Source organism: Scyliorhinus torazame, chromosome 5, assembly GCF_047496885.1.
Source record: "Scyliorhinus torazame isolate Kashiwa2021f chromosome 5, sScyTor2.1, whole genome shotgun sequence".
Lineage (NCBI taxonomy): Eukaryota > Metazoa > Chordata > Chondrichthyes > Carcharhiniformes > Scyliorhinidae > Scyliorhinus > Scyliorhinus torazame.
Genome location: NC_092711.1, coordinates 107,799,681 through 107,871,769, shown reverse-complemented (window position 1 = coordinate 107,871,769; position 72,089 = coordinate 107,799,681). Strand labels below are relative to the sequence as shown.

Genomic DNA, 72,089 nt, shown 5'->3' with positions numbered 1-72,089 from the left:
GAACACCATAACCCTTAATCCCTCTATTCTTCAAAATAGAATGCTGTCACCTATCAAATCCGCCCCCTCTTCCTATTGGTCCGGAGCCTCCATCAATCACTCCCCGGTCATTGTGATCCGAAGCATGCGCAGTGTGGCTCCGGGACATGGATTTCAGGGCTCGTTTGTCTCGGAGAAGCGGAGTCAGCGTCAGGCGGGAGGATTTGGAAACACTTTGTGGATCCGCGAACCCATCAAAATCATTGTCAGCTCCCTGGTTTGCAGCTGCGGGGCTTCTCCCTCCCTCCGGGAACAGGCCCAGGTTAACGGGCACCATCCTGCTTCAGACACTGGAGGATGGTTCACATCAGAGGATGGGGGAGGGGGGATAATAAATAAGAGCTTACACTTTGCACTCAAATCAATGAGGACTCTGATCTGTGGCAAGGAAGGAAACCATGGCAGGTGGGCGGGGAGGATTCACAAACACCCGCTGGAGGTCCCAAATCCCCAATAAGACCCATTGATTTTATTGTCAGTCTGCAGACAGGAGCTGGAGAGCTGAACCCAGGCAGAGGAGAGGGAGGGAGAAAACTGGGAGTGGAGGAAAGAAATGGTGCAGATGGTGAGATGGGTTTGGATTTCAGCCCAGGGAGGAGGGAGAGTGTGTGGAACGGGGATTTACAGCTTTGGGGGAATGGAGAGGAAAAATGGTACAATTAAACTAGAATTGTCTATTCTAAATTTTTATCCTCCACTGACTGTGATGGTTTTTGTAAATTCCTTTTACAGGATATTAGAAAGGAGGATTTACAGATGTGAGACTGAAACCAAACATCATCTGACAGTCACTCAATTCATCAGGACCTGAAAATCCTCAGACTTTGAATGTTGAAGGAGAAATGTTTGTCTCTTCTGTCTGTGAGAAACAATTTTAAACATCAGTGTGACTGGAAAGATATCGAGACAAACACACCCGAGCGAAAGTGTTCCAGTGAATTGACTGAGGAAAGCTCTAACCAGTTACACAGCCTGAAGAAACATCACAACCATTCACAGCGAGGAGAAACTGTACACGTGTCCTGTATGTGGAGAAGACTTCAACCGATCATCCAACTTGGAGAGACACAAGGACACTGGCACCATGGCGAAACCATGCAAATGTGAGGACTGTGGGAAGGGATTCAGTTATCCTTCCCTGCCGGAAAACCATCGGCGCAGTAGAACATAGACCATAGAACATTACAGCGCAGTACAGGCCCTTGGGCCCTCGATGTTGCGCTGACCTGTGAAACCACTCTAAAGCCCATCTACACTATTCCCTTATCGCCCATATGTCTATCCAATGACCATTTGAATGCCCTTGATGTTGGCAAGTCCACTACTGTTTCAGGCAGGGCACTCCACGCCCTTACTACTCTCTGAGTAAAGAACCTACCTCTGACATCTGTCTTATATCTATCACCCCTCAATTTAAAGGTATGCCCCCTCGTGCTAGACATCACCATCTGAGGAAAAAGGCTCTCACTGTCCACCCTATCCAATCCTCTGATCATCTTTTATGCCTCAATTAAGTCACCTCTTAACCTCTTTAATGAAAACAGCCTCAAGTCCATCAACCTTTCCTCATGAGATCTTCCCACCATACCAGGCAACACCCTGGTAAATCTCCTTTAAGGGCAGCACGGTAGCATTGTGGATAGCACAATTGCTTCACAGCTCCAGGGTCCCAGGTTCGATTCCTGTTTGGGTCACTGTCTGTGCGGAGTCTGCACATCCTCCCCGTGTGTGCGTGGGTTTCCTCCGGGTGCTCCGGTTTCCTCCCACAGTCCAAAGATGTGCAGGTTAGGTGGATTGGCCATGATAAATTGCCCTTAGTGTTAGGTGGGGTTACTGGGTTATGGGGATAGGGTGGAGGTGTTGACCTTGGGTAGGGTGCTCTTTCCAAGAGCCGGTGCAGACTTGATGGGCCGAATGGCCTCCTTCTGCACTGTAAATTCTATAATAAATTCTATGATAATCCTCTGCACCCTTTCCAATGCTTCCACATCCTTCCTATAATGCGGCGCCCAGAATTGCACGCAATACTCCAAAATGCGGCTGCACCAGAGTTTTGTGCAGCTGCAACATGACCTCATGGCTCCGAAACTCAATCCCTCTACCAATAAAAGCTAACACACCGTACGCCTTCTTTTTTTTTAAATTTTAAAAATTACTTTAATCAGACAGCACTTTACATGCATCACTGCAAAATATCTCAAATTGGTGAGATTCACAGATATCTGGTAGTCAGAGCTATACGAGAGTTTCAGAAACAGGTCAACAGCCTGGGAGGGGGACACCTACAATTTACACAAGGCTTAGCTTGAACCAGGTCAATTTTAAAGTGACAGGAATCACCGCTGTCCAATTCATGGAGCTCACCTCTGTTGGACAGGACTAAGCAGTCTTTGGATTGTGGGGACAAAACCCACGCAGACACAGGGAGAATGTGCAAACTCCACATGGACAGTGACCCAGAGCTGGGATGGAACCCGGGACCTCAGTGCCGTGAGGCAGCAGTGTTAACCATTGCGCCACCGTGCTGCCCTGGGCAACTCTTATTACCCCTCACCGTACTGAAGTGATGTCACGGGGGGGGGGGGGGGGGGGGGCGGGGGGGGGGGGGGGAGCTGAGCTCACTTCTGTTTTTGAAGTTTCAGTTTGAAAAAGAGCTTGAGTGTGTGTCTGTGTTTTTCAGTGAGCTGGATCTGCTGTGATCTCTGCCATGAAAGGATCATCTCTGGATCATTTGGGTGATTTAAACTCCTAATAGTAAAGCCTTTAACCTGATGTGTTTCTGTTTAAAGGTGTTGAGTCTCATGGATGTTGAAAGGGATAACTGAAGGATTATTTAATGTTGGAATATTTTCAGGGTTATCCTTGAAGTAAGGGGTGTTAAGAGATCCAATGTTTATTTAAGAGGTTAAGTTGAGTTCATGGAATAAACATTGTTTTGTGTTTAAAAACCCACGTGTCCATAATTGTGATATCACACCTGGAGAACAGGCCGCGTGCTTCAAAAGCAATAATCCATTAAAGGGAGAGGTTGGTTGAACTCCATGATACATTTTGGGGTTTTGAAAACGCTTTGCGTTGGTGGTAGGTAGGTAGCCTGGAATCTTCCACTCCACATGCCATTACAATACATGCAGCACGTGTCAGTGTAGAGGCCTCAAAGAAAACTTGAATTTAAGACATTATGCAACTTTCATCCCCCCCCCCCCCCCGCCCCCCCACCCCCACACTGCCCAAGAAGCGCACATCCAGTATAGGTAGCATTGATCCGCTTCCATCTGGGAGAACAGGCTCTGCTCAGGTATTCAGGGTTGAAGTCACACAGTTAGTGATTTCCACAGACCCAATATGTGTTTTTCCAACCCCGACGGATAAAGCTGATGTTCCAGAAGATTCAAACACTTTGTGGCCAACTTCCCCTCCCAAACTAAAAGGTGTTTAGGACCCACCCATCCCTAAAAAGGAGAACCCTCACAATGTGGTCCCTTGCTCCCGACCACGTTTCACTCGCTCTAAACAGAGGGGAGCACCTCATGGTTCTCAGTCATCCTCAGCTCTCCCCCCCCTCCCCCTTTATTAGAGGGGGCGACCAATTCACTTCAATTTTAAGTTACCATCCCGGAGCGAGCGGTGCCTTTAAGAGGCCACATTCTAAAATGGAACGTTGCGACACCACCGCCCCATTGTTGCACTTTCAGCCGCCGTGTGTATGGAGCGGCTTCCCCCGGGGAGGGGATTCCTAATCCCCAGACCTCGCTGCAGCCTCCGGACTCCCCCTATTCCCCTCCCCCTATTCCCCTCCCTCTATTACCCACACCTCCATCCTCACCACCTCCCAGGCCGCCAAGAGCACCGTACGCCTTCTGAACAACCCTCTCAAACTGGGTGGCAACTTTCAGGGATCTATGTACATGGACACCAAGATCTCTCTGCTCATCCACACTGCCAAGAATCTTACCATTCGCCCAGTACTCTGTCTTCCTGTTATTCCTTCCAAAAGGAATCACCTCGCACATTTTTGCATTAAACTCCATTTGCCACCTCTCAGCCCAGCTCTGCAGCTTATCTATATCCCTCTGTAACTTGTAACATCCTTCTGCACTGTCCACAACTCCACCGACTTTAGTGTCATCTGCAAATTTACTCACCCATCCATCTACGCACTCCTCCAGGTCATTTATAAAAATGACAAACAGCAGTGGCCCCAAAACAGATCCTTGTGGTACACCACTAGTAACTGGACTCCAGTCTGAACATTTCTCATCAACCACCACCCTTTGTCTTCTTCCAGCTAGCCAATTTCTGATCCAAACTGCTAAATGACCCTGAATCCAATGCCTCCATGTAGCAGTACCCTACCGTGGGGAACCTTATCAAATGCTTTACTGAAATCCATATACACCACATCAACTGCTTTACCCTCATCCACCTGTTTGGTCACCTTCTCAAAGAACTCAATAAGGTTTGTGAGGCATGACCTTCCCTTCACAAAACCGTGTTGACTATTTCTAATCAAATATTCCTTTCCAGATGATTATACATCCTATCTCTTATAAACCTTTCCAAGATTTTGCCCACAACAGAAGTAAGGCTCACTGGTCTGTAGTTACCGGGGTTGTCTCTACTCCCCTTCTTGAACAAGGGGACAACATTTGCTATCCTCCAGTCTTTTGGTACTACTCCTGTAGACAAAGATGACTTAAAGATCAAAGCCAAAGGCTCAGCAATTTCCCTAGGATAAATCCCATCCAGCCCAGGGGACTTATCTATTTTCACACTTTCCAGAATTGCTAACACCTCCTCCTTATGAACCTCAAGCCCTTCTAGTCTGGTAGCCTGAATCTCCGTATTCTCCTCGACAACATTATCCTTTTCCTGTGTGAAAACTGACAAAAAATATTCATTTAGCACCTCTCCTATCTCCTCGGACTCCAAGCACAACTTCCCGCTACTGTCCTTGACTGGCCCTACTCTTACCCTCGTCATTCGTTTATTCCTGACATATCTATAAAAAGTTTTAGGGTTATCCTTGATCCTACCTGCCAAAGACTTCTCATGTCCCCTTCTGGCTCTTCTTAGCTCTCTCTTTAGGTCCTTCCTAGCTAACTTGTAACTCTCGAGCGCCCTAACTGAACCATCATGTCTCATCTTTACATAAGCCTCCTTCTTCCTCTTGACAAGTGTTTTGACTGCTTTATTAAACCACGGTTCCCTTGCTCGACCACTTCCTCCCTGCCTGACAGGTACATACTTATCAAGGACACACAGTCGCTGTTCCTTCAACAAGCTCCACATTTCCATTGTGCCCATTCCCTGCAGTTTTCCTCTCCATCCGATGCCTCATCGCATCATAATTGCCTTTTCCCCAGATATAACTCTTGCCCTGCGGTATATACCTATCCCTTTCCATCACTAAAGTAAACACAATGGAATTGTGGTCACTATCACCAAAGTGCTCACCTACCTCCAAATCTAACACCTGTCCTGGTTCATTTCCCAGTACCAAATCCAATATGGCCGCGCCTCTCGTTGGCCTATCTACAAACTGTGTCAGGAAACCCTCCTCCACACATTGGACAAAAACAGACCCATCTAACGTACTCAATCTATAGCGTTTCCAGTCAATATTTGGAAAGTTAAAGTCCCCCATAACAACTACCTTGTTGCTTTCGCTCCTATCCAGAATCATCTTTGCAATCCTTTCCTCTACATCTCTGGAACTTTTCGGAGGCCCATTGAAAACCCTGAACAGGGTGACCTCTCCTTTCCTGTTTCTAACCTCAGCCCATACTACCTCAGTAGACGAGTTCTCATCAAACGTCCTTTCTGTCACCGTAATACTGTCCTTGACTAACAATGCCACCCCTCCCCCTCTTTTACCACCTTCCCTGAGCTTACTGAAATATCGAAACCACGGCACCTGCAACAACTATTCCTGTCCCTGCTCTATCCATGTCTCCAGAATGGCCACAACATCGAAGTCCCAGGTACCAACCCATGCCGCAAGTTCACCCACCTTATTGCAGATGCTCCTGGCATTGAAGAAGACACACTTTAAACCACCTACAAGCCTGCCAGTGCACTCCAGCAACTTTGAAACCTTACTCATGACCTCACTACTCTCAACCTCCTGTATACTGGAGCTACAATTCCGTTCACACTGGGGAGAGGCCATTCACGTGCTCTGTGTGTGGGGAGGGATTCATTCAGTCATCTGGCATTTGGTCTCACCAGCAGTTTTCACAGCTATTCATCTGCACCTCCTGTGGAAAGAGGTTCAGGCATTCTTCAGCACTCACTGTACATCAACGCACTCACACTGGGGAGAGGCCGTTCGCCTGCTCCGACTGTGGGAAGGGATTCACTCAGTCATTCCACCTGCTGTCACACCAGCGTGTTCATGGAGGTGAGCGGCCGTTCACCTGCTCTGTGTGTGGGAAGGGATTCACCGGATCATCCCACTTGCTGTCACACCAGCGAGTTCACATTAAGGAGAAACCATTCAGCTGCACTTCCTGTGGAAAGAGTTTCAGACAGGCATCCTCCCTCATTGTACACCAGCGGCTCCATACTGGGGAAAGACCGTTTACTTGCTTTGTGTGTGGGAAGGGATTCACAGTTTTACCCACCCTTCTGAGACACCAGCGAATTCACACTGAAGAGAAACCATTCGGCTGCACCTCCTGTGGAAAGAGTTTCAGGCAGTCATCCAACCTCACTGCTCACCAACACACTCACACTGGGGAGAGACCATTCACATGCTCTGTGTGTGGGAAGGGATTCAATCGGTCGTCCAACCTCACTGCTCAGCAACACACTCACACTGCGGAGAGACCATTCACATGCTCCGTGTGTGGGAAGGGATTCAATCCGTCGTCCAACCTCACTGCTCAGCAACACACTCACACTGCGGAGAGACCATTCACATGCTCCGTGTGTGGGAAGGGATTCAATCCGTCGTCCAACCTCACTGCTCACCAGCGCACTCACACTGGGGAGAAACCGTTTACCTGCTCAGTGTGTGCGAAGGGATTCGCAAAGTCTTTCAACTTGCTGACACGCCAACGCACTCACACTAAGAAACCATTCAACTGCTGTGTGTGTGGGAAGGGATTCACTCAGTCACGATGCCTCCAGAGACATCAGCAAGTTCATAAATGACTGCAGGGGTTGGATTCTGCTGTTGTTGCTGTTGTTTAGTATTGACAGTCTGACAATATTTGGTTCCTGCTGATGTTAATCCCTATAACTGCTGGAACTCAATATGCTGAAAATGGCATTTATTGTGGGGGCCACAGTGTCTATTTTTAAAAGCACCATCTGTGATCTTTCCCCTTAATCCAGGAACTCTCAGCAGAAACCTGTTTAGAATAAATTTCTGAACTTTTGCTTCAATTCTAAATCAATCTTTGGTGCATAATCAACAATTGAGTGTCTGAAAGATCCAACTGCAGGGCTTAATATATATGTTTTTCAATGGGTCTTCTTGAGATTTTCTCGAGAGATGCTCTTTGATTTTCAGGAGTTAATTTTTGGTTTCCAGGGTCTCCTTTTCCACTCTCACTAACTCCTTTATTAAGTGATGTAGTCACATAATCACATCATCGTCAGTATTTGTGTTGAGTATTTTTTTAGTTTACTTCTTTTCGTAGAGAAGATAGCACAAATACCAAAGACTGCGTACATATTACATGTTTTAAATTGAAATCAATAAATAAGATGTTTTGGTTAATTTATTTAAAAAGATCCTTACTCCATTTCCAAAATGAGAATTCAAACTATCTGACGCAAGGTAACTGAATAGGTGCCGAGTGTTTATTGGATCAGACGGTGAAGCAGGAAAAAACTCACCCAATTCTGATCTTTATTGTGTGGATTTACATTCAAAACCCATCGATAACCTCACTGCACCCACTGAGATCAGCTCAGACCGGGGGTTTTGTATGTTGTCTGTGAGCGTTCTATTGCAAATAACAGCAGTGAAGAATGAAACCTGGATCTCAACTCCTAATTTGACAGATGTGATTAGTGAGTAAGTTCACAGTGGAGATTACTCCAATTCCTGAGCTGTGCACCCCACCTCCTGGGATGTATAAAAATAATGAAATATTGCTCAGCAGAAGGGAAAGCTCTACGTGTCTGCGTCTCCTTCCAAAGCTCACACTGCTGTGAAACCCTCTAGTTGTGTCCCAGGGAGACACGGTTCCTCCACACAGCACTGACTCAGGCAGTACGTCAGCCAGCTTCTTTCCTCAAAATGGACGACAAAGCTGTTCCTCCAATCACAGATTCTGTCTCTGCAGAAGCAACAACATTGGGAGAGACAGAATCTGTGATTGGAGGAGCTGTTCCTCACAGATTCTATTGCTCCCATATACAGGGGCAGCTATTCTTCCAGTGGATTCTCCCGTGATAGAACTTTTGTGGTCCTTTTGAGGATGAATTCATGCTTCACAACTGGTTCTGAAATACTGTCACTCTGGGTGTAAGGCATCGAGGGATAAAACATGGATCTACATCTTGTCACCTAACACAAATTCATATCGTCACCTGAGCCCCAGATTTAAATGTGATTGTCCAATACAGAAAATATATATAAATTCACCCCGTTAAATCTGATTCACAAGGTACAGGAGATTGGATTGGATTTGTTTATTATCACGTGTACCGAGGTACAGTGAAAAGTATTTTTCTGCGAGCAGCTCAACAGATCATTAAGTACATGAGAAGAAAAGGGAATAAAAGAAAATACATAATAGGACAACACAACATATACAATGTAACTACATAAGCACTGGCATCGGATGAAGCATACAGGGTGTAGTGTTAATGAAGTCAGTCCATAAGAGGGTCATTTAGGAGCCTGGTAACAGTGGGGAAGAAGCTGTTTTTGAGTCTGTTCGTGCATGGTTGTCAGACTTCTGTATCTCCTTCCCGATGGAAGAAGTTGGAAGAGTGAGTAAGCCGGGTGGGAGGGATCTTTGATTATACTGCCCACTTTCCCCAGGCAGCGGGAGGTGTAGATGGAGTCAATGGATGGGAGGCAGGTTCGTGTGATGGACTGAAATGAAATGAAATGAAAATCGCTTATTGTCACAAGTAGGCTTCAATGAAGTTACTGTGAAAAGCCCCTAGTCGCCACATTCCGGTGCCTGTTCGGGGAGGCTGTTATGGGAAGGCTGTTGTGGGGAGACTGGGCGGTGTTCACGACTCTCTGAAGCTTCTTGCGGTCCTCGGCTGAGCAGTTGCCATACCAGGCTGTGATGCAGCCTGATAGGATGCTTTCTATGGTGCATCTGTAAAAGTTAGTAAGAGTCAATGTGGACATACCGAATTTCCTTAGTTTCCTGAGGAAGTATAGGCGCTGTTGTGCTTTCTTGGTGGTAGCGTCGACGTGGGTGGACCAGGACAGATTTTTGGAGATGTGCACCCCTAGGAATTTGAAACTGCTAACCATCTCCACCTCGGCCCCGTTGATGCTGACAGGGGTGTGTACAGTACTTTGCTTCCTGAAGTCAATTACCAGCTCTTTAGTTTTGCTGGCATTGAAGGAGAGATTGTTGTCGCTACACCACTCCACTAGGTTCTCTATCCTTTGTGTTATTTACAATATATAACACAATACTTTGTGTTGTTCACAATGATGGCAGTATCAACCTTCTCCCTAACCTGGCCTAACACTTCTGCTGACCAGGAAGACTCCTTATTCTAATGGGGACATTTCCCGTCTGCTCAGTTATTCCTTTAGCCCTTGAATTGTTTTAAAAATATATATATATATTTTATTAAAGTTTTTCGATCAAACAAAAACAAAAATTTCCCATTTTACAACTTTGTAATAATATATACATTGATCGTTTTTTAAATAAATAATATGCTAACTAACGGCAAATGCCAACAACAAAATAAGAAACAACAGAAATAGTAACTAAAACAGTAACTTAGTAAAATCTAATATAAATAACTAATATATAAACACACACATAAAACCCCTGAGGACCCAAATGAGTCCCCCCCCCCCGCCCCCCCGCCCTCCCCCCTGGGTTGCTGCTGCTACCTTTCCTATTTTCCCTTATCGCTCTGCGAGATAGTCGAGGAACGATTGCCACCGCCTGGTGAACCCTTGAGCCAAACCTCTCAGTGCGTACTTTATACGCTCCAATTTTATGAACTCTGCCATGTCGTTTATCCAGGCCTCCACACCCGGGGGTTTAGCTTCTTTCCACATAAGTAGAATCCTTCGCCGGGCTACTAGGGATGCAAAGGCCAAAACATCGGCCTCTCTCGCCTCCTGCACTTCCGGCTCATCTGCAACCCCAAATATAGCCAACCCCCAGCCTGGTTCAACCCGGACCCCCACCACCTTTGAATTCACTTTTGCCACACCCACCCAGAACCCATGCAATACCTGACATGACCAGAACATGTGGGTGTGGTTCGCCGGGCTTCCCGCGCATCTCACGCACCTATCCTCCACCCCAAAAAATCTACTCAGCCTTGCTCCAGTCATATGCGCCCTGTGTAGAACCTTGAATTGTATCAGGCTGAGCCTGGCACACGAGGACGAAGAGTTTACCCTACTTAGGGCATCTGCCCACAGCCCCTCCTCTATCTCTTCCCCCAGCTCCTCCTCCCATTTTCCCTTCAGCTCCTCCACCATCGTCTCCCCTTCGTCTCTCATTTCCCTATATATATCTGACACCCTGCCATCAGCCACCCATGCCCCCGAAATCACTCTGTCCTGGATCTCTTGCGCCGGGAGCTGTGGAAATTCCCTCACCTGTTGCCTCACAAATGTCCTCACTTGCATAAAGCGAAATGCATTCCCAGGTGGCAGCCCATATTTTTCTGTCAGTGCTCCCAGACTCGCGAACGTCCCGTCTAAGAACAAGTCCTTCAATTTCGCAATTCCTGCTCGCTGCCAAGATTTAAATCCCCCATCTATCCTTCCCGGGACAAACCTATGATTGTTCCTTATCGGGGACCACACTGAGGCACCCGTTACTCCCTTATGTCATCTCCACTGCCCCCAAAATTTCAGAGTTGCCACCACCACTGGGTTTGTGGTGTATTTTTTCGGGCAGAACGGCAACGGCGCCGTCGCCAGTGCTTTTAGGCTAGTTCCCCTACAGGATGCCATCTCCAGTCTTTTCCACGCCACTCCTTCCCCTTCCCTCATCCACTTACATATCATTGACACGTTGGCGGCCCAATAATAATCACTTAGACTTGGCAGTGCCAGTCCCCCTCTGTCCCTACTGCGCTGCAGGAACCCCCTCTTTACTCTTGGGGTCTTTCCAGCCCACACAAAGCTCATAATACTCTTGTCCACCTTTTTAAAAAAGGCCTTTGTAATCAGTACAGGGAGGCACTGGAACACAAAAAGAAACCTTGGAAGAACCACCATTTTAACCGCCTGCACCCTGCCCGCCAATGACAGGGGCACCATGTCCCACCTCCTAAAGTCCTCTTCCATCTGCTCTACCAGTCGTGCCAAGTTAAGCTTATGCAAGGTTCCCCAGTTCCTGGCCACCTGGATCCCCAAATACCGGAAATCCGTTGTTACCCTCCTCAACGGTAAATCGTCTATTCCCCTGCCCTGTTCCCGGGGTGCATCACAAGCAGTTCACTCTTCCCCATATTCAATTTATATCCTGAAAATTCTCCAAACTCCCTGAGTGTCTGCATTATCTCAGGCATCCCCTCCACTGGGTCCGCGACATACAACAACAAATCATCCGCGTATAATGACACCCGATGCTCTTCTCCTCCTCTAAGTACCCCCCTCCACTTCCTGGAGCCCCTCAGCGCTATGGCCAGTGGCTCAATTGCCAATGCAAACAGTAATGGGGACAGGGGACATCCCTGTCTTGTACCCCTATATAGTCGGAAGTGGTCAGATCGTTGCCTATTTGTAATCACACTTGCCACCGGGGCCCTGTACAGGAGCTGAACCCATCTAATGAACCCCTCTCCAAATCCAAATCTCCTCAGTACTTCCCACAGGTAGTCCCACTCCACTCTATCAAATGCTTTCTCTGCATCCATCGCCACCACTATCTCCGCCTCCCCCTCCGGTGGGGGCATCATCATCACCCCCAGCAGCCTCCGTATATTAGCATTCAATTGCCTCCCTTTAACAAACCCCGTTTGATCATCATGCACCACCCTAGGGACACAGTCCTCTATCCTCGTCGCCATCACCTTGGCCAAAAGCTTGGCATCTACGTTCAAGAGGGAAATAGGCCAGTATGACCAGCACTGCAGCGGGTCTTTGTCTCTTTTCAGGATCAGCGATATCGTCGCCTCCGACATCGTCGGGGGTAGTGTCCCCCTTTCCCTAGCCTCATTAAAGGTTCTCGTCAGAAGTGGGGCCAGCAGGTCCACGTATTTCCTATAGAGCTCCACCGGGAACCCATCCGGTCCCGGGGCCTTCCCTGCCTGGATGTTCCCAATTCCTTTTACCACCTCCTCCACCTCAATCTGCGCTCCCAGTCCTGTCATCTCCTGTTCCTCAACCTTCGGGAACTCCAGCTGGTCTAGGAAACGCATCATTCCCTCTTTCCCTTCCGGGGGTTGAGCCTTATATAGCCTCTCGTAAAATACCTTAAACACCCCGTTCACCCTCTCCGCTCCCCGTTCCATCTTTCCCTCCTCGTCTCTAACCCCTCCGATCTCTCTCGCCGCCCCCCTCTTCCTAAGTTGTTGGGCCAGCAGCCGGCTCGCCTTCTCTCCATATTCATACTGCACTCCCTGTGCCTTCCTCCATTGTGACTCCGCCTTACCCGTGGTCAACAAGTCAAAGTCCGTGTGCAATCTCCGTCTTTCCCTGTATAGCCCTTCATCTGGAGCCTCCGCATATTGCCTATCCACCCTCAAAATCTCCCTCAACAATCTCTCCCTTTCTTTACCCTCTTGTTTCCCCTTATGGGCCCTTATGGAGGTCAGCTCCCCTCTAACCACCGCCTTCAGCACCTCCCAGACCACTCCCACCTGGACCTCTCCGTCATCATTAATCTCTAGGTACCTTTCAATACATCCCCTCACCCTTACACATACCCCCTCGTCCGCCAACAGTCCCATATCTAATCTCCAGAGTGGGCGCTGTTCCTTTTCCTCTCCTACTTTCAGATCTACCCAATGTGGGGCATGATCTGAAATGGCTATAGCCGAATACTCCGTTCCTGCCACCTTCGGGATCAGCAACCTTCCCAGGACAAAGAAGTCTCTCCGGGAGTACACTTTGTGGACATGGGAGAAGAAGGAAAACTCTTTACTCCTAGGCCTAGTAAATCTCCAGGGATCCACTCCTCCCATCTGCTCCATACAGCCCTTAAGCACCTAGATCTGGACCGGTCCAGCCCTGGGTCCAGCACCATGTTGAAGTCCCCCCCCCCATTACCAACTTTCCCATCTCCAGGTCCGGGATGCGCCCCAACATACGCTTCATAAAGTTTGCGTCATCCCAGTTCGGGGCATATACATTCACCAGCACCACTGCCTCACCTTGCAGTCTGCCACTCACCATCATGTATCTACCCCCACTGTCCGCCACTATGGTCTTCGCCTCAAACAATACCCGTTTCCCCACCAGTATTGCCACCCCTCTATTTTTCGCATCCAAGCCCGAGTGGAATACCTGTCCCACCCATCCTTTCCTTAATCTGACCTGATACGCCAGTTTCAGGTGCGTCTCCTGAAGCATGACCACGTCTGCCTTTAGCTTCTTTAGGTGCGCAAGTACCCTTGCCCTCTTAATCAGCCCGTTCAACCCTCTCACGTTACACGTGATCAACGGGGTTGGGGGGCTCTTTACCCCCCCCCCCTCGTCGACTAGCCATCCCCTTTTTTAGACCAGCTCCTCACCCGGTTCCCACACACCCGCTTTTCCCCCCGACGGCGCCCTCCCATCCCGACCATCCCATCCCGTAACAGCTCCCCCTTCCCCTTAGCAGCAGCAACCCAGTTAACCACCCCCTCCCCCCGCTAGATCCCTCTCTAGCTTAGTTGCTCCCCCCATATTGCTTCCGGATGTCAGCAAACTCTGGCTGACCTCGCCTTCCCCCGTTTATCCTTAGCCTCCCATCATGTGAGGCCCCCTCCTTCCTGCGCCCCCTTTTCCCGCCACAATTTCCATAGCGCAGGGACAAAGCCCGCGCTTCCCTCTCGGCCCCGCCCCTGATGGAGCAGCTCCCTCTCTCCTTCCCCACCGGCGCCCACATTTCTTCGTGCCGCCCCCCCCCTTCGAGGGGAAAGAATTTTTTTTTCCCCCTTCTTCTCCCCCCCCCCCATCTGATTCACAGTTCCTTGCCACCACCTCACTACTTCATTTCAAACACTCTTTCTCCAATCTAGTCCAACTTCTCCTCTTCGATAAATGTCCACACCTCTTCTGCCGTCTCGAAGTAGTGGTGTTTACCCTGGTGTGTAACCCACAGTCTTGCCGGCTGCAACATTCCGAACTTCACTTTCCTCTTGTGGACCACCGCCTTGGCCCGATTGAAACTCGCCCTCCTTCTCGCCACCTCCGCACTCCAATCCTGATACACGCGGATCACCGCGTTCTCCCACCTGCTGCTCCGTGTCTTTTTCGCCCATCTTAGGACCATCTCCCTGTCCTTGTAGTGGTGGAACCTCACCACTATTGCTCGAGGTATTTCTCCTGCCTTTGGTCTTCTCACGAGGACTCGATATGCTCCCTCCACTTCCAGGGGGCCCGTCGGGGCCTCAGCTCCCATTAAGGTATGGAGCATCGTGCTCACATACGCCCCAACGTCCACTCCCTCTGCCCCTTCGGGAAGACCCAAGATTCTTAAGTTCTTCCTCCTCGAGCTATTTTCCAAGGCTTCCAGTCTCTCCATACACCTCTTATGCAGTGCCTCGTGCGTCTCCGTCTTCACCACCAAGCCCTGTATCTCGTCCTCATTTTCGGCAGCCTTTGCCTTCACTCCACGGAGCTCCATCTCTTGGGTCTTCTGTACCTCCTTTAACCCCTCAATCGCCTGCAGCATCGGCGCCAGCACCTCCTTCTTGAGCTCCTCCACACATCGCCGGAGGAACTCCTGCTGTTCCAGGCCCCATACCAACTGGCCTCCCTCCGCCGCTATCTTGCTTCTCACTTCCCTTCTTTGCCGCTGCTCCAGAGGATCCTCCGTAATCTGGCCACTATTATCTCTTCTGTCCATTCACATCCGGGGGGACTCCCTTCTATTTCATAGAATTTACAGTGCAGAAGGAGCACCCTACCCAAGGTCAACACCTCCACCCTATCCCCATAACCCAGTAACCCCACCCAACACTAAGGGCAATTTTGGACACTAAGGGCAATTTAGTATGGCCAATCCACCTAACCTGCACATCTTTGGACTGTGGGAGGAAACCGGAGCACCCGGAGGAAACCCACGCACACACGGGGAGGATGTGCAGACTCCGCACAGACAGTGACCCAAGCCGGAATCGAACCTGGGACCCTGGAGCTGTGAAGCAATTGTGCTATCCACAAGGCTACCGTGCTGCCCTAAATGTCGCCTCACAGTGGGTTTAGCCTTCGAAAATTGCCGTTGGGGCTCCCGATAAGAGCCCAAAAGTCCGTTAAAACGGGAGGTGCCGAAACGTGCGACTTAGCTGGTCATCGCCGCACCCGGAAGTCCCGCCCTTGAATTGTTTGTGAATCGTGTCACATGTAGACCTGATTGGGTAAGGATGGCTGATTTCCTTCCCAAAAGGGCATTAAGAGAACCAGATGAGTTTTTATGACAATTGATCCATGCTCACAATATTTTTATTGAATTCAAATTCAGCCGTGGTAGGATTTAAACTCAGGTACCATTATAATAAAAACAGCTGATTTGTGGCATTAACTCAGCGGGTCTGGCAGTATCTGTGGAGAGAGAAAAATAATGAACATTTTGAGTCTCCTTCGGTAATTTCTGATTTTATTAGATTTCCAGCATCTGCAGTATCTTGCTTTTATTATCACAAAATCATTACCCTGGCTGTCTGGATTGCTTGTCCATTGCCTCCCTGGGAAGTCTGCTCCTTAAGAGTCTGCTGCCCTTGTCCTTCCAGGCGAGGGTGACCAGGGTTTGGAAGCTCCTATCTGGTGAGTTCCCACATTTCAGTAACAAATGTTGAAATGTTTGCTCCACACCTACAGGGTTTCATCTGTTTAAAGCCACAAACAGAAAGGTCCAGTTTTCTCCTGGAGTTTGAGACAAATCAGCTTCCAAAATGATGCAGAGTATCAGCCAATGAGGAAGATCCGGGCTCAGCCCCGCCCCTCGTTCACTTTGATTGGTTGCAGGAGCAGTCGCTCCCGCTCGGACCTCCACCCCGCCCCTCTTCCTATTGGTCGAGAGGTGCCGTCAATCACTCCCCGGTCATTGTGAGCTGGTACGAAGTCTTACAACACCAGGTTAAAGTCCAACAGGTTTATTTCGATGTCACTAGCTTTCGGAGCGCTGCTCCTTCCTCAGGTGAAATGGTCTGGCGCATGGGCGATGCAGTTGCTGGATTTTGGTGCACAGGTGCAGTTTGGAGCAAGGGTGACCTCGGCCCTTGTTTGTCCCGGGAAAGCGGAGTCAGCGTCAGGCGGTGGGTGGGATGATTTGTAAACACTTTGTGGATTGACGGCAGCTGCGGACCAATAAGAGTAGAGGCTGGTCTGGAGGACCGATCGAGAGCGGCTGATCCTCCAACCAATCGGAGTGAATGAGGGGCGGGATCGGGCTGTGATTGAAGCATGTGCAGTGTGGGTAATGGCGATGGATTGCGGCTCTGTTCAGATCTGAAATCGGTAAGAGGCGATTGACGGTGCGGAGGGAGCAAAGAAGCACGTGGTGGGCGGAAACGCTCCGTAAACATGTTGTGTGAGTCGCAAATCTGGGAAAAGAGCTTACCGGACCTAATTTGTACTGAGCGGGGCTGCAGCTCCTCATGTTCGGCCCGGGTGAACGGCCGCCATCTTTACTGGGGTCGCGCACCAGGGCACATGCGGAGTCGCCATCTTTGTCGGGGGCAATGATTTTTAAAAATCTTTCTTGTCACAAGTAAGTTTACATTAACCCTGCAATGAAGCATTGTGAAAATCCCCTTGGCGCCACACTCCGGCGCCTGTTTGGGTACAACAGAGGGAGAATTCAGAATGTCCAATTCACCTAACAAGCACATCTTTTGGGATGTTTTGAAGGGGGAGAATTTTTTGGGAGGAACCAAAAAGAAAATGCTGGAAAATCTCAGCAGGTCTGGCACCATCTGTCGGGAGAGAAAAGAGCTAACGTTTCGAGTGGTCATCTGGACTCAAAACGTTAGCTATTTTGTCTCCCTACAGATGCTGCCAGGCCTGAGATTTACCTGCATTTTCTTTTTGGTTTGAGATTCCAGCATTCACAGTAATTTGCTTTTATTCAATGTTTTGGGAGGAGTTTGTTACCCATTGTTCAGAATGAAGACAACCATCAAACTACATTAGCCTTTGAGTCCCAATGTCTTATTGTTGAGGCAGAGAAGAAAAGGAAGAGAAAGACATTCTGCTTTTTAGTTCTCACTACCTCTTGGAACATCCTCTTCCATGTGTCTAAAGATCTACGACTGTGTCCAGTCATATCAAGAACCATGTCAGAAACTCACAACCTTGAGTAAAGGTCATCCTGAAATTGAGCAATGGCTGATGACGAGGGTAAAGTGTAGCAGGGAGTATGAGCTGTCATCCTGGTCCAGGGAGCAGGAGGGAAGAATGTAGTAAATTTCTATCCTGGGCTGACAGAAATGAATTGTGGAAACTCCTTTTACAGGGCGTTAGAAAGGGAGGATTTACACAAAGTAAACTCAAACCAAGAATAGGTTTATTTTTTTCCTGTATTTTGATTTTGGACTGACAAAGATGGCTTTTGTTACTTTCATTTTCAGGGTATTAGAAAAGGAATTGCAGGCAGGAAACATAAACAAAACCTGACATCAAACTCTGACAGCATCACTCGATTCATCAGTACGGTAGCATTGTGGATAGCACAATTGCTTCACAGCTCCAGGGTCCCAGGTTCAATTCCGGCTTGGGTCACTGTCTGTGCGGAGTTTGCACGTCCTCCCCGTGTCTGCGTGGGTTTCCTCCGGGTGCTCCCCTTTCCTCCCACAGTCCAAAGATGTGCAGGTTAGATGGATTGGCCATGATAAATTGCCTTTAGTGTCCAAAATTGCCCTTAGTGTTGAGTGGGGTTGCTGGGTTATGGGGATAGGGTGGAGGTGTTGACCTTGGATGGGGTGCTCTTTCCAAGAGCCGGTGCAGACTTGATGGGCCGAATGGTCTCCTTCTGCACTGTAAATTCTATGACATCAGGACCTGGATATTATCGCACTTTCAGCGTAAGCATTGAGTTCCAAGTCATTACCACTCACTGTAAAATTTCTTCCTCATTTTGCCCTGTAGTTCTTAGTCCAAATCTTAAATCTGTGTCCTGAAATCCTTTTACAATCAGCTGGTAGGAGCAACGTTTCTTTAGCTACTTTACTGAGACCAATCAGAAACTTGAACACCTATGAATCTCCTTTGCTCCAAGGAGAACAACCGCAGTTTCTCCAACCTAACATTGCAACTAAAATCCCTCATTCCTGGAACTATTCTGGTAAGTCTCCTCTACTCTCTCAAGGACCATCACATCTTCCATAATGTGTGGTGATCACTGGTTCGCACAGATCCAGATGTTCAGTCTTCCTGTCTGTGATGTCATCACGCACCTCCAATTGCGTGGTGACATCATCCCCGTTCTCCTCAACTGGGGGATTTTCCTCCGACTCCAGAGCTTCTGATATCTTTCCAGCTGCAGGCTACAGTGGGAGATGTTAACATGAAAAACTGTGAAACTGCTTCACAGCTAAGTATGTCTGAGCATTTATCAACACCTTTGAGCTTTTAGTGCTCTGCTCTCTTACCTGTGAGGGATTCCATGTCTCTGGGGCTGGTGTGACCCTTGGAAAACAATGCAAAACGTCCGTGGGGAGAGGGACAACCGCCTGTCAACATATAAAATCCCTTCTCTCGCTTTCTCCCCCTCCCCCACCTCCCTCTGGAATACTAAGATTCACGTTAAAATCTGGCAGTCACTCAGTTCATCAGGACCTGAATGTAAGTATTTGTGTTTGATCTGTGGTTCAAGAATTAAACATCTGTGTAGCTGGAAATAGCAAAGAGCAAGATTTGCAAACAAGGGTGTGAATGTTCCATTGAGATGTTGTTTAGCCGAGTCCCAATGTAGGTCAGTGAGCACAGGGGTGATAAGTGAGTGAGTGGGACTCCAGTTTGGCAGCTTCCCTTCCCTGAAGGACATCAGTGAATCAGTTGGGTTTTTACAACAATCCAGCAGTTTTCATGGTGACTTTTTCCCAGTGCCGGCCCCACAAATGACAAGATTCATTCAGCTCAATTTCACAACCTGCCTTTGTGTTTTTGTGGTTCTCTCTCACTCCCTATTTTCTGTTTTCAATCAATTTCACAGGAGATTCAAAGGATTTGCATATGGGAAACACAAACCAACTTCACATCAAGATCACACGAGCCTCCCAATTTACCATCGTCCGTATATGATCGGAACATCAACAAAGTTTAAAAATGAAAGGAAAAAATATTGTTCACAGTGGGGGAAAACCGTACATGTGTTCTGTATGTGGACGAGGATTCAGCCGATCATCTGACCTGTCAGAACACAAGTGTAGTCAGACTGGGGAGAAACCGTGGAAATGTGGGGACTGTGGGAAGGGATTCAGTTACCCATCTCGCCTGAAACTTCATCGGCGCCATCATACAGGAGAGGCCATTCACCTTCACTGTGTACACAAAGGGATTTGCTGATTCATCCAACTGACGGCAACACAAGCGGGTTCACAATGGGGAGAGACCGTTCACCTGCTCCAAGTGTGGGAAGGAAGTCACACAGTCATCCACCCTGCAGACTCACCAGTGAGTTCACACTGGGGAGATACCATTCACCTGCTCTGTGTGTGGGAGTGGATTTACTAATTCATCAAACCTACAACAACACCAGTGAGTTCACACTGGGGAGAGACCATTCACCTGATCTGTGTGTCGGAGTGGATTTACTAATTCATCAAACCTACAGCAACACCAGCGGGTTCACACTGGGGAGAGACCATTCACCTGCTCGGTGCGTGGGAATGGATTTACTAATTCATCAAACCTACAGCAACACCAGCGGGTTCGAGACCATTCACCTGCACTGTGTGCAAAAAGGGATTTACTAATTCATCAAACCTACACCAGCGAGTTCACACTGGGGCGAGACCATTCACCTGCTCTCAGTGTGGGAAGGGATTCACTCAATCATGCACCCTGCTGACACACCAGCGAGTTCACACTGGGGAGAAGCCGTTCACCTGCTCTCAGTGTGGGAAGGGATTCACTCAATCATGCACCCTGCTGACACACCAGCGAGTTCACACTGGGGAGAGACCATTCACCTGCACTGTGTGTAAAAAGGGATTTGCGAATTCATCAAACCTACAGAAACACCAGCGAATTCACACTGGGAAGAAACCGTTCACCTGCACGGTGAGTAAAAAGGGATTTGCTGATCCATCCACCTTGCGGAGACACCAGCGGGTTCACAGGGGGAAGAGACCGTTCACCTGCACTGGGTCTAAATAGGGATTTGCTGATTCATTCACACTCCGGAAACAACAGCGGAGTCACACCAGGGCGTCACCGTTTACCTGCTCCAAGTGTGGGAAGGGATTCACTCAGTCATTAAACCTACAGAAACACCAGCAGGTTCACACTGAGAAGAGACCGTTCACCTGCTCTGTGTGTAAAATGGGATTTGCCAATTCATAAACTCCGGAAACACCGGCGTGTTCACACAGGGAAAAAAACGTTTAAATGTCGGGACTGTGGGCAAGGATTCGGTTGACCAACCGAGTTGGAAATTCATCAGCGCATTCAAACAGGGGGAGGCCATTTTTATGTTCTGTGTGTGGGAAGGGATTCCCTAGTTATCCACTCTGCTGACAGACTGGCGAGTTCACTCTTGGGAGAGCCCATTTACCTGCTCCGAATGTGGCCAGGGATTCACTCAATAATCAAACTTGCGGAAACACCAGCGAGTTCACATATAACAATGATTGGTTATGTTAGGAATGACATTCATGTCTAAATCATGTTCATTGGAGTGTGTTTCCGCTGATGTTAATAAAGTTATATATTCTGGATAAAAATCAAACATCTGTTTTTGTGTTAAATGCAGTCTGTTGAGTGTTTTTTTATATCTTTGACACGTAAGTTTCTTTGAAGGCCTCCCTCAAGCTCCCTGCAGTCTCCACTTCTCAGCACTGATTAAAGATACTTGTTTAAATCTCCCTCTCCAATCAAGGTTTGTCCATTTACCCTAATATCAGCCGATGTGACTCAATGTCATATTCTTCTTTCTGAAACACCTTGGGATGTTTTATTACATTAACACCATAAGATACAGGAGCAGAATTAGGCCATTCAGCCCATCGAGTCTGCTCTGCCATTTAGTCATCCCCATTCTCCTGCCTTCTCCCCATAACCCCTGATCCCCTTATTAATCAGGAACCTATCCATATCTGTCTTAAACACACTCAGTAACTTGACCTCCACAGCCTTCTGTGGCAATGCGTCCCACGATTCACCACCCTCTGGCTGAAGAGATTCCTCCTCATCTCTGTTTTAAAGGATCGTCCCTTCAGTTTGAAGCTTTGCCATCGGGTTCTATTTTCTCCTAGTCGTGGAAACATCTTCTCCACGTCCACTCTTTCTAGGCCGCACGGTATTATGTAAGACTCAGGAGATCCGTCCTCATCCTTCTAAACTCCATCGAGTACAGACCCAGAATCCTCAACTACTCCTCATATGAGAAGCTCTTCATTCCAGGGATCATTCTTGTGAACCTCCTCTGGATCCTTTCCAAAGCTAGCACATCCTTCCTTAGACACGGGGACCAGAACTGCTCACAATACTTCAAATGGGGTCTGACCAGAGACTTACACAGCCTCAGAAGTACATTCCTGCTCTTGTATTTGAGCCCTCTCGACATGAATGGTAACATTGCATTTGCCTTCGCAACTGCCAACTGAACCTGCATGTTAACCTAGAGAATCGTGAACAAAGACTCCTAAGTCCCTTTGTGCTTCTGATTTTGAAGCCTTTTCCCATGTAGAAAATAGTCTCTGCCTCTATTCTTCCTTCCAAAGTGCAGAACCTCTCACTTTTCCATATTGTATTCCATCTGCCACTTACTTGCCCACTCTCCTAGCCTGTCCAAGTTCTTCTGCAGCATCCCTCCTTCCTCAGCACTACCTACCCCTCTCCATGGGTTATGGGGAGAAGACAGGAGAATGGGGATGAGAAACATATCAGACATGATTCAATGGCTGGGTAGACTTGATGGGCCAAATGGGCTAATTCTGCTCCTATATCATATGGTCTTACGATGATCTGGATGGTTTATCTCCCCCAATGTTAGCTTCAGAAACTGCATCTTTGCTTATTTTCAGCTTCTGGATCCAGACTCCTCAACCTGCCTGTACTGCACCACTGAATCCATCATCTGCTACTGAGCTCTGAGGGTTCTCTTTGTCCTTTGATACGATTCTACTCAATTTCGGTCTTAGATTTTTTGACAGCTGAGAGTCAGTTTCCTTTCTCAGTTTCCCTTTTCAATGAGCATCTGTCCCTAAAAATACAAGCTTGAACCACAGATTCCATAAGACACCTCTTGGCTTGAACCATCACATCAACACTTGGACTAAATGACTGGGCCATGACCAGTCTTGGATAAAAACACAAGGACCACTTGTCATCACGGAATCCTAAAAGTTTCCAGCACAGAGGAGGCCATTCAACCCACCATGTTTCTACTGGCTGAGACTGAGCTAGTCCCTATTCTCTGTAATGTGATGACCAGAACTGTACTTAGTACTCTAGCTGTGATCTAACTGGTGTTTTTTAGTTCCAGAATAACCACTCTCCCACCTCTCACTGACTTCAATGTGATGGAATTCGACAGTTGGAACCTGCCAACATTTGACAGTTATTTACAAATGATTTGCGGGTTCTTACAATCGGGATTTTTCTCTGTTCAATTCCCTCAAATGTGTTGGATAACAGACTGACTTTCTCCTGTGAATATCCAGCTGGAGAATTGGGCCCTGATGAACACATCCTTGTTCATCTTGTTGACTCTAAATATTGAACCCTGTGGTTTCAGACACCAGATAATATAGAGCTTGGGGCTAAAGGGATCAAAGGATATGAGGGAAAAGCAGAAATAGGTTACTGACTTGGGAGATCAGCCATGATCATGATGAATGGGGCAACAGGCTCGAAGGGCCAAATGGCCACTCCTTCAATTTTCTACATTTCTATAATCAAGCGCCCAACAACAGACTGTCTTTTACTGACTTCATTAACAGCTCTGCAATAATCAGACAGAGTACAGTGATCCCATCCGGAGAACAGGGATAATGTTGAGGTCAACTCCACATTGTTCAAGTATGTCCAAGCTGTCATTAATTACATTGTTTTCTGTGGGTCCTCTCGTGACTGAGGGTCTGATGTGGGATCGACATGGACGTCCACAGAACTGGCAGTTTATGTTGCTGTTGGTGCTTAGGGGGAACCTCTGTAGCTGCTTCATCTCTGGTCTTTCTCTGGGAATGTCGGGTGTTATGAGCTTGCGGTTGATGGTCCTTGAAACAAACTGAACCAATTTCAGTCTTGCTTCCACATGGACCGGTCGATTGCAGTCTTTTCCCAGAGAGGTGGTCTGCAGTGCAGAGGTTTGTGAGGATCCTATTTTGGATGTCCTTGTATCATTTGTACTGACCACCTTGATGTTGTTTGCCCTGAGACAATCCCCATTGAAGGTCTGCTTGTGGATTGTATAGTCATCCATGTGAGAGATATGGCCTGGCCGCTCAGTTGAATGTTCTGGAGGATGGTCTCCATGCTGTTGAGCCCAGCACGATGGGGAACCAGGTTGTTTTGAGATTTTTGTCCTGCTATTGAATTTTCATGATGGTCCTCAGGAGTCTTTGCCGGAAGAGTTCCAGAGCTTTGATGTCGCTCCTACAGCATCCCCAGGATTCTGCTCCACACAGCAGGGTGGGAAGGACAATAGCCTGGGAGATTTTGATTTTAGTCCTCAGTTTAACGTCATGCTGCTTCCCGACACAAACAGAAATAACACAGTGGATTCAGAGCTCGATTACATAGGATATACAGCACAGCAACAGACCATTCAGCCCAACCAGTCCCTGCTGGGGTTTCTGCTCCACTCAAGCTCCTCCCATCTTTCCACATCTAAATCTCTCATTGTAATCCTCTATTCCCATCTCCCTCTTGTGTTTGTCTAGTTTCCCCTTCAACACATCTGTACTCTTCACTTCACCCACTCCCTGTGGTAGTGAGCTGATTCTCACCATTAGTAGAATTAATCCTGAGAGATAGGATTAACTGTCACATAGAAAGGCATCGACTAGTCTGGGATCGACAGCATGCATTTGTTAAAGGAAGTTCTTGCATCACAAATTCGATCAAATTATTTGAGGAAGTGACAAGAAGTGTTGAAAAAGGTAGTGCAGTAGATGTTGTGCACATAGATTTTAGCAAGGCGTTTGACAAATTCCCACGTGGCAAAAAGTGAAAGCCCATGGAATACAGGGTAATGTGGCAAACTGGATAAAACATTGGCTCAGTAATAGGGTCATTGGCTGCCCTTGCAATTGGAAAAGTTGTTTCAAGTGGTGTTCGGAACTATGTGGGCTATATAGTAACAATTTGGACGTGAACATAGGGAGCATGATTAGGAAATTTGCAGACGACACAAAGATTGGCCGAATTCTGGACATTGTAGCGGATAGCTATCATCTCCAAAACAATAGAGATGGATTGGTGGAGTGGGCAATACAGGGGCAATAGGGAATTTAACACAGAGAAGTGTGAGGTCATGCATTTGGGGAGATCAACCAGTTCTGGGAGTGCACAAAAAAATTGGACAGATCTAGATCAAAACTGGGCATCCATGAGGTGCTGTGAGCCACCAGCAGCACAATACTTAAACACAATCTGTAAGCTCATAGGCCAGCATATCCCTCACTCTACCATTACCATCAAGCCAAGGGACCAATCCGGATTCAACATGGAGTGGAGGGAACATGTCAGGAGCAGCACCAGGTATCCCTAAAACAGATTCCAATCTGGTGACCCTATAACAGGAGACTATAAACGTGTTAAACAGCGGAAGCAGCATGCTCGAGGCAGGGCTAAGCGATCTCACTAATAGTAGTTCAGATCAAAGCTGCAGTCCTGCAACATCGACATGGTGGTGAACAATTAAACAAATCACAGGAGGAGGAGGCTCCAGAAACATCTCCATCCTCGGTGATTGGGGAGACAAGCACATCAGTACAAACTGAAACAAACTGAACCAATTTCAGTGCTGCCTCCACACAGCTGGTCGACTGCAGTATTTTCCCAGAGATATGATATGATTCTAGGTGGTCCACAGTGCAGAAGTTTGTAAGGATCCTTTTTTCGGATGTCCTTGTAACATTTGTACTGACCACCTTCATGTTACTCATCCCAGTGTGAGTGCGTTCATGTTCAATGAGATTCTGTGATCGTTTAAACAGCTTCCCACAGTGAGAACAACTGAACTGTCTCTCAGTGCGAACAACCTGGTGCTTGACCAGATCCACAGTACAAATCATTGGGTTTTGTTTAGTGATCCTGGGTTTGTTACCAATACCTCCCCTAGATGCCAAAGCTAAGACAGGCACACTGGAAGTGATGTGGAGCTGGGACATGGTTGTGAGAGTAACTGAAGGTGTGAGAACTGAAATAATCTCGAGTTAGAAAGGAGGAAAGGTCACAAAAATGCAGCAGTGAGTAACAGGACATCAATTAATCTCCTCTTATCCTGGAGAAATGAAGGTCTCGATTGTGTCTGAAACAATATTAGTTCACTTGACATATATTCAGAGGATTAAACTCCAGCCCAGTTATAGGGATTACTAACATCAGCAAAAACAAACTCCAACAGTCAGAATGAACATGGTTCAGTGCTGGATGTGATTAACAGCAGCAATAACAGCAGAATCCAAACCCTGCAGACATTTATCAACCTGTTGCTGTGTCAGATGAGCTGTCCGAGTAAATCCCTTCTCATACTCAGAGAAGGTGAATGGTCTCTCCCCGGTGTGCGTGTGCTGATGTGTCAGCAGGTGGGATGAGCGGGTGAATCCCTTCCCACAGTCAGAGCAGGTGAACGGCCTCTCCCCAGTGTGAACTCGCTGATGTCTCAGCAGAACACTTGTGGTTTTAAAACTCTTCTCACATTCAGAACATTTGAAAGGTTTCTTATCTGAGTGAACAAGTTGGTGTGATCGGAGGCTGGTTAAATAAATGAATCCCTTTCCACATAAGGAGCAGGTGAATGACCTCTCCCCAGTGTGAACTCGCTGGTGTTTCTGGAGGCCAGATAACTGAGTAAATCCCTTCCCACACACTGTACATCTGAACGGCCTCTCCTCGTTGTGAACCCGCTGGTGTATCAGCAGATCACTTGTGGTTTTATAACTCTTCTCGCATTCAGTACATTTGAAAGGTCTGGTATCACTGTGAACCAGTCTGTGAGTAGTGAGGTGGGATGATCGTGTGAATCCTTTCCCACACACAGAGCAGGTGAATGGTCTCTCCCCAGTGTGAGTGCGTTCGTGTTCAATGAGATTCTGTGATCGTTTGAATAGCTTCCCACAATGAGAGCAGCTGAACTGTCTCTCAGTGTGAACAACCTGGTGCTTGACCAGGTCCTCGGAGCTTTTAGAGTTATCACAGTCTGACTGGTTAAACAGCCTCTCATCAATGTGAACTTGCTGATGTGTCAGCAGGTGGGATGACTGAATGAATCCCTTACCACACACAGAGCAGGTGAACGGCCTCTCTCCAGTGTGACTGCGTCGATGTATTTCCAGCAGGGATGGGTAATTGAATCCCTTCCCACAGTCCCCACATTTCCATGGTTTCTCCATTGTGTCCGAGTCCTTGTGTCACTCCAGATTGGATGATCAATGGAAGCCTCGTCCACACACAGAACACGTGTACAGTTTCTCCCCGTTATGAATGATGTGCTTTTTTTTCCAGGCTGTGTAACTGGTTAAAGTCTGTCCACAGTCGGTACACTGGAACATTCTCATTCAGGTGTGTGTTGTGTGGGTCTCGGTGCTTTTCCAGTCACACTGATGTTTGAAATTTGTTCCCACTGACAGAACCAACAAATGTTTCTCCTTCCACATTCAAAGACCGATGATATTCAGGTCCTGATGAATTGAGTGACACGGTCAGATCTTGATGTGATGTTTGGTCTGAGTTTCCCATCTGCAAATCAACGTCCTCTTGTACCTTGTAAAATACATTGACAGTGTCAGTGTTACCATTAGTACAGGATAGAAATTCAGAACAGACAATTCCAGTTTCTATGGATTTTTTCTCTTGTTTACCCAAACTTGTGGTCCAATCAAACCTCCTTCTCAACTACACCAGAATGTTGTTTCCAGTGTCTATGGGACATTCTGCACCCTGAGGTGGCCACCAGTGTGGAAGGTCTCAAGTGTTCCGCTAGACACCGCACCCTCCCTCTCCAGGACAACCCGGGGATTGACAAGACCAGAGAACAGGGGCCGACAGCCGGAGTTACCCCCTGCCGCTCTACAGGCTGCTGCTTTAACCAGGCCCAGGAGCAGATCCTCTGACTTACCCAGCCCCCTCCACACTGGGCAGTGATTAGCAGCGTGGGGTTAAAGTGCAAACCAAATGGCGAAGCAGTTCCTTCAGGTAACGAGACGGAGACTGCGACCTCTCACTGAATATAAATATATGGCCCAAAGACTCCTCTGGGCGGCGAGTAACAGGCGCAGCCCGAGAGCGGGGCATGGATTTTAAAACGTGTTGTCCCGGTCTGGGGGAAACAAAGACCCGGAGCTGGAATCGCGGGACTTGCAGAGTCTGATTCTGGATTTGCGGCCCTCACCAGGTGTTTAGAAACCCTCCCTCTCCAGATCCGGCTCCATCGTTCCGTCAGAGTTTCCGCATCCTTCCCGCTGCAGAGACGACAAATGAGCGACTCTCCTCGTCGCCATTACTCACACTGCGTATGCTCCCATATTGGACACTACTGCGCCTGCGCAGCATATTCCTCTGATGTGAATGGGGGACACTCACTACCGCGGGAATGCTGGGTAAATACAACCCCATCGAAAATCCTAATTAGTGACTCGTGATCTTTTTTGCTCTGATGTGGATATTGGGGGGGAATGTGCACAGACCCTTCATTATCCATCAGAAAGATGGAGTAGGAATTGGTGGAGAATTTCAAATGCCCTAAAGTTTTCCAACACGACAGCAGAATCCAATAGCTCCAGTCAAATGTAAACTCAAAATGTGGGGTACTTCGGTGGAACAGCACCAGAGGCTCAAGTTGTTTACACTTTCTCCCCATGTCTGTGTGCGTTTCCTCTATGTGCTCTGGTTTGCTCCCACAATCCAAAGATGTGCAGGTTAAGTGGATCGGCTATACTAAATTGCCACTTAAGTGTCCACAGATGTGGGGTGGCACAGTGGGCTAGAGACACGAGGTCAACTCCACCTTATCATCATATCATAGAAGTTACAGTGCAGGAGGCCATTCGGCCCATTGAGTCTGCACCGGCCCTTGGAAAGAACACCCTACTTCAGCTCATGCCTCCACCCTATTCCTGTAACCCCACCGAACTGTTTTTGATTCTGCAGTTATTGCTGCTGTTAATCACATCCATGCCGGATCCATGTTTATTCCAATATTTATTTCTGATGTAAATCAGCCCTAGTTGGATGCAGCTTGTGCCCTATAGCATCTCATTTATGTATGAATAGACCATCATGTCTCAAAAGCTTGTTTTAAATTTAAATCACTCCTAAACTGTATTAACTGAAGATGAGCAATAAACAAATCACAGTCCAATCCTGCAGCTCTATATTGACAGGAGAAAGTCTGTTCTGTAACTCGAGGATGAGGCTGCATCCAGGATTTTGACCCAGCGACAGTGAAGGAACATTAATATATTTCCAAGTCAGGAGTAACTTGGAGGGGAACCTCCAGGTGGTGGTGTGTCGATGTATCTGCTGCTCTTGTCCTTCTGGATGGTAGAGGTTATGAGTTTGGAAGGTGCTGCCTAAATGAACCTGGGTGAGTTATTGTGCATCTTGTAGCTGGTACACACTGCTGCTACTGTTCGCCGGTGTAGTGAGATTGAATGTTTGTGGATGGGGTGCCAATCAAATGGGCTTGTTTTTTCTGGATGTTGTCAAGCTTCTTGAATGTTGTTGGAGCTGCACTCATACAGGCAACTGGGGAATATTCCATCATGCTCCTGACCTGTGCCTTGCAAATGGTGGACTGGCTTTGGTGAGTTACGTGCCACAGGATTCCTGGCCTCCGACCTGCTCTGGTAGCCACAATATTTATATGGCTAGTCCAGTTCATTTTCTGGTCAGCGCTAACCCCCAGGATGTTGATTGTGGGAGGTTCAGCGATGGTAATGCCATTGAATGTTAAGGGTCAATCATTAGATCCTCTCTCGTTAGAGACGGTCATTACCTGGCACTTGTGTGGCGTGAAGGTAACTTGCCACGTTCAGCTCAAGCCTGGATATTGCCCAGGTCTTGCTGCATTTGGACATGGATTGTGTTATAACCCCAATGGAGGTCCCGGGACAGGACCATACAATTTCCCATGACCTCCCCAGAATAGGAACTGCCCCTTTAAGGGAGCGGGGCTTCCCCTTAATAGGGAGAGCCCCATCTCACATAAAATCCTCGTCTGGGGACAATCAAGGAAGGAGATTCTTTGGGGAGTGAAGGAGTTTGGATTTGTATCGTAATAAACCTTATTCATTACTTTCTACCTAACATCTCTGTGTCCTGCTGTCTGAAATTCGACAGATTGCGTCAGTGTCTGAGGAGCAGTGAATGGTGCTGAACATTATTTAGTCACATGCAAACATCCCCAATTCTTAAAAAAATTTTTTTTAGAGTACCCAATTAATTTTTTCCAATTAATGGTCCATTTTGTGTGGCCAATCCACCTAGCCTGCACATCTTTTGGGTTGTGGGGGCGAAACCCACGGAAAATTTGGGGAGAATGTGCAAATTCCACACGAACAGTGACCCAGGGCCAGGATCGACCCTGGGACCTTGGCACCGTGAGAAGCAGTGTTAACATCCCCAATTCTGAAGTTATGAGGGAAGGCAGGTCATTGATAAAGATTTTGGGCCGAGGACTCTGCCATGAGAAACTCCTGCAGTGATGTCCTGGAACTGAGATAATTGACATTCAACAAACACAACCATCTTCCTTTGTGCAAGTTATGACCAGCGGAGTTTCCCCCGATTCCCATTGACACCAGTTTTGCTCGGATTCCCTGATGCAATACTTGGTTAAATGCTGGCTTGGTTTAAATAACAGTCACTCTCAGATTACCTTTGGAGTTCAGCTCTTTTAACCATGTTTGAACCAAGGCTGTGATGAGATCAGGAGCTAAGTGACCCTGCCGGAACCCAAACTGGCATCAATGATAATAATCTAATAATAATCTTTATTAGTGTCACAATTAGGCTTACAGTAACACTGCAGTGAAGTTATTTTGAAAAGCCCCTAGTCTCCACACTCCGGCGCCTGTTCGGGTACACTGCGGGAGAATTCAGAATGTCCAATTCACCTACCAAGCACGTCTTTCGGGACGTCTGGGAGGAAACCGGAGACTCAATGTGCAGACTCCGCACAGACATGACCCAAGAGCAGGTTATTGCTGAGCAAGTGCCACTTGATAGCACTGTTGATGGCCCCTCCATCACCTTACTGATGATTGAGAGAAGACTGATGAGGCAGTATTGGGCTGGGTTTGATTTGTCCTGCTCTTTGTGTACAGGACATACCTGGGTAATTTTCCACACTGCTGGGTAATCAGTAATTTACAAAGATTCCCGATAGCTTCCTTGCATTTGCACTCCATGTCTACATTAATAAACTGAGGACCCCATTAGCTTTTTTTTTAAACAACTTGATCAACAGTTTAATCACCCAATTGTTGACATTTACCACCCTTCACCCCCACCACCGCTGGGATATTTGATTCTACACGGTTTAAAATTGCACCGTTGACGGAGAGGTTTAGAGAGGGAATTTCACAGTTTCCGGCCTTGGCCCTACACTGATGGTGGAATAATTAAAATGGGGAATGCTAAATAGGCCAGAGTGAGCAGAGTGCAGATATCTCAGAGGGTTGTAAAACTGGAGATTACAGAGATAGGGAGGGATGAGGCCATGAAGGGATTTGCAAACAAGGTAGAGGATGTGAATTTTAAAATCAAGGCTGTCCTACATAAGGAGCCAGTGTAGGTCAGTGAGCACAGGGGTGATGGGTGAACAGGACTACTTGGTGTGAGAAAGCCCACAGTCAGCAGAGTTTGGGATGATCTCACATTTCCGTGGGGGTGAATGTGAGAGGCTGGTCAGTACTGTATTGGAATCATCAAGTCTAAAGGTAACAGGGGCATGGATGAGGGTTTCAGCATCAGATGAGCTGGGGTGGGGATGGACACAGGTGACATTATGGAGATTGAAATATCTGGTATTAGTGATGGTGTGGAGATGGGGTCAGAAACTCATCTTGGGGTCAAATCTGACACAGAGATTGTGCAGAGTGTGGTTCAGCCTCAGACAGTTCCCAGGGAGAGGGATGGACTCGGGAGTTAGGGAATGGAATTTCTAATGGTGACTGAAGACAATGGCTTTGATATTCCCAAATTTTTAATTGGAGGAAATTTCTGCCCATCCAGCACTGGATGTGGGATAAGCAGTTTGATAATTTAGTAACAGTGGAGGAATGGAGAGGGATGGTGGTGAGGTAGAGCTGGGTGATGTCAGTGTACATGTGAAATCTAACATGGTGCTTTGGGATGATGTCACCGAGTGGCAGCGTGTAGATGAGAAATAGGAGGGGCTGAGGATAGATCCTTGGGGGACACCGAGTACAGGGACTTGGAGAGAAAAGGGAGAATGGAGATGGAACGGTAGGTTGCCAGGATGATGGGGTCAAAGGTTTTTTTCCCCGGTTGAATGAGAGTGAATTTAATGGTGGGAGGGACAGAACCAGAAGGGACAGAACCATTAACAATATCAGATAATGTGGGGAGTTGAGTGATCAGTAATTTAGTGGGAAAATGGTAAAGGGAGAATCCGGAAGGTCTCATGGACAGGATGATCAATGAGAAGGTTTGACAGGAGAGAAACTGGAGAAAGATGTGAGTTCAGATCATGGACAAGGGGGACTTTAGAGACAGTTTGGTCCAGTGGGCTAGTGGGAGGGAGGGAAGCAGCAGATTGGATTGTCTCAATCTTAATGACAAATAAGCTCCATGAGTTCCTCACTTGTTGTCGGAGGTGAAAATGGAGACGACAGGGGAGGGGAGAACCCTTCAAAAGGAGAACCCTTCAGATATTAAAAATACACGATACAGCATGTTTAACACAAAGATGGCATATTTGATTTTTGTCCAGGATATTTGTCTCTATGACTGGTCTGAAATGTATTAACATCAGCAGAAACAGATTACAATGAAAGGGCTCAGTTCTCAATGTAACAACAAAATCCAATCACTGTAGTTACCAGTGAACTCGCTGTCTCAGCAGGGCGGATGACGAGAAAATCACTTCCAACACGAGGAACAGGTAAACTGTCTCTCCCCGGTGTGAACTTGTTGGTGTGTCAGCAGGTTGGATGACTGAATGAATCTCTTCCCACAATCAGAGCAGATGGACAGCTTCTCCCCAGTGTGAACTCGCTGGTGTCTTAGCAGAGCGGATGACTGAGTGAATCTCTTTCCACACTTGTAGCAGATGAATGGCCTCTCCCCAGTGTGAGTGCGCTGGTGGACAGTGAGATGAGACGATCGTCTGAACCCAGTCCCGCAGTGAGAGCACCTGAACGGTTTCTCATCAGTGTGAACCTGTTGATGGGAGACCAGTTCCTGCGAGGTTTTAAAACATTTCCCGCAGTCCAGACATTTAAAAGGTCTCTCGTCAGTATGAACTCTTTGGTGTACCATCAGGTGTGATGAATTAATGAATCCCTTCCCACACTCGAAGCAGATGAACGGTCTCTGTCTAGTGTGAACCTGCTGGTGTGTCAGCAGGGTGGATTGGTGAGAGAATCTCTTCCCACACTCAGAGCAGGTAAATGGCTTCTCCCTGGTGTGTATTCGCTGGTGTGTCAGCAGGGTGGATGACTGAGTGAATCCCATCCCACACACAGAACAGGTGAATGGTTTCTCCCCAGTGTGTATTCGCTGATGTTTCTGCAGGGTGGATGACTGAGTGAATCTCTTCCCACAGTCAGAGCAGGTGAATGGCTTCTCCCCACTGTGTGTGCGCTGGTGTGTCAGCAGGATGGATGACTTAGTAAATCCCCTCCCACAGTCCGAGCAGGTGAATGGCCTCTCCCCGGTGTGACCACGCTGATGAATTTCCAGCTCTGATGGGTAATTGAATCCTTTCCCACAGTCCTCACATTTCCACAGCTTCTCCCCATCATGCCTACATTTATGTTTTGAAAGGCCAGATGATCGATTGAACCCTCGTCCACACACAGAACACATGTACGGTTTCTCCTCACTGTGAATGGTGCTTTTTTCTTCCATCTTCAAAATCCGATGATATTCAGGTTGCAATAGATTGGGCGCGTCCATGAGATCCTGATATGATCTTTAGTTTCAGTTTCCTGACTGCAAATCCTCCCCTTTCTAATATCCTGTGATACAGATTTCAAAAAGAAAAAAGGAAGTGAGAGCGAGCCCACAGAAACACAAAGGTAAGTTGTAAAATTCTGCTGAATGAATCTGGTAATTTGTGAGGTCGGCACGAGGAAAGTGACTGTGAAAATTGCTGGATTGTCATAAAAATCAGGCTGGTTTACTAATGTTGTTCACGGAATGGATCCCACCACTCAATCTGGGATTACACATAATCTAGCATCGACAGAAGGGGGTGAGAGGAAGAGACAGGGAGTGAGAGGGGTGCAAGAAACAGAGGGTGAAAGAGAGGGATTTTCTACATCTACAGCTTCACCGAAACTCTGACAGAATCTTCTAATCCATCAACCTCCACTGCCTGGATGCACCCGGGTAGGAGGTGCAAGTGAAGATCATCACCTCCTAGTTCATCTCCAACTCACACACACTGTGCTGGCTTGTCTGACATCAAGTGCTGCAGGAGCAGAAATTTCCAGCCTTTAAACATTGGAAAAGCTGAAGCCATTCTCTCCAGTCACCATCACAAATTTCCCTCTCTAACCACTAACTCCATCCCTCTACTTGTTAACCGTCTGAGGCTGAAGGACATATTTTGACCACATATCCACATCATCACCAAGACCACCTATTTCCACCTCAGTTACATTGCCCGGCTCCACTTTAGTGTCAGTTTATCTGCTGGAGAAACCATCATTTTTTCCTTTTGGTTTTATAGACAGATTTATTTTGTTAAAGACACAGTATGAATACAAATGATTGTCATTGACTGATATCATTGTTCGGCGTTATCGATAACAAATTGGAGGCGAAAAAGTGAAGCAGTTTAATGAACAATTTGTTCACGCTCTGTTACTGGGTAAATTTGAAAAATATTGCCCCTAACAAAGATGGCGGGTGCGCTTGCGCCCTCGCTGTCAGTATCTTCAATAAAGATGGGGATCGCGCCGCCCTGCTACCAGTGCCCCCGACAAAGATGGCGGACATTAATCCGGGTTTGGAACTGAGGAAAGCTGTGGCCTTGCTCTGTGCAAAGGGCGGGGGGCCATCCCGGATATCGGTAGGTTATTTTTCATGAGTTTGCGGTTCATATAACATGTTTACAAAACTTCTCCAAACCCCGCTTGATCCATAGCTCCCCCCGGTTCCGCCGTACCCACCTCTGCGGATTATCGTACCGAGAAAGAACCGTCTCTGCGCCGCCATTAATCACACTGCGCATGCCTCTAATCGCTGCGCATGCCTCACACGACCGAGCCCAGCCCGGCCCTCGCTCACTCGGATTGGTTGGAGGACTAGTCACTCCCGCTCAGTCCTCCAGTCCCGCCTCCTCTTTCCCTATTGGCCCGGATATGCCGTCAATCACTCCCTGGACATTGTGAGGTTCCAGGTTCGTGACTATCCGCCGCTTCCTCTTCTCTCCACAAACAACCTCATAGAGACCAGGGGGGAGATACTGACCCAGTGACAATGTCACTGCATTAGTCACCCAGAGAGACAGGAGAATGTTCTGGGGACATGGGCTCCAATCCATTCAATTAATAAAACCTGGAATTTAAAGTTAGACTCAGTGATGTTGACTGAGGCTCCACTGAGAAAATCTTAACACAGTCAGTTCTGGACACAAGGTTAACGTCTGTTATTGTGTCTGCTCAATCAGGGTGATTCATAGATTTCATAGAATTTACAGTGCAGAAGGAGGCCATTCAGCCCATCGAGTCTGCACCGGTTCTTGGAAAGAGCACCCTACCCAACCTCCACACTTTCCCCATAACCCAGTAACCCCACCCAACACTAAGGGCAATTTTGGCCACTAAGGGCAATTTATCATGGCCAATCCACCTAACCTGCACATCTTTGCACATTCAGATTCATATTTTGTCACAAATCATGAGTGAATTTATCTCCAGATCGTTAAAAGGATCCAGAAATAATTTGCCAAAACATTTTTGGATTTCAGCCCAATGAAGAGGGAGTGTGTGTGGGACGGGGATTTACAGTTGTGGGGGAACGAGAGGGAAGAAATGTTCCACAGAAACTGGAATTAATGTTCAAAATTTCTATCCTGGACTGACACTGGGTACTCTTGTAAACTCCTTTAGCAGGATATTTATGGGGAAGGATTTGCAGATGGGAAACTCAAACCAAACATCAGATCAAGATCTGACACAGGCACTCGATTAATCAGGATCTGAATATCATGGACCTTTGAATCTAGAAAAATACATTTATTGCCTTGCTGTCTGTGGGAAAAGCTTTAATGTTAGGCTGGCTAATTGAGTAAACCCCTTCCCACACACTGAGCAAGTGAACGGCTTCTCCCCAGTGTGAATGCGTTAATAGTTTCTCAGTGCACCAGTGACAGTGTGGAGAAATATTAAATGTGTTTGGTATATGGTCATTGCTTTAACTGTCCCCGGCTCTATGGAGAAACTGTGGAAATGTGAGGACTGTGGTAAAGGATTCAATTATCCATCCCATCTGGAAATCCATTGATGCAGCCACACTGAGCCCAGCACCATAGAGAAACCTTGGAAATGTGAGGATTGTGGAAAGGATTCTATAACCTATCCCTGCTGAGAAACCATCAACACATTCACACTGGGGAGAAGCCGTTCACATGCTCAGTGTTTGGGAAGGGGTGTACTCAATTAGCAGGCCTTGCAATACACCAGTGAGATCACACCAGGAAGAGGCCATTCATCTGCTTAGAGTTTGGGAAGAGATTCACCTGCTAACACACCGGCTTATTCACACTGAGGAGAAGCCATTCAACTGTACTCCCTGTGGAAAGAAGTTCAGGTCTTCAGCCAACCTCACCGCACACCAGCGAGTTCACACTGGGGAGAAGCCGTACACCTGTTCCCTGTGTGGGGAGGCATTTTCTTGGATATCCAGCCTCGAGTACCACCAGGGAGTTCACATCCCAGAGAGGCCGTTCAGCTGCACATCCTCTGGAAAGAATTTCAGGTCTTCATCCAACCTCATTGAACACCAGCGAGGTCACACCAGAGAGAGGCCGTTTATCTGCTCCGTGTGTGGGAAGGGATTCACAAAGTCCAACTTGGTGATACACCAGTGAATTCACACTGGGGAGAGGCCGTTCACCTGCTCTGTTTGGGGAAAGGAAGAGATTCACTGAGGCACCTAAAGAGCGGTGACATCAGCGAGTTCACAAGTGACATCAGGGATTGGATTCTGTTACTTTTACTAATGTTAATTACACCCAGGATTGATTGTCTGACAATGTCCGGTTTGATTCTGCTGATATTAACAATCCCTGGGATTTAATATTCTGGAGACGTCGCTGATTTTCGGGGCTGCTGTGTCTCCTTTTAAAAGAACCACCTGTGATCTTTCTCCCTAATTCAAGAACTCTCAACAGGAATTTTTTACAATAAAATTATTAACTTTGGCTTAAATCCTGAACTGAATTTAGGTGCAAATCTACAATTGAGTGTTTGAAAGGTTCCACTGATTAATATCTCCAATCAGAAAGTGTTGATTAATCCTTGTTCACAATTCTCAGACTTGTACATTCTTGACAGTGACATCTCCATTATGAACTTACATTGTGAAGGAACGTGAAATGAAACATAACTATTTGCAGGAACATCAGGAAAAGCTTAAAGCAAAATCTACCCCATGCACAAGATAAACCCAACAGCTGGAACACTGCATCACACCAAGAGAGCTGTGTAAAATACAGGGAGATGGTGTGTAAATAAACACTGGAGCAGCCTACACCGGGAAATCCACACTGCCTGTGACAATCAATATGTGCCTGCTGTGTATGTGGGATCAAGAGGCTGCTTGATTCTCCCATCAACAAAGATATTGACAAATGGTGAGCTTCTCACCGACAGAAGTAACCAGATGTCCCGCTGGGTTGAACACGTCTGTGAGCTGTACTCCTGTGAGATGGACATCGCCCAGTCTCTGACTCTCCTGCAGCTTCCTGTCATGGTTGAGTTAGACAAGGAATCTTCACCACGCATTCGAAAAAGCCATTGATCGCTGAGCAAGCAGAGGCAACTGGCAAGGATGGAATTTCAGCTGAACTGTGCAAACATGGAAAGTCCCATCGAATGTCACACCTTCATGATGTCTTGCTGTTTAGGGATGTCAGACTGGTTCACAGAACAGGTGTAGATAGATAGAATTTACAGTGCAGAAGGAGGCCATTCGGCCCATCAAGTCTGCACCGGCTCTTGGAAAGAGCACCCTACCCAAGGTCCACACCTCCACCCTATCCCCATAACCCAGTGACCCCACCCTACACTAAGGGCAATTTTGGACACTATGGGCAATTTAGCATGGCCAATCCACCTAACCCGCACATCTTTGGACTGTGGGAGGAAACCGGAGCACCCGGAGGAAACCCACGCACACACGGGGAGGATGTGCAGACTCCGCACAGACAGTGACCCAAGCTGGAATCGAACCTGGGACCCTGGAGCTGTGAAGCATTTGTGCTATCCACAATGCTACCATGCTGCCCCAGGTGTGATGCAACAACCATAACAATCTGCAAACACAAAGGTGACAGAGAAAATGACAACTACAGGAACATCTCACTCCTTAAAGTCACTGGGAAGCCCTACACTCGGGTCATGTTTAAAAATCTTCACTGTCCTGCAGACTGAGTGTATCCAAAAGCACAGTGCGGTTTCTGTGCTGACAGATCTACAGAGAACATGATCTTCTCCACACACCAGCGACACACGACAAGAGAAGTGAACAATTGGAATTTAATCTAAAATGCTACCAGTTCCTGTGCTGGGAAAAGTGAAATGTTTCAATTACTGAGTGAAAGTAAACCTTTCAGTGTGAATCACAATTTACTGGTACAATTGGAAAAGGCACCAAAATGTTTGATTCCCTGAAAATAAACGTCAGCCTTGAAGTTAAAATGTCAGCCTTGAAGTTATGTTTCACAGCTCAAAATCTGTGGGAAGCTCCACTCTCTTTTGCATTTTTTGGTCTAAGAAGGTTGAAGTTTCCCTTGAAAGCTAATTTTCATTTACCTTCAGTTTATTTGGAAAGGTGCCTGAAGCAGAATGAAAAGAAAAACAATTGGGCAAAACTGAAAAAACAAAAACCCAAAAGAACTGGCGATAAAAGTTGAAAATGGTTCACCTTTGATCTGAAAAGTCATTCAAAGTTGACAATGTTTGCTTGTCCCGTTTGGAAACAGAAGTTAACCCTTTCCACTGACGGCATGGGGATAATTTGAACTAAGACTTTTGTCTTCTAAAGATTTGACTTCATCCTATTTGTTATCTTTCAAGACAAAGTGTTTGAGAACGGGCGATATGGGAGTTATCTCCAAACTGATCGCAAATACTTCTGTTTCTGATGTAAAAACAACAGATTATGTGAATATTGATGGATGATCTGCAGGTGGGGAGGATGAATCTGAGTCGATGGTTATCACATTTTACTGGAAATTTTTTACTTTTATTTGTGATGACAGCTCAAGGGTTTGTGTCACTGATTGTGATCATTCTGCTGGCTTTAGTTTGTTATCTACAGTTTATCATCAAGAAATTAGGAAAACAAGCTCACAGCTTTGAAATAGCTGGGTTGTCAGAAATCAGTTGTGTGAAGTCAATAAGGATATTCCCTTTCTACAGGTTGGGAGATCTGTAAGACGTTCTTGTCCAAGAACCTTATAAAATCTTAAATGTATTGCCTCTGTTTGGAATAGCTCCCTCTCTCTCTTGTGAAGAAAGCTTCCTGGGTTGACAAACACAGGACAGTGTTGGCCTGTTTTCTCTGACAAGGACTTGTCTCGAGCACAGAACCTGAAACAAGATAAATGTGAGAGGGTGGGGAGGATCTGAGGACCCATATGTAAATCTGCAGCTGAGTAAAGGTTGAACACAGCTCCTAGCAAGCAATGGGCCACAAAATGACCATAAGATATAGGAGCAGAATTAGTCCATTCAAGTCTGCTCTGCCATTCAGTCATGGCTTATATTTTTCTCATCCCCGTTCTCCTGCCTTCTCTCCATAATCCCTGATCCCCTTATTAACAGGAACCTATCTACCTCTGTCTTAAAGACTCTCCGTGATTTGGCCTCCACAGCCTTCTGCGGCAGAGTACCACATAACCATAATCTTCATTAGTGTCACAAGTAGGCTTACATTAACACTGCAGTAAAGTTACTGTGAAAATCCCCGAGTCGCCACATTCCGGCGCCTGTTCGGGTACACTGAGGGAGAATTCAGAATGTCCAATTCACCTAACAAGCACGTCTTTCGGGACTTGGGGAAGGAAATTGGAGCACCCGGAGGAAACCCACGCAGACACGGGGAGAACATGCAGACTCCACACAGACAGTGACCCAAGCTGGGAATCGATCCCGGGTCCCTGGCGCTGTGAAACAACAGTGCTAACTATTGTGCTACTGTGAGAGAGTGAGAGTGAGAATATTCACCACCCTCTGGCTGAAGAAATTCCTCCTCGTCTCAGTTTGAAAGGTTCGTCTCTTCAGTCGGAGGCTGTGCCCTCGGGTTCTAGTTTCTCCTACTGGTGGAAACATCCTCTCCACATCCACTCTATCTGGGCCTCTCAGTATTCTGTAAGTTTCAGTGAGAATGGCAGAGTGGTTAGCACTGCTGCCTCAAAGCGCCACAGGTTCAATTCTGGTTTTGGGTGGCTGACTGTGACGTTTGCACTTTGTCCCAGTGTCTGCGTGGGTTTCCTCCGGGTGCTCCAATGTCCTCCCATAGTCCAAAGATGTGCAGGTTAGGTGGATTGGCAATGCTAAACTGCCCTTTATTTAGGTTAGGTGGGCTTTCAGGGATAGGGTGGGGGCATGGGCCTAGATAGGGTGCTCGTTGAGGGTCCATGAAGACTCAATGGGCTAAATGGCCTCCTTCTGACTATTAAGATTCTATCCCCCTCTCATCCTTCTAAACTCCATCGAGCACAGATCCAGAGTCCTCACCTGCTCCTCATACAAGGTCTTCATTCCATAACTTCATGGTTTATGATGGAAATAGGAAGCATTACCTTGAATATCTGTTCATTTCTAATAAATCGTTAAATAAATCCCGGTTCTGGGGCACTGTTCATGTGAAGTTTGCACATTCTCCCAGTCTCTGCGTGGGTTTCACCTCCACAACTTAAAAGATGTGCAGGTTAGGTGGATTGGTCAGGCTAAATAGCCCCTTTATTTGAAATAAAAATAATTGGTTACTCTAAATTTATATTTAAAAAAAAAATTAAGAGTTAAATAAATGATAAGAACCTCCAACCATGGAGATCTGCAGCCTCCTGATCCGGGATCAGTAAATTATTCTGAGGAGATATCACCTCCAGCCCCGGAGATCACCACCCTCCTGATCTAGGATCAGTAATCCATTCCGAAGAAACTGTCACCTCCAGCCCCGGATATCACCATCCTCCTGATCTGGGATCAGTAATCCATTCCGAGGAGACTGTCACCTCCAGCCATAGACATCAGCATTCAAACCAGCAGGAACTAGTGTTCTCTCCAGTAAGTTCGGAATTCTGCTGTCAACTTAAAGGCACCTGTCCATTAATGCTGCTTGATTTAAATATACATGTCCATCAATCCTGCTTGGTTTAAATATACATGTCTTTAATCCTGCTTGATTTAAATATACATGTCTTTAATCCTGCTTGATTTAAATATACATGTCCATTAATCCTGCTTGACATAAAGATACCTGTCCATCAAACCTGCTTGATTTAAATATACATGTTCATTAATCCTGCTTGATTTAAATATACATGTCCATTAATCCTGCTTGATTTAAAGATACCTGTCCATTAATCCTGCTTGATTTAAAGATACCTGTCCATTAATCCTGCTTGATTTAAAGATACCTGTCCATTAATCCTGCTTGATTTTAAGATACCTGTCCATTAATCCTGCTTGATTGAAAGATACCTGTCCATTACTCCTGCTTGACGTAAAGATACCTGTCCATTAATCCTGCTTGATTTAAAGATACATGTCCATTAATCCTGCTTGATGTAAAGATACATGTCCATTAATCCTGCTTGATTTAAATATACATGTCCATTAATCCTGCTTGATGTAAAGATACCTGTCCATTAATCCTGCTTGATTTAAATATACATGTCCATCAATCCTGTTTGATGTAAAGATACCTGTCCATTAATCCTGCTTGATTTAAAGATACCTGTCCATTAATCCTGCTTGATTTAAAGATACCTGTCCATTAATCCTGCTTGATTTAAAGATACCTGTCCATTAATCCTGCTTGATTTAAAGATACATGTCCATTAATCCTGCTTGATTTAAATATACATGTCCATTACTCCTGCTTGACGTAAAGATACCTGTCCATTAATCCTGCTTGATGTAAAGATACATGTCCATTAATCCTGCTTGACGTAAAGATACATGTCCATTAATCCTGCTTGACGTAAAGATACCTGTCCATTAATCCTGCTTGATTTAAAGATACCTGTCCATTAATCCTGCTTGATTTAAATATACATGTCCATTAATCCTGCTTGATGTAAAGATACATGTCCATTAATCCTGCTTGACGTAAAGATACATGTCCATTAATCCTGCTTGACGTAAAGATACCTGTCCATTAATCCTGCTTGATTTAAAGATACCTGTCCATTAATCCTGCTTGATTTAAATATACATGTCCATTAATCCTGCTTGACGTAAAGATACCTGTCCATTAATCCTGCTTGATTTAAATATACATGTCCATTACTCCTGCTTGACGTAAAGATACCTGTCCATTAATCCTGCTTGATGTAAAGATACATGTCCATTAATCCTGCTTGACGTAAAGATACATGTCCATTAATCCTGCTTGACGTAAAGATACATGTCCATTAATCCTGCTTGACGTAAAGATACCTGTCCATTAATCCTGCTTGATTTAAAGATACCTGTCCATTACTCCTGCTTGACGTAAAGATACCTGTCCATTAATCCTGCTTGATTTAAATATACATGTCCATTAATCCTGCTTGATTTAAAGATACCTGTCCATTACTCCTGCTTGACGTAAAGATACCTGTCCATTAATCCTGCTTGACGTAAAGATACATGTCCATTACTCCTGCTTGACGTAAAGATACCTGTCCATTACTCCTGCTTGACGTAAAGATACCTGTCCATTAATCCTGCTTGATTTAAATATACATGTCCATTAATCCTGCTTGATTTAAAGATACCTGTCCATTACTCCTGCTTGATGTAAAGATACCTATCCATTAATCCTGCTTGACGTAAAGATACATGTCCATTAATCCTGCTTGACGTAAAGATACCTGTCCATTAATCTTGCTTGACGTAAAGATACCTGGCCATTAATCCTGCTTGATTTAAAGATACCTGTCCATTAATCCTGCTTGATTTAAAGATACATGTCCATTAATCCTGCTTGATGTAAAGATACATGTCCATTAATCCTGCTTGACGTAAAGATACATGTCCATTAATCCTGCTTGACGTAAAGATACCTGTCCATTAATCCTGCTTGATTTAAAGATACCTGTCCATTAATCCTGCTTGATTTAAATATACATGTCCATTAATCCTGCTTGATGTAAAGATACATGTCCATTAATCCTGCTTGACGTAAAGATACATGTCCATTAATCCTGCTTGACGTAAAGATACCTGTCCATTAATCCTGCTTGATTTAAAGATACCTGTCCATTAATCCTGCTTGATTTAAATATACATGTCCATTAATCCTGCTTGACGTAAAGATACCTGTCCATTAATCCTGCTTGATTTAAATATACATGTCCATTACTCCTGCTTGACGTAAAGATACCTGTCCATTAATCCTGCTTGATGTAAAGATACATGTCCATTAATCCTGCTTGACGTAAAGATACATGTCCATTAATCCTGCTTGACGTAAAGATACATGTCCATTAATCCTGCTTGACGTAAAGATACCTGTCCATTAATCCTGCTTGATTTAAAGATACCTGTCCATTACTCCTGCTTGACGTAAAGATACCTGTCCATTAATCCTGCTTGATTTAAATATACATGTCCATTAATCCTGCTTGATTTAAAGATACCTGTCCATTACTCCTGCTTGACGTAAAGATACCTGTCCATTAATCCTGCTTGACGTAAAGATACATGTCCATTACTCCTGCTTGACGTAAAGATACCTGTCCATTACTCCTGCTTGACGTAAAGATACCTGTCCATTAATCCTGCTTGATTTAAATATACATGTCCATTAATCCTGCTTGATTTAAAGATACCTGTCCATTACTCCTGCTTGATGTAAAGATACCTATCCATTAATCCTGCTTGACGTAAAGATACATGTCCATTAATCCTGCTTGACGTAAAGATACATGTCCATTAATCCTGCTTGACGTAAAGATACCTGTCCATTAATCTTGCTTGACGTAAAGATACCTGGCCATTAATCCTGCTTGATTTAAAGATACCTGTCCATTAATCCTGCTTGATTTAAAGATACATGTCCATTAATCCTGCTTGATTTAAAGATACCTGTCCATTAATCCTGCTTGATGTAAAGATACATGTCCATTAATCCTGCTTGACGTAAAGATACATGTCCATTAATCCTGCTTGACGTAAAGATACCTGTCCATTAATCCTGCTTGACGTAAAGATACCTGGCCATTAATCCTGCTTGATTTAAAGATACCTGTCCATTAATCCTGCTTGATTTAAAGATAGCTGTCCATTAATCCTGCTTGACGTAAAGATACATGTCCATTAATCCTGCTTGATTTAAAGATACATGTCCATTAATCCTGCTTGACGTAAAGATACATGTCCATTAATCCTGCTTGACGTAAAGATACATGTCCATTAATCCTGCTTGATTTAAATATACATGTCCATTAATCCTGCTTGACGTAAAGATACCTGTCCATTAATCCTGCTTGACGTAAAGATACATGGCCATTAATCCTGCTTGATTTAAAGATACCTGTCCATTAATCATGCTTGATTTAATGATACCTGTCCATTAATCCTGCTTGATTTAAAGATACCTGTCCATTAATCCTGCTTGATTTAAAGATACATGTCCATTAATCCTGCTTGACGTAAAGATACCTGTCCATTAATCCTGCTTGATTTAAAGATACCTGTCCATTAATCCTGCTTGACATAAAGATACATGTCCATTAATCCTGCTTGATGTAAAGATACCTGTCCATTAATCCTGCTTGATTTAAAGATACACGTCCATTAATCCTGCTTGATTTAAAGATACATGTCCATTAATCCTGCTTGACGTAAAGATACCTGTCCATTAATCCTGCTTGATTTAAAGATACCTGTCCATTAATCCTGCTTGATTTAAAGATACATGTCCATTAATCCTGCTTGATGTAAAGATACCTGTCCATTAATCCTGCTTGATTTAAAGATACCTGTCCATTAATCCTGCTTGATGTAAAGATACCTGTCCATTAATCCTGCTTGACATAAAGATACCTGTCCATTAATCCTGCTTGATTTAAAGATACACGTCCATTAATCCTGCTTGATGTAAAGATACATGTCCATTAATCCTGCTTGACGTGAAGATACATGTCCATTAATCCTGCTTGACGTAAAGATACCTGTCCATTAATCCTGCTTGATTTAAAGATACCTGTCCATTAATCCTGCTTGATTTAAAGATACCTGTCCATTAATCCTGCTTGATGTAAAGATACCTGTCCATTAATCCTGCTTGACATAAAGATACCTGTCCATTAATCCTGCTTGATTTAAAGATACACGTCCATTAATCCTGCTTGATGTAAAGATACATGTCCATTAATCCTGCTTGACGTGAAGATACATGTCCATTAATCCTGCTTGATTTAAATATACATGTCCATTACTCCTGCTTGACGTAAAGATACCTGTCCATTAATCCTGCTTGATGTAAAGATACATGTCCATTAATCCTGCTTGACGTAAAGATACATGTCCATTAATCCTGCTTGACGTAAAGATACATGTCCATTAATCCTGCTTGACGTAAAGATACCTGTCCATTAATCCTGCTTGATTTAACGATACCTGTCCATTACTCCTGCTTGACGTAAAGATACCTGTCCATTAATCCTGCTTGATTTAAATATACATGTCCATTAATCCTGCTTGATTTAAAGATACCTGTCCATTACTCCTGCTTGACGTAAAGATACCTGTCCATTAATCCTGCTTGACGTAAAGATACATGTCCATTACTCCTGCTTGACGTAAAGATACCTGTCCATTACTCCTGCTTGACGTAAAGATACCTGTCCATTAATCCTGCTTGATTTAAATATACATGTCCATTAATCCTGCTTGATTTAAAGATACCTGTCCATTACTCCTGCTTGATGTAAAGATACCTGTCCATTAATCCTGCTTGATTTAAATATACATGTCCATTAATCCTGCTTGATTTAAAGATACCTGTCCATTAATCCTGCTTGACGTAAAGATACCTGTCCATTACTCCTGCTTGACGTAAAGATACCTGTCCATTAATCCTGCTTGATTTAAATATACATGTCCATTAATCCTGCTTGATTTAAAGATACCTGTCCATTAATCCTGCTTGATGTAAAGATACATGTCCATTAATCCTGCTTGACGTAAAGATACCTGTCCATTAATCCTGCTTGACGTAAAGATACCTGGCCATTAATCCTGCTTGACGTAAAGATACCTGTCCATTAATCCTGCTTGATGTAAAGATACATGTCCATTAATCCTGCTTGACGTAAAGATACCTGTCCATTAATCCTGCTTGACGTAAAGATACCTGGCCATTAATCCTGCTTGATTTAAAGATACCTGTCCATTAATCCTGCTTGATTTAAAGATACATGTCCATTAATCCTGCTTGATTTAAAGATACCTGTCCATTAATCCTGCTTGATGTAAAGATACATGTCCATTAATCCTGCTTGACGTAAAGATACATGTCCATTAATCCTGCTTGACGTAAAGATACCTGTCCATTAATCCTGCTTGACGTAAAGATACCTGTCCATTAATCCTGCTTGACGTAAAGATACCTGTCCATTAATCCTGCTTGATTTAAAGATACATGTCCATTAATCCTGCTTGACGTAAAGATACATGTCCATTAATCCTGCTTGACGTAAAGATACATGTCCATTAATCCTGCTTGATTTAAAGATACATGTCCATTAATCCTGCTTGACGTAAAGATACATGTCCATTAATCCTGCTTGACGTAAAGATACATGTCCATTAATCCTGCTTGATTTAAATATACATGTCCATTAATCCTGCTTGACGTAAAGATACCTGTCCATTAATCCTGCTTGACGTAAAGATACATGGCCATTAATCCTGCTTGATTTAAAGATACCTGTCCATTAATCATGCTTGATTTAAAGATACCTGTCCATTAATCCTGCTTGACGTAAAGACACCTGTCCATTAATCCTACTTGACGTAAAGATACATGTCCATTAATCCTGCTTGATTTAAATATACATGTCCATTAATCCTGCTTGACGTAAAGATACATGTCCATTAATCCTGCTTGACGTAAAGATACATGTCCATTAATCCTGCTTGATTTAAATATACATGTCCATTAATCCTGCTTGACGTAAAGATACCTGTCCATTAATCCTGCTTGACGTAAGGATACATGGCCATTAATCCTGCTTGATTTAAAGATACCTGTCCATTAATCCTGCTTGATTTAAAGATACATGTCCATTAATCCTGCTTGACGTAAAGATACCTGTCCATTAATCCTGCTTGATTTAAAGATACCTGTCCATTAATCCTGCTTGATTTAAAGATACCTGTCCATTAATCCTGCTTGATGTAAAGATACCTGTCCATTAATCCTGCTTGACATAAAGATACCTGTCCATTAATCCTGCTTGATTTAAAGATACACGTCCATTAATCCTGCTTGATGTAAAGATACATGTCCATTAATCCTGCTTGACGTGAAGATACATGTCCATTAATCCTGCTTGACGTAAAGATACCTGTCCATTAATCCTGCTTGATTTAAAGATACATGTCCATTAATCCTGCTTGACGTAAAGATACCTGTCCATTAATCCTGCTTGACGTAAAGATACATGTCCATCAATCCTGCTTGATTTAAAGATACCTGTCCATTAATCCTGCTTGACATAAAGATACCTGTCCATTAATCCTGCTTGATTTAAAGATACCTGTCCATTACTCCTGCTTGATTTAAAGATACCTGTCCATTAATCCTGCTTGACATAAAGATACCTGTCCATTACTCCTGCTTGATTTAAAGATACCTGTCCATTAATCCTGCTTGACGTAAAGATACCTGTCCATTAATCCTGCTTGACGTAAAGATACCTGTCCATTAATCCTGCTTGATTTAAAGATACCTGTCCATTACTCCTGCTTGATTTAAAGATACCTGTCCATTAATCCTGCTTGATTTAAAGATACCTGTCCATTAATCCTGCTTGATTTAAAGATACATGTCCATTAATCCTGCTTGACGTAAAGATACCTGTCCATTAATCCTGCTTGACGTAAAGATACCTGTCCATTAATCCTGCTTGATGTAAAGATACATGTCCATCAATCCTGCTTGATTTAAAGATACCTGTCCATTAATCCTGCTTGATTTAAAGATACCTGTCCATTACTCCTGCTTGACGTAAAGATACCTGTCCATTAATCCTGCTTGACGTAAAGATACATGTCCATCAATCCTGCTTGATTTAAAGATACCTGTCCATTAATCCTGCTTGATTTAAAGATACCTGTCCATTACTCCTGCTTGATTTAAAGATACCTGTCCATTAATCCTGCTTGACATAAAGATACCTGTCGATTACTCCTGCTTGATTTAAAGATACCTGTCCATTAATCCTGCTTGACGTAAAGATACCTGTCCATTAATCCTGCTTGACGTAAAGATACCTGTCCATTAATCCTGCTTGATTTAAAGATACCTGTCCATTAATCCTGCTTGACGTAAAGATACCTGTCCATTAATCCTGCTTGATGTAAAGATACCTGTCCATTAATCCTGCTTGATGTAAAGATACCTGTCCATTAATCCTGCTTGATTTAAAGATACATGTCCATTAATCCTGCTTGATTTAAAGATAGGAAAATTATCCAGGAAATTATCCAGGGCACATTCTATAAACTCCTCCTCAAGGCTGCCTTTACCAACCTGGTTAAACCAATCGATATGCAGATTGAAATCTCCCATGATAACCGCTGTACCATTTCTACATGCATCCGTTATTTCTGTGCTTATTGCCTGCCCTACCATCCTGTTACTATTTGGTGGCCTATAGACTACTCCTATCAGTGAACTTTTCGCCTTACTATTCCTGATTTCCACCCAAATTGATTCAACCTTGTCCTCCATAGCACCAATATCATCCCTTACTATTGCCCGGATGCCATCCTTAAACAACAAAGCAACACCACCGCCCTTACCATCCATTCTATCCTTTCGTATAGTCTGATACCCTTGGATATTTAACTCCCAATCGTGACCATCTTTTAACCATGTTTCAGTAATGGCCACTAAATCATAGTCATTCACGATGATTTGCGCCATCAACTCATTTACCTGATTTCGTATACTACGAGCATTCAGGTAAAGTACACTTATGCTGTTTTTTATGTCTTTGTTATGAATCCTAACACCTTGATCAGTAACTTTTCACAATTTATTTTTCCTCTTTCCCTTTCTCTTAATTTTCCTTGTCTTTGAACCCATATCTCGACATAATAACCTGTCACGTAACCTGCTGCCTTGCTCTCCATTAACCATTATACTGTCCATAGCTTTACACTTCCCTTCCCCCCAACTTGCTAGTTTAAAGTCCTTGTGACCAACCTATTTATCCTATTCGCTAGAACACTGGTCCCAGAATGGTTCAGGTGAAGACCGTCCCAACGGTACAGGTCCCTCCTGCCCCAGTACTGATGCCAATGCCCCATGAAATGGAATCCCGCTTTCCCGCACCACTCCTTTAGCCACGTGTTAACTTCTCTAATTTTCTCAACCCTATGCCAATTGGCACGTGGCTCGGGATCATCGATAGCTAACTAGAAAAGCCAATTTCAATTAGGGCAATCATTTCAGTGGTGGGAGTCTAGAACTCGCTGTCTGATAGGGTCATAGAAGCAGAAATCCCGATCACTTTAAAATAAATGTTTTGGATATCCAATTGAAGGACTGGAACATACAGGGCAATCAACGGAGATCTGCAAAATGGGATTAAGCTGAATAGCTCTACTTCAGCCAGCACTCACACGATGGGCCAAATGGCCTCTATCTGTACCGAAACTTTTGAGGTTTTTACTCTGTTAGTTGGAGTTTGTTTCTGATGATAATAACCTTGAAGGGACTGGAGTTTAACATTCTAGATATTGGCGAAATAAATCAGCTGTTTTAAACACATTGTAGATTTTTGTCTTTCCCGCCTGAGTGTTTAACATCACCTGGCTGGAGCTCAGAAAGGACAATCTCACCTCATAGAATCAGAGAATTTACAGTGCAGGAGGCCATTCGGCCCATTGAGTCTGTACCAGCCCTGGGAAAGAGCATCCTACTTAAGCCCACACCTCCACCCTAACCCCGTAACCTCACCTAACCTTTTTGGACACGAAGGGCAATTTAGCATAGTCAATCCACCTAACCTGCACATCTTTGGATGTGGGAGGAAAGCGGAGCACCCGGAGGAAACCCACGCAGACACGGTGAGAACTTGCAGACTTCGCACAGACAGTGACCCAAGCCAGGAATCGAACCCGGGTCCCTGGTGCTGTGAATCAACAGTGCTAACCACTGTGCTGCCCTTGTATCCAAGCTCCAGGATTGTCTGTCTTCTCTCCGGGTAAGATTCTGTTTGTTTCTTGTATTTCACTGTGACAGGGCAGAGACCTGATTGAAGGGATTCAAACATGGGCGTTCGGGGAAAGACGGACAAAGATTTGGGAGGTGTCAACATATTGAAAGAGTTTGGAGAGGAGAGGGAGGTTGAAGATGGGGCAGTAATTTGTAAGGATGGCAGGGTCAAGGGTTTGTTTTATTGAGGGGGTGATGATGGCAGATTTGAAGGACAGAGGGACAGTACCCGAAGAGAGAAATGTTGACAAGATGATTGGACATAGGGTAGTTGGCTGATCAGCTGAGTGGGACTATGGTCGATGGAGCAGGAGCTGAGTCTCATGGACATGATGAGCTCTGAGAGGGCATGAGTGGAGATGGGAGAGAAACTAGAGAAAGATGTGGGTTCAGTGCTCGGGAAAGGATGGCATTTAGAGACAGTTTGGTCCGGTGGGCTCGTGGAAGGGAGGGAAGCAGCAGAGGCAGCTGATCGGATTTACTCAATCTCAGTCACAAAGAAGCTCCACAAGCTCCTCACACTTCTTGTTGGAGGTGAGGATGGAAGAGACAGGGGAGAGCGAGAGTACTTCAAAAGGAACTAACTTGTGTCAGAGATATTAAAAAGTTTCAACACACTGCGTATTTAACACACATCTAATTTATTTGACTTTTAGCCAGAATATTAGCCCCTGTAAGTAGGCTGAAGTTTGTTATCAGCAGAAAGAGATCCAAATGAACGTAGTTCAGTCCTGAATGTGAGTTAACAGCAAAATCCATTCACTATGGTTACTTGTGGCCTCGTTGGTGTCTCAGTAGGGAGGATGACTGAGTGAATCCCTTCCCACACTCTGAACAGGTGAACGGTCTCTCTCCAGTGTGAATTCGCTGGTGATTCAGCAGAACGGATGACTGAGTAAATCCCTTCCCACACTCTGAACAGGTGAATAGCCTCTCCCCAGTGTGAATTCGCTGATGTACAGTGAGCTGAGTTGATTCTCTAAACCCAGTCCCACAGTGAGAGCATCTAAATGGTCTCTCGTCAGTGTGAACACGTTGATGGAGCATCAGTTCCCCAGAACTTTTAAAGCACTTCCCGCAGTCTGGACATTGGAATGGTCTCTCCCCAGTGTGAATTCGCTGGTGCTTCTGCAGGTCAGATGTTTGAGTAAATCCTTTCCCACACTTGGAGCAGGTGAATGGTCTCTCCCCAGTGTGAATTCGCTGGTGTCTCAGCAGGTTGGATACCTGAGTGAAACCCTTCCCACACTCGGAGCAACTGAATGGCCTCTCCCCAGTGTGAATTCTCTGGTGTGTCAGCAGATTGGTTGAATTGATGAATCCCTTCCCACACTGAGAGCAGGTGAACGGCCTCTCCCCAGTGTGAACTCGCTTGTGTTTCATCAGGTTGGATACCTGAGTGAATCCCTTCCCACACTTGGAACAGGTGAATGGTCTCTCCCCATTGTGACTGCGTCGGTGAGTTTCCAGTTGGGATGGGGATGTGAATCCTTTCCCACAGTCCGCACATTTCCACGGTTTCTCCTCAGTGTGACTGCATTTGTTGCTTGTGAGGCCTGATGATCGACTGATTCCTCGTCCACACACACAACACGTGCACGATTTCTCCTCACTGTGAACGGTGCTTTTTCCTTCCATGTTCAAAATCTGCTGATATTCAGGATATGATAAATTGACGACTCTGTCAGATCCTGATGTGATGCTTGGTTTGAGTATCCGGACTTTGAAGCCTCCCCTTTGCACACCCTGTGAAACTGATTGAAAAGGGAGTGAGTGAGAACCCACAAAAACACAAAGGCAGGTTGTGAAATTGAGCTGAATGAATCTGGTCATTTGTGGGGCTGGCACTGGGGAAAAAAGTGACCATGAAAACGTCTCGTTTGTTGTAAAAACCCAACTGGCCTCTTTGGGAGGAGAGAGAAAGAGGTGAAGACGGACTTTGTATACTCACAAAACATATCGAAAGAGTAGTTGGCAAAGCAAATTCGATCTTGAGCTTCATAAACAGCAATATTGATACCAAAACTATGCTTCTGGTGGCACGGTGGTTAGCACTGCTGCCTCACAGTGCCGTGACCCAGGTTCAATTCTGGTCTTGGTGACTGTGTGTGTGGAGGTTACACCACTTTCTCCCCATGTCTGCGTGGGTTTCCACCCTGTGCTCGGGTTTCCTCCAACACTCCAAAGAAGGGACAGTTAGGTGGATTGACCTTGATAAATTGTCCTTAGTGTCCCGGGATGTGCAGGTTCGGTGGGGCTATGGGGTTACATGGACAGGGTGGGGGTGTGGGCCTAGGCGGGGTGCCATTTCAGAGAATCAGTGCAGACTTGAGAGGCCGAATGGCCTCCTTCTGCACTGTAGGAATTCTATGGCTCTAATTCTATTCTATGAATCTTTATAAAGCTCTGGTCACCACTCTTCAGGAAGAATGTGAAGGTTCTTGAAGAAGGTGCAGAGGAGATTTACCAGAATGGTTCCAGCAAAGGAGGTTGAGGGGAGATTTGATTCAGGAACACAAGATTATACCAGATTTCCATCGGGTGGACAAAGAAACTCTGTTTCCATTCAGTGATCGTACAAGCAGTCGGGACACAGATTTAAAGTTTGGGGTAAAACCTGGATTGAACTCTATATAAGATCCTGAGGGGTCTTGACAGGGTGGATGTGGAGAGGATGTTTCCTCTTGTGGGAGAATCTGGAACAAGGGGGTCACCCAATTCAGATGGGGATAAGGATATATTTTTCTCTTGAGGGTTGCAAGACAGGGGGTGGCATAGTGCTTAGCACTGCTGCCTCACAGCACCAGGGTTCAATTCCCACCCTGACTGTGTGGAGTTTGCACTTTCTCCCCGTGTCTGTATGGGTTTCCTCCGGGTGCTCCGGTTTCCTCCCACAGTTCAAAGATGTACAGATTAGATTGAATTGGTTAGGATTGTATTCATATATCATAAAATTTACAGTGTAGAAGGAGGCCATTCGGCCCATCGAGTCTGCACCGGCTCTTTGAAAGAACACCCTACCCAAGCCCACACCTCCACCCTATCCCCATAAACCAGTAACCCCACCCGACACTAAGGGAAATTTTGGACATCAAGGGCAATTTAGCATTGCCAGTCCACCTAACCTGCACATCTTTGGACTGTGGGAGGAAACAGGAGCACCCAGAGGAAACCCACGCACACACGGGGAGAACGTGCAGACTCTGCACAGACAGTGACCCAAGCCGGGAATCGAACCTTGGACCCTGGAGCTATGAAGCAATTGTGCTAACCACTTTGCTACCATGCTGCCCATATTCGCTGGAGTTCAGACGAATGAGGGGGGTTCTCACAGAAACCTATAAAAAGTGGGCGGCACAGTGGCTAGCACAGCTACCTCCTGTCGCCGAGGACCCGGGTTCGATCACAGCTCCGGGTCACTGTCTGTGTGGAGTTTGCACATTCTCCCTGTGGTTGTGTGGGTCTCAACCCCATAAATCCAAAGATGTGCAGGGTAGGTAGATTGGCCACTCTAAATAGGCCCCTTAATTGCAAAAAAAGAACTGGGCACTCGAAATTAATGTTGAAAAAAAAAAAAACGAGACAGAGTAGATTCAGGAAGGATGTTCCCGATAGTGCGTGTGTCCAGGAATAGGGATCACAATCTGAGGATACTGGGTAGACCATTTAGGACGGCGATGAGGAGAGATTTCTTCACCCAGAGAGTGGTGAGCCGATGGAATTCATCGCCACAGGAACTAATAAAGGCCAAAACATTGCATGTTTTCAAGAAGTAGTTAGATACAGCACTTAGGGTGAATGGGATCAAAGGATATGGGGGAAAGCGGGATTAGGCTATTGAGCCTAATCAGCTCTGACCAATGGATGGTGGTGCAGGCTCGAAGGGCCAAATAGCCCCCTGCTCCTATTTTCTACGTTGCTCCGTATCTATGCATGTAAATGGTCCAGGAGGTATGAGGAAGAATGTTTTTACACAGCCAGTGGCAATGACCGTAAACCTGCTGCCTATGATGGAGTTTGGAAATAGACACAATAAATGATTTTTTTTTTAATTGGGGAGAAACCTGAGACAAATAAAGCTGTGAGGATACAGAGACAGAGCAGGAGAGTGACTCTGACTGGATTGCTCCAGATAATAATAATCCTTATTAGTGTCACAAGTAGGCTTACATTAACACTGCAATGAAATTACTGTGAAAATCCCAGTTCGTCACACACCGGGGCCTGTTCGGGTGCACTGAGCGAGAATTCAGAATGTCCAATTCACCTAACATCCACGTCTTTCGGGACTTGTGGGAGGAAACCGCAGCACCTGGAGGAAACCCACGCAGACACGGGGAGAACGTGCAGACTCCGCACAGACAGTGACCCAAGCCGGGAATCAAACCCGGGTCCCTGCCGCTGGGAAGCAACAGTGCTAACCACCGTGCCGATTAGAGAGCTAGCATGGACTCAATGCCCTTCTCTGCCCATAATTTAAAATATATATATTTTATAATAAATTTAGAGTACCCAATTCATTATTTCCAATTAAGGGACAATTTAGCGTGGTCAATCCACCTACCCTGCACATCTTTTATCTTTGGGTTGCGGGGGCGAAACCCACACAAACACGGGGAGAATGTGAAACCTTCACATGGACAGTGACCCAGAGCCGGGATCGAACCTGGGACCCCGGCTCTGTGAGGCAGCAGTGCTGCTCACTGCGTCACCGTGCTGCCAGCTGACACTGACATTTTTGTCTAATCTCGCCTTGTATTTTAACCCCGGAGGGTTCAGATATCACTCAGGTAAATCTGTGCTACACTCCATTCTATCCTTCCTCAGGTTTGTTGCCCAGAACTGAACACAGTTCTCCAGGTTTGGCCGAACGAGGGTTTGTGAATCTCGGGGCTTTTCCAGTCACACTGAGACCAGAAATCATCCCTCACAGACAGAACAGACAAACCTTCTTTTACCTTCCACACCCAGATGCTGCTGAAATTCAGCTTCTAATGAACCGAGTGACTCACAGATTGCAATGTGGCGTTTGGTTTGCGTTTCCCTTCTGTTAAATGTCCTCTGCCAGTATCCTGTAAATTTACAGAAACCTCATTGTCAGATTAGGATAGAAATTCACAACATTCTCTCCTCGCCAAATTTGATTAAATGTATTCCTGGAGGTTCGATCACATGACCTGCCCCCATCCTCCAGCCATTAATCGGTCAACACATCCATCCTTGTGACACACTGCCTTCCTCGGCCAATTGGGAAGCAAAAGGACTCATTACCTTACAGGACAGTGTTTGATTAGGGCAGCACAGTGGCACAGTGGTTAGCACTCCTGTCTCACGGCGCTGAGGTCACAGGTTCGATCCGGGCTCTGGGTCACTGTCCATGTGGAGTTTGCACATTGTTTGCGTGGGTTTCACCCCCACAACCCAAAGATGTGCAGATTAGGTGGATTGGACAGGCTAAATTGCCCCTTATTTGGAAAAAATGAATTGGGCACTCCAAATTTATTTTTAAAAAGGACACTGATTGACTGTCAGCCAAACAACCTTCATCCCATTTTCAATATTTTTATATCCGCTGAAGAGAAATGTTCAAAAATATTTTTTACTGCCCTAATGATTTTCCAGAGACACAAAATTAATATTTTTACTGTCCTAATCACGTTGTGTCACAAAAATATTTTGTACTGTCCCAATGATTTTCCAGACACCCAGACATGAATCTCACCAAGGCAGAAGATAAAATTTGAATTTGTTGAAAGTTTACTTTAAAAAAAATAAATTTTGTGTACCCAATTCATTCTTTCCAATTAAGGGGCAATTTAGCATGGCCAATCTACCTACCCGACACATCTTTTGGGTTGTGGCGGCGAAACCCACGCAAACACAGGGTGAATGTGCAAACTCCACACGGACAGTGACCCAGAGCCGGGATCGAACCTGGGACCTCGGCGCCGTGAGGCTGCAGGGCTACCACTGCGCCACCGTGCTGCCCTCATTGAAAGTTTACTGATGACCATGAAACCATTGTCAATTGTTGCAAAGACCCAACTGGTTCACTCATGTCCTTCAGTAAAGGAAATCTTCTATCCTTACCTGGTCTGGCCTACATGTGATTCCAGATCCACAGTCAGCTGGTTGACCCTTAAAATGCTCTCTGAGATGCCTTCAGTTCAAGGGCAATTAGTGCTGGGCAGTGAATGCTGGCCCAGCCAGCGACACCCACATCCCGTGAATGAATAGAAAAGAAAATCTGCCATCCTTACCTGGTCTGGCTGACACGATTCCAAACCACAGCAATATGGTTGATTCTTTAAATGCCCTCCGAGATAGCCGAGCAAGCCACTCGGTTTAAGGAACATTAGGGATGGGCAATAAATGTTGGCCCAGCCAGTGACTCCCACAAATGATTAAAATAAAATCCTGGCGACTCAAGTCAGTCAATCTGGAAGAGTTGGCATCCGGTGCAGACATGCAGCGCAAAATAATAATAATAATCCCTTATTGTCACAAGGAGGCTTCAATGAAGTTCCTGTCAAAAGCCCCTAGTTGCCACATTCCGGCACCTGTTCGGGGAGGCTGGAACGGGAATTGAACCCACGCTGCTGGTCTTGTTCTGCATTACAAGCCAGCTGTCTTAGCCCACTGTGCTAAACCAGCCCCTTCCCTGCGGCGCATTGTCCTCTGTAAAGATGGCGGCCGGTAACCCGGGCCTGTCACCGCTCAGCTCTCTGTTTGGTGCTGTTTAAAACGGGACCGTTAACATTTTACTTGGGAGTTGAAGCCTCCACGGGGTATTTATGAAGCCTCCCATCTCACTCCGCAGCTCCTATCGCTCCCCGGCCACCCACCGGCTCCAATTCTGAAAGTTTGTATCATCAATAAGACATTGGGACTCAAAGACTAATCCAGTTTGATGGACAAGTTGTCTCCAATCTGACCAATGGGGAACAAGCTCCTCCCACTCGTTGAATCATCGCCCCGACAAAGACAACAAACGCGCATGCGCCCTGATGCACATCCAATAAAGATGGCGGCCGTTAACGCGAGCCGAAGATGAGGAGCTGCAGCTCCGCTCGGTACAAATATGGTGCCGTAAACCTTTCCGAGGTTTGCGATTTCAACAGCTTTACACAACATTTCCGCCCACCCCCGTGATCTCTCGCTCCCTCCATATTGTTAAACGCCTCTCACCAATTTCTGATCTGAGAAAAACATCCTTCTACATCGCCATTACCCACACTGCGCATGCTTAAATCACAACGGGCCCGCCCCTCATTCACTCTGATTGGTTGGAGGACGAGCTGCTCCCGGTCGGTCCTCCAGCCCCGCCCCTCCACTTCGTATTGGTCCGGATCTGCCGTCAATCACCCGGGCATTGTGACGGCTACAGTTGGTGAGATCGGACACAGGCTCAGGCTGACTCGCTGATTGTTCAATAATCATAGAGGTACAATCATAGAATTTACAGTGCAGGAGGAGGCCATTCGGCCCATCGAGTCTACACCGGCTCTTGGAAAGCACACCCTACCTAAGCCCACACCTCCACCCTGTCCCTGTAACCCAGCAACCCCATCTAACAAAAGGGCAATTTATCATGGCCAATCCACCTACCTTGCGCATCTTTGGACTGTGGGAGGAAACCGGAGCACCCGGAGGAAACCCACGCAGACACTGGGAGAACGGGCAGTCTCTGCACAGGCAGTGACACTTTTGTTGGAACTTCTAGCTGATTTTGGTCTTTTAATTTGACTGGACCACATGTTTGGGGAAAGCAAGAGAGGAAAGAAGGTTCGCTAGAAACTAGAATGATCTGTTGTGAATTTCTATCCTATGCTTACAGTGATCAGTTTTGTAACCTTTTTCAGGCATTAGAACGGGAGGATTGGCAGCTGGGCAACTCGAGCCAAATATAACATCGAGATCTGACAGTCACTCAATTCATTAGGATCTAAATATCACAAACTGTCAATGTGCTTGTCTGTTCTGACTGTGGGAAGAGATTTCAAACATCAGTGTGACTGGAAAAGCCCCGAGACACACACACACCTGAGTGAGTGTGTTCCAGTGAACTGACTGTGGAAAGAGCTTTAACCAGTTACACAGCCTGAAAAATCATCGTGTTTCCTCTTGTGGGAGAGTCTAGGACCAAAGGGCATAATCTCAGAGTAAGGGATCTCAAATTTAGGACAGAGATGAGGAGACATTTCTTCTCTCAGAGGGTAGTGAATCTGTGGAATTCTTTAGCTGGCTCGGGAGTTTAACAAAATAAGGCAAAAGTGAAGGTGGCGTAACCCGGATGGGCCGCTTGGTGGCTGAGGGGCCTTGAGTTCAGACACATCCCAGGCAGGACTGGTGAGAAATATCTGTCTGGGAAAGGGGACACAACTGTATAATCGGGAAAATGGTGCGGTGCCGATGGACCTGAGAGAAAGGAGTTCAGCAAAGTCTTTATTTCTTCATTTTTCATTCAATATTTATTAAAAATTCAGAGAAAATATTACACAAAAGTTAATTTTGAAGTTAACAAAAGGGAACATAATGATTGAGGGTCACAGTGAGAACAGAACACATGCCCTCTGAGCTGCCAAATGTATGTACAACTGTAACAGACACAAGAAAGAGAGAACAGGAGCTCAACATAAAGGGAAGGCAACTGTTGTAAATAAGGTACGAGATAAGTTCTTTACTTAGACATGAGATTGAGTGAAATTACTAGCTACAATTACATTACTGCCAAAATTATCTTGTACATTTTAAACTGAAAACAGAAATACTGTCCAAGATTGTCTCAGTTGCAGATGCAGAATAATAAACTGAGAGGATTTTACTGTTAGTCACCAAGAGGAGATATTGTATTTGTGTCACACACACATCATAATGAACAGCTGAGGAAAATCTACAGCGTCCGAACGTCAACCGATCACTTGATCTGTAAAAGAGAGAGAAAACGATGAAGCAGATGTTTATGATTGGGGACATTGATGTTACAGTTTTGAATCAATAAAACATTTAGAGATTTTTTTAACGGCTTCTGTCAGTTTGAAGTGTGAGTGGGTTGAATCTTCTCACCTTCACCAGAGTGACTGCAGCACTGTAGGAAATGCTCAGGATGAACAGGGTGATGAATGTGGAAGCGGTTGTCCAGATGTTGCCGTTATCATCCTCATTGTCTTCAGTCCAGATGCGCTCTGTGGTATCTACGGGGATAGAGCAAATAAATATAATTAGATTGTTTATTAATCCAGGGTATGTTTTTAATATTCTCGCTTCATTTTCTCCCGCTGCTAATTCATTCTTTAATATATTTCCATTGCATATCTATTGTTGAGTTCATGACACTCAGAAATCGATCTCCTTAACTTTTTTCTTCCAATTAAGTGAGCATGGCCAATCCACCTACCCTGCACATCTTTGGGTTGTGGGGTGAGACCCACAGGTCATGAGGAAACTCCACTGGGACAGAGACCCAGGATCGGGATGAACCCCAGGTCCATGGTGGCGTGAGGCATCAGTGCTAACCATTATGCCACTGTGCCGCCATTGCCTGATGTTTGTGTTTGTTCCTTAGCTTTTGTGTCTGTGTCGATGCGAAATTCGTGTTTTGCTTTAGTTTTTTGTGTGTCCCGATGTCTTTGTAAGTGTCATTGTGTGTGTTCCTGTGTCAGTTAGTATTGATCTGTGTATTTGTGTGTCAGCGTCTGTATGCAAACTTTGTTTATCTTCTGTCAATCTGTATGTATGAGTGTTTATTGTGTGTGTTTGTGTGTTGAAGTCTATGTTTATATATTAATGCCTGTGTCAATATAAGTTTATACTTCCCTGCCCAGTAATAAAAGTGTTAATGTGTCTTTATACGTTCAACATGCATGTCAGTGTCTTAATGTTTGTGTCTGGATAAGTGCATTTGTGTGTGCGTGTGTTTGTTGATGCGTGTATTTCATCATGGAATCATCATCATATAATCCCTACTGTGCCAAACGAGGCTATTCGGCCCATTGAGTCTGCACCAACCCTCCGAAAGAGCACTCCAACTGGACGCAAGCCCCTGCCCTATCTCCAGAACCTCGTAACCCCACCTAACGTTGTGGGCACTAAGGGGTAATATAGCATGACCAATCCAGCTAACCTGCACATCTTTAGAATGTGGGAGGTAACTGGAGCACGCGGTGGAAACAGGAATAGACGAGGCAGAACGTGGAAACTCCACACCGACCAACCCCCAAGGCTGGAATTAAACCTGGGGTTATGGCGCTGTGAGGCAGCAGTGCTATTTATGCGTTGATGATTGTTTATAATTATCTATTGATGTGTATTGATGCCTCTATGTGCACTAACGTGTATTTGTGCTAGCATGTGTATGAGTATGTTAATATGTGTCCACGTGTGCCCAAAAGTGTGTTAGTGTGGATTATTGTCTCTGTTTGAATGGAAATCTTTCTGTCATCGTGAAATTCTGCTAATGTATATGTTATTGGTTACATTTGTGTTTCATATTCTTCAGTCAATCTGCTTGTCTCGTTTCATATGTTTGTGTATCTGTGTGGACATGTGGTTGTATGTGTCTGTTTGTTTACATTTGTGCAGCCGCTCGTGTGTGGATTTGTGTATGTGCACGTGTGTCTGTGTGTGTCTAAACGTGTGCTTTTTTTGTGTTTATGTGCATGTCTGTGAATTTTTGCACACGTTTGCGTGTGTTTTTGTGTCAAAATATGTGTGGTTTGTTGTGCCTGGATGTATGTTTATGCATGTGTTTCTATGTGTGTGTCTAGGCGTGTGTTTGTGTCTATGTGTGAGCGTGTGTACGTTTGTGGGTCTCTTTGCATGTGTGTGTGGAGTCTGTGTCTTTATCTGTCTGTGTGTTTGTATCAGCTGCCTGTAGCTTTGCCAGTTGTGGGTATTATTGATACCGATGTAGAATATGTTGAACTTTCTGCTTATAAAAGTGTTTACTGTGAGTTGCACGCTGCCATCAGGTGACCGAATGCAAAAATACAAGGAGGTGCCTCAGGAGAGAATAGTGAAAACCCAGGGAGAATTCAATCACCATCTGGATTTAGATTATGGGGAATCAGTTTTAGCAGACGGATAAGAGGAACAAGGGTGCTGAAGGAATTCTGTTGCATAAATCGATATTTTAAGAACATCTTGATCATGATGGTCTTTTAAACCCTTCAGCCAATAAGCTACATGACGTCTTGTAATGTCAATAACTGAGTTCTTAGTCTAGAGAACCGTTTCCTTTCAAACTCCCTGCTTGGGGACTGGGAGGATATTGAGTTAATAATCTCCCTCTCTCTGGTCAGCTCAGCAAATTGCCTTTGGGTTCTCCCTGCTGGAGGTGGAAAGACAGAGAATTCACTCATCACCTTCCTCTCTTTTGGTCGAGAAAGTGGAGGTAAAATGAGTTAGTATTGCCCCTTTGCTGGGGAAGTGTGGGTAAAGTGGATTAAATAATGCCGCTCCAATCATTGTTGGAAACGGGTGTACAGTGGATTAACTCAGCCCCCACCTTCTCTTTGTTGGGGAAGTGGGAGTACAGTGTGTTACCTAAAGCCCCCACCTTCTCTTTGTTGGGGAAGTGGGGGAACGGTGGATTAACTAATGCCCCTCCCCTCTCTTCGTTGGGGAAGTGGGTGACAGTAGGTTAACTAATACCCCTCCCCCTCGCTCTTTATTGGGGAAGTGGGGGTACAGGGATTAACTAATGCCCCTCCCCTCTCTTCGTTGGGGAAGTGGGCGACAGTGAGTTAACTAATTCCCCTCCCCTCTCTCTGTTGGGGAAGTGGGGTACAGTGGAGTAACAATTTCCCTTTCCCCTCTCTTTGATGGGGGATTGTTGGTCCATGTTTCTGTGTGACCCTCAATTCAGTTCCCACTGGGGGTGATGCAGCAACTTGTATCTGACATCATCTTTAAACGGATGGATAATGGGAGAAGCAGGAACACCGAGATTTAAATGTGATGGGTTTGTTTGTCTGAAATGGGAAATTGACAGATTTCTTCTCAGCGGGAGGAAAGTCAATATTTTGTTGAATCCTGGAATTAATGAGTTTTACTCTGTCTCTAACCCAGGGTGTATTTGAGATGGGAGCACTGGTTGTATCAGACTTGGGGCCGAGACCTGTAGAAATCCGGGTCTCATTGAACAGATCTAATATCAGCAAAGTGGAAGCTCCATTAATTAAGCGGCTGTGCAATTAAATCACAATTAGAGGAAAAAACCTTTATTATTTTTATTTTAGTTCGAAATGCAATAGATAGATTCTCATTGACATGAATTAACGGTGTCCATCAGAGCGAGGGAAATGTTCACAAAACTGGGTTTACCGCTGGATTTATCAACCGTTCTGTTGATGATCTTCAAGGGGATGGCTTCATGTCCCACCACACAGGAGTAAGAAGCGCCGCTGGCCCACTCCTCCGCTGCAATGGATAACAGGCTGTACATGAAGAAGGAGTTATTGCCGTTCTCCGCCATCACCTCGGTGTTCTTGTAGTTCCCGGGATTCACCGGCTTGTCATTGACGGTCCACTTGACGAAGATCTCTCGGGGGGAGAAACCTCTCACTAAGCAGCTGAGGGAGACGAATTTCTGAGCGGAGACGTCTTCAGCCGAGGGCAGTAGGACAGAGACGGACGGTTCCCGCGGGTTGGGATCTGCAGAAAATGTACAATAAATGTCAGTAAAATGGGGAATTCCGGAGACATTGGAACCGCGGGTTAGATGTGAGAGAAATGTGTTTTTTGTTGGATTTTAAAGGTTTCCATTTTCCACTTTGGGATCTGTCCGGTTTCCCAGCTCGGAGCTGAGGTGGACACAAGCCTTTTCCCTGAGAATTTACGGATGTTGGATATGACAGTTTCAGAAAGTGGACAGCAGGGAAACAGGCCATTCGGCCCAACTGCTCTGTGATGGTGTATAAACTTCACTCCAGGCTCATCCCACCTTACCCCAAGAGGATTGGGAAGAACACCCTTATTGAAAAGGGAGGGAATCAAAAACAGGTAACTATAGGTAACCTTAATAGCTGAGCATTTAAGCATACAGAGTGTAATCAAGCTGGGTCTGCCCGGCTTCGTGAAGGGTAAATCATGCCTGACAAATTTATTGCAATTCTTTGAGGTGATAACGAGAAGGCGAGAGAGAGGGGGACCAGTAGATGTGATATACATGAATTTCAAAACTGTGTTTAATAAGCGAATGTACTATTGCCATGGCTGCAGATACAAAAATAGAAAGGCAAGTGGTGAGGGTGACAGAATATCCACAGAGGGACAGAGACAGCGTAACTTACTGAGTAAAAACTTGGCAGATGGAACATAATGTAGGAAAATGTGAGGTTAGACACTTCGGTCGGAGGAAGAACATAACAGAATATTATTTAGATGGAGAAAGACTGGAGAAAGCTGAAGTAACGGGGGAATTGGGGGTCCTCGTGCAGAAACCACACAAAGCAAGTTCTGCAGGTAATATGGAGACAAATTGAATGTTGAGATTTATTTCAAAGGGGATAGAATGTAAACATGGGGAAGTCTAGCGAAAACAATACAAGGCATTAGTTAGACTGCACCTGATATACTTTGAATCGTTTTGTTGCCCTTATCTAAGGAAGACAGATTGGTTTTGAAGGCAGTCCAGAGAAGGATCACGAGGTTGATCGCGAGTATGGAGGGATTTTCTTATGGGGAGAGGGTAAGTAGGTTGGGCTGTACTTATTGGAGTTTAGAGGAATAAAGGAGGCCTAATTGAGACATGAAAGATTCTCAGGGAGCTTCTTAGGATAGACGCTGAGGGGTTGTTTTCCCCTGTGGGAGCGTCTGGGAGCAGCGTGCATGATCACAAAGTGAGGGTTCGCCCATTTCAGACAGAGATGAGGTGTAACTTCCTCTCTCCGAGAGTAGTGAAGCTGTGGAATTATTTAACCCGGTGGCTGTAGATTCTGGGTTGCCCAGTATGTTCAAGGTTGAGAGAGACATATTTTAAATCAGTAAAGGCGTCAAGGGATATGGGGATAAGGCAGGAAAGAGGAGGTGAAGATTATCACATCAGATCAGTCATGACCTCACTGCAGGCTGGACCGGTGTTGATGGGCCCAATGGCCAACGTCTGCTCCTAAGTCTTGTGGTCTATGGTGTCGCTCTATCTAAACCCAATATCACTGTTTTTAATTAATTGTTCATTCATTTGAATATCAGTTTCCCCCTTAAACTCTAAACGCCCCGAGTATTTAGTTAGTGGAATTACCAATCAGAATGGACCATAAATACCCTGAATGCTAAATACTGACCGCTGCACTGACACTAGAAATAGACACAATGGCTCACTTATTGCTTCAGTCTCACCGCTCACATATGTTTTTGTGGATTGAAATTCTTAAAGGAGTTGGCAGGTCCTGGTGGCTCGCCACACAGTCAAACACAGCCCCACTCAGCCAGGCTTGTGTCGAGATGTTTAATTTGCTGACCACGCTCTCAGTATCTGCCCCAGGCTGGTCGGCAATCTCTGATTTCAGCGGCTTCTTCGCTTCACTCCAGGACACGTTGACTCCATAAGGAGCATTCGAAATGACGCAGGTTAAGGTTACAGTCGCCTCCAATAAGACCTGTTCTATTGGTGGCGGCAGTATTGTTACTGAGGCATCAGCGCAAAGGGAAGGATCTGTGAATGAAAACATGAAAATTAACCCAAGTTTCATCTTCAGAATCAGGACAACAGTATTCAGCCTTCAATCACTCAATGGGAATAAATCAACTTCGAAATACCAACCTCTGAAGACCGCCTTTAATATTCGATATACAATAGAAAACCAGCGTGTTCTGTGAAAACTATTATAGAATCATCGAGTCACTCACATGCAGAAGAGGACCATTCGGCCCATCGAGACTGCACCGACCCTCCGAAAGAGCACTCTACATAAAATAATTCCCCCACCCTATCCCTGTCACCTCACAACCCCACCTAATCTTTGGACATTCAGCGACAATTTAGCATCAGCAATTCACCTAACCTGCTCATATTTCCTCTGTGGGAGGAAATCGGAGCACCTAGAGGAAACCCGTGCAGAGACAGGGTGAAGGTGTAAACTTCACACAGTCACACAAGGTCAATATTGAGCCCGGTCCCAGGCATTGTGAGGCCTCAGTGCTAACTACTATTGTGAAAGTCGTTTAGCCCCGGTATCATTTTAAAGAATCAGTATTGCAGCATTCCCAATGCGATACATAATTCCTGATCTCTGGAATACAGTCATGAACGCTAATTTATAAATAGGTTGGATGAACCTTTCAACACTTTCCCCCGGAGCTGTATCAATAAAGGTTTCAAGACACCCATTGCTTCTCAAATATAATCAGTTGTTTCGGAATAAAGCTGATATCAAGGCCACCTCACTCACTAAATGATTTCAAAGTAGAGGAAAACATTCTTTGCTGTTCTGATAAAATCCTGAATGGCGAGCAATCCTCATGCAGCTCTTACATCAGAATGAAACACAAACCACATGGCAGTAAATTAGAAGTTATTCTCTGCTTTGTACTAACTCCAGTAAATTCCTGATTTGGATTAACATCAGAGTGCAGGATGATTCATTGTTTCCTCTGTTTGTGTCTCTTACCAGACGCGGTGATGGTTTGACTTTGGGTGACCTCTTGATGAGTGACCTGGCAGGTATAGACCGCTTTGCTGAACCATTCCCCAGCGGAGACTGTCAGCCGACTGCTCGCCGAGAAGTTCCCGTTCACTTCACAGGCGGGAGAGGTGACAAATCCTCAACCCATGGCTTGTCCATTCTTCAGCCACTTCACGTTAATTGAGTTTGGACAGAAATTGTAGATTGAACAGACGATGGTTGCAAATTTCTGTCTTGAGATTTCTTCATTGGAACTCACGGTGAGGAGAACATTTGGAGGGATGTAATTTCCACCAGCTTCAAAAACACAAGTTAACATTTCTTACAGAAGATCTTGTAACAAATAAAATGACTTATTATGTTTAACTCTTTATCTGCAGTCAATATTTTTCGCCAGGAGTCAGAACTATGCAGTGCACCATAAATGTATCATAAATAACCAAAGTTGTAAATAAAGGAATCACATATTTTCTATTTCTCACATGTTCCACAACACTTACATTTCATTCCAATGCCCTTGTCTGAGCCGCTGTGTCGAACCTCGCAGCTGATTTCGCTGCATCCCCCCTCTGACTCGGTGATGGTTAATTGGCTGCTCAGGGTGTAGGTTCCCTTCTTGTTTCTCACTGACGGGTATTTCGTGACTCCAGTGGTGATCAGCTGCCCATCTTTCTTCCAGGTAAGGCTGGTGATTTCTGGGGAGTAGTCCATCGCCAAACAGCCGTCGGTCACGGAGCCGTCGGTGTTGCGTTGCTGACAGGAGGAGACCAGGCTGTAGAGAGTGGGCGGAGACGGTGTTGCTGGGAGAGAATGGTCCATTCAACAAGTTAGACTGTGGGATTGTATTTATTCAGTAACCAAACCTTTCAAAATTCGACTAGAACTATGAGTTTATTCTAACATTTTCCTATTAAATGCAACATCCACATTTCAGCGTTTATTTCATCTATCATTTGAGAATCATCACCTGTTTGCCCCCTTATTATAAACTCACATATCCTGGCAGAAAAGAACATTTCGATACCATCTGAATGGTGTAATTTGCAAAGAGAGGACCAGTGGGGTTTTCCCCATTTTTTCAGCCACCATGTAATACAAAATGGAAATGTCCCATAGTTCCTGAGTCTCCCTCTTTTTGAGAGCTGACTGGTGGTGATTTAACCTGAGGGTCACCACACCTCAGGCGAGGGGCAAGGTTGAGAATGGGGGTCTTTATGAATAACCTCAGCTGGTCCAGCAATTGAACCCACGCTGTTGGGATCGCTCTTCATCACAAACCAGCCGCCCAGCTCACTGAGCTGTGTACGTCACAATCCAGCTAACTGAGCTGTGTACGTCACAATCCAGCTAACTGAGCTGTGTACGTCCCAATCCTGCTCACTGAGCTGTGCACGTGACAATCCAGCAAACTGAGCTGTGTACGTGACATCCAGCTAAGCGAACTGTGCACGTCACAATCCAACTAACTGAGTTTAATACGTCACAATCCAGTGAACTGGAACTGTGTACGTCACAATCCAACTAACTGAGCAGTGTGCGTCACAATCCAGCGAACTGAGCTGTGCACGTCACAATCCAGCGAACTGAGCTGTACACGTCACAATCCAGCTAACTGAGCTGTGTACGTCACAATCCAGCTAACTGAGCAGTGTGCGTCACAATCCAGCTAACTGAGCTGTGCACGTCACAATCCAGCGAACTGAGCTGTGCACGTCACAATCCAGCGAACTGAGCTGTGTACGTCACAATCCAGCTAACTGAGCAGTGTGCGTCACAATCCAGCTAACTGAGCGGTGCACGTCACAATCCAGCTAACTGAGCGGTGCACGTCACAATCCAGCGACTGAGCTGTGTATTTCACAGTCAACAATATTTTGTGATAAAGAAATTGTCTCTTCATTTATATCATTGCAGTTTTGGAATTTGCCTTTATTCAAACTGACTGATGCCTCCTCCTCTCTCCACCTCACTACCCCAATCCCCAAAACATCCCACTTCGGAATGCACACTTATGTAATTACAACAAAACTCTAAATTTGAGTAGTTGCAACAATCTCTAATTTTAGGATCTTGCACATTAACAGCGGGAGGCGGCCATCGTGCCGTCGAGTCTCCTCCCCCAATCAACAAGCTCCTGGCTGTGCTGATTGTGGTGTTAACTCCACATTCCGCCTGTCACTGAGACCGGGCTGTCTGCAATCCCCCCGCACCCCGCCCCGCGCTCCCTGTTCCCCATCTCTTTGCGATTCGCGCTGGATCTCGGCACCGTTCGCCTGCCCCCTTCGCTTTCTTTCACATCTCGTGCGCTTTGTCCACTGCTCGTCTCTTTCTTCAGTTCTTTGAATGTTTCCCGTTTCCTGGCACTTTCCATGGGTTGTTTGAACTTCTCGACAGTATTTAGGCTTTGCCCTGATTCTTATCGCTGATCGCCCACTCCATGGACTTTATTCCGGATAGCTGCAATTCTCTCAGCTCTCTGCGCCTTCAACTGGCTCTGTGTACTACCCCCGGCTCTCTGTCCCTTTCCTATGCTTTCTACCAGCTCTCTGCCCTTTGCTGCGGCTCCCTGTGCTCTCCCCAGCACCTCTGCCCTTTCCCCCACATTCCCCTCCCCATTCCTGCCCTGTTCCCCGCATCCTTGTTCTTTCCCTGGCCCTGGAAGTTACTCCCGGCTCCGGCGCTTTCTCCCGGCTTTGGCGCTTCCCCCCGGCTTCGGCGCTTTCTCCCGGCTCTCTGAACTATCCTCCAGCTCTCCCCAATCCCGGGCCACACAATACATTCGGGCGCCAGTCGTGCTCATGCCTTGCTCCAGTTCTCTCTTTCTCTCTCATTGCAGACATTCCGACGCTGATTTAGGGACGGTGCATGAGAGAATGAGTGAGTAACGGAGTGAGGGGAGAAGAGTGAGTCCAGGTCATTGAATTGGATGACTGAGGATACAAGAGTATGGATGAGTGGGAGAGAAAGGTTGAATGACTGAGTGAGGGTGAATGGGTGAGGGTGTGTCACTGAGGGTGAATGACTCAGGGTGGGTGAGGGAAAGTGAGTGAGAACAAAGAACAAAGAAATGTACAGCACAGGAACAGGCCCTTCGGCCCTCCAAGCCCGTGCCGACCATGCTGCCCGACTAAACTACAATCTTCTACACTTCCTGGGTCCGTATCTCTCTATTCCCATCCTATTCATGTATTTGTCAAGATGCCCCTTAAATGTCACTATCGCCCCTGCTTCCACCACCTCCTCTGGTAGCGAGTTCCAGGCACCCACTACCCTTTTTCATGTCAGACTATAAGAGTTATCATGTTTTTAGAATTCTGTGACTTCTGTGAAATCCTAAAGCAGCAACCATGTTCTCTCGATGTTCTTTACTAATACTGTTGGTCTTGATGCCCTGTGAGTCTATGTTCAAATGGTCACTGTCTGTTCCCAGCATTCACTCCCAGGTATTTAATAGATTCTGTAATTTGTTGCAGGAACCAATGGCAAAGATGAAGTGTCCCAGGATCCCTCTGAATTAAGGGTTCTGGAAGGACAGTCCATAACACTGGACTGCAGCTACTCGACAACTGGTGCTCCAACTCTGTTCTGGTACATCCAGTCTCCCGGGGAAGCTCCTAAATATTTATTCAAGATATATAGCTCAGGAGCTACGTCTCAAGATTTGCCAACCAGGTTCTCGGCTGTTTTGAACAAAGAAAACAAAACGGTTCCTGTAAATATCGCCGCGGCGCTTCTCTCCGACACCGCAGTGTATTTCTGTGCCATGGAGCCCACACTGCTGCAGAGAAAGAGTGGAGCCCGTACAAAAACCAGTTCCAGTTATTGTCAGCAGAGGGGGCGCTCGCACTGAAAACATAAACTATAACTGAGCCTGTGAGGATCATTATTAAGATGTGAGAACAATCTCTTCCTCAAAGCCAGCAAAACTAAAGAGCTGGTAATTGACTTCAGGAAGCAATGTACTGTACACACCCCTGTCAGCGTCAACGGGGCCGAGGCAGAGATGGTTAGCAGTTTCAAATTCCTAGGGGTGCACATCTCCAAAAATCTGTCCTGGTCCACCCACGTCGACGCTACCACCAAGAAAGCACAACAGCGCCTATACTTCCTCAGGAAACTAAGGAAATTCAGCATGTCCACATTGACCCTTACCAATTTTTACAGATGCACCATAGAAAGCATCCTATCGAGCTGCATCACAGCCTGGTATGGCAACTGCTCGGCCCAGGACCGCAAGAAACTTCAGAGAGTCGTGAACACCGCCCAGTCCATCACACGAACCTGCCTCCCATCCATTGACTCCATCTACAACTCCCACTGCCTGGGGAAAGCGGGCAGTATAATCAAAGATCCCTCCCACCCGGCTTACTCACACTTCCAACTTCTTCCATCGGGCAGGAGATACAGAAGTCTGAGAACACGCATGAACAGACTCAAAAACAGCTTCTTACCCACTGTCACCAGACTCCTAAATGACCCTCTTATGGACTGACCTCATTAACACTACACCCCTGTATGCTTCATCCGATGCCAGTGCTTATGTAGTTACATTGTATACCTTGTGTTGCCCTATTATGTATTTTCTTTTATTCCCTTTTCTTCTCATGTACTTAATGATCTGTTGAGCTGACTTCCGGTTGCGGCGATGACCAGCTAAGCCGCACGTTTCGGCACCTCCCATTTCAACGGACTTTTGGGCTCTTATCGGGAGCCCCAACGGAAATTTTTTACGGCCAAACCCAGTGTGAGGCGACAAAGGAAGGAGTCCCCCTGGGTGTGGATGGAAAGAAGCGATAGTAGTGGCCAGATTGCGGAGGATCCTCTGGAGCAGTGGCAGAGAAGAGAAGGGAGAAGCAAGATGGCGGCTGAGGGAGCCCAGATGGTATGGGGCCCGGAACAGCAGAAGTTCCTCCGACGATGTGTGGAGGAGCTCAAGAAGGAGGTGCTGGCGCCGATGTTGCTGGCGATTGAGGGATTGAAGGAGACGCAAAAGACCCAGGCGATGGAGCTCTGTGGAGTGAAGGCAAAGGCAGCCGAGAACAAAGACAAGATACAGGGCTTGGTGGTGAAGACAGAGACGCACGAGGCACTACATAAGAGGTGCATAGAAAGGCTGGAAGCCCTGGAAAATAGCTCGAGGAGGAAGAATCTAAGGATTTTGGGTCTTCCCGAAGGGACAGAGGGAACTGATGTTGGGGCGTATGTGAGTGCGATGCTCCATACTTTAATGGGAGCTGAGGCCCCTACGGGCCCCCTGGAAGTGGAGGGAGCATACCAGGTCCTCGTGAGAAGACCAAAGGCAGGGGAAATACCACGAGCAATAGTGGTGAGGTTCCACCGCTACAAGGACAGTGAGATGGTCCTGAGATGGGCTAAGAAGACACGGAGTAGCAGGTGTGAGAACGCGGTGATCCGCGTGTATCAAGATTGGAGTGCGGAGGTGGCGAGAAGGAGGGCGAGTTTCAATCGGGCCAAGGCGGTGCTCCACAGGAAGAAAGTAAAATTTGGAATGCTGCAGCCGGCAAGACTGTGGGTTACACACCAGGGCAAACACCACTACTTCGTGACGGCAGAGGAGGCGTGGACATTTATTCAAGAAGACAAGTTGGACTAGATTTGAGGAATTGATGTTTGGAAAGAAGTAGCAAGGAGGTGGCAAAAAAATGCAAAGG

At 45.8% G+C, this 72,089-nt stretch overlaps 3 protein-coding genes and 1 gene segment (V, D, J or C); 1 reads left to right on the top strand and 3 right to left on the bottom strand.

The window, feature by feature from the left end:
• Positions 1 to 2,602, top strand: part of LOC140419351 (uncharacterized) — a 13,753-nt gene extending 11,151 nt beyond the window's left edge. The window contains exon 3 of the mRNA XM_072503229.1: positions 772 to 2,602. The gene's annotated coding sequence lies outside the window, so the exon portion shown is untranslated. The remainder of the gene's footprint in view (positions 1 to 771) is intronic.
• Positions 2,603 to 27,250: 24,648 nt separating this feature from the next.
• LOC140419349 (uncharacterized) lies at positions 27,251 to 37,986 on the bottom strand. Of its 3 annotated transcripts, XM_072503222.1 has the most exons (3): positions 35,068 to 35,843; positions 32,770 to 33,909; positions 27,251 to 27,466 (listed from the first exon to the last, which is right to left on the bottom strand). In XM_072503222.1, the coding sequence occupies exon 2, from the start codon at positions 33,845 to 33,847 to the stop codon at positions 32,810 to 32,812; it is 1,038 nt and encodes a 345-aa protein (XP_072359323.1). In that variant the 5' UTR covers positions 33,848 to 33,909; positions 35,068 to 35,843; the 3' UTR covers positions 27,251 to 27,466; positions 32,770 to 32,809. The 3 variants fall into 3 exon arrangements, with proteins under 3 accessions (XP_072359323.1, XP_072359325.1, XP_072359322.1); XM_072503224.1 differs by lacking the exons at positions 27,251 to 27,466; positions 35,068 to 35,843 and adding an exon at positions 37,768 to 37,986 and having other exon boundaries at positions 30,677 to 33,909; XM_072503221.1 differs by lacking the exon at positions 27,251 to 27,466 and having other exon boundaries at positions 30,677 to 33,909; positions 35,068 to 35,842.
• Positions 37,987 to 51,415: 13,429 nt separating this feature from the next.
• On the bottom strand, positions 51,416 to 57,132 carry LOC140419358 (uncharacterized). The gene is made up of 3 exons (XM_072503237.1): positions 57,052 to 57,132; positions 55,804 to 55,863; positions 51,416 to 52,545 (listed from the first exon to the last, which is right to left on the bottom strand). Exon 3 carries the CDS (start codon positions 52,427 to 52,429, stop codon positions 51,560 to 51,562), a length of 870 nt encoding a protein of 289 aa, XP_072359338.1. The 5' UTR covers positions 52,430 to 52,545; positions 55,804 to 55,863; positions 57,052 to 57,132; the 3' UTR covers positions 51,416 to 51,559.
• Positions 57,133 to 59,809: 2,677 nt separating this feature from the next.
• On the bottom strand, positions 59,810 to 66,979 carry LOC140417846 (Ig heavy chain C region, membrane-bound form-like). The segment is given in 5 exon segments: positions 59,810 to 59,985; positions 63,116 to 63,445; positions 65,139 to 65,447; positions 66,403 to 66,555; positions 66,958 to 66,979. Coding segments are annotated over 5 exon segments (990 nt in total).
• Positions 66,980 to 72,089: the final 5,110 nt, after the last annotated feature.

Excerpts from the sequence above, each read along its gene's own strand:
- LOC140419349 (XM_072503224.1), bottom strand. The coding sequence starts at position 33,847 with ATGGACGCGCCCAATCTATTGCAACCTGAATATCATCGGATTTTGAAG.
- LOC140419358 (XM_072503237.1), bottom strand. The coding sequence starts at position 52,429 with ATGGAAGGAAAAAGCACCGTTCACAGTGAGGAGAAATCGTGCACGTGT.